Genomic DNA, 72089 nt, shown 5'->3' on the forward strand with positions numbered 1-72089 from the left:
GTAAGTCGAGTGTTCTTAAGTTGGGGACCGTCTGTATCTATGACTTCTCCTAGACAATGGGGCACATTTACTAAGGGCTTTGTTGGACTGTGCACCTTCTTTTAGACTAAAACGGCTTGCACAGGTATCTAAGAAGTGTCTGCGCCGATTGGTGAACATGTCTGGCCAGTGTAGGGAAACGACAGATTCATGATTTCTGGCGCACGTTCCTAGTGAATCGCTGAACGCAGCCTTATACACGGAAATAGCACTTTTAGTGCATTTTCCGACTTTCTAAGTAAATGTGCCCAATATCTATCTTCTGGTATTTCAACAAGTCAAAACCTCTCAATTCAAGTCTCCGCATGTTGGCCAATGGCATCATCTGGTGAAGAAAGTTCCTCTACCACACCAACTTACATGGACTATCTTATAATAAGAAAACAGTTTAGTTTACTCTAGTACCCATGTGATAGATACTCTGAGCTATTCCTGAACATCACATTTCAAAACAACCTCCATACAACTATAATGTCTCAGGATCCCTTCAATTTTATGACCTACACATTGAAACAAACCCTTATATGTGATATTGGACACGTTTGGTCTTCATAGTCATTGATATCTCTCCATGCATTGTGCTTCCATGGATGGTTGTGTTTGTCTGTAGAGGAGGAGATATGTTGTTGCAATATTATAAATAAACTGCGTACTGTCTTAAGTTATAGGTTATTATCCCCAACCTAGCTGTAACACTTTCCAAATGTTGGATACCTGTCCACATATTCCCAATTTGGGAGCTGTCCTACTGCTAGTTTAGGGAAGCAACAGTGTGCCTGAAAGGATTTCTGAGAGTCACAGATGAGGTCATACTTTGTATGTGCTTGGTGCCATGAGCTCAGGCAAGCCATGTGGCAGGATGGGCAGCTGTGGGCTTGAGTTGGCAAGTGAAGACTCCCCAACACTGAAGCCCGCTCCCCAAAGGAGGGAAGGTCGGTGTACGATGCAGGGGGTGGGTGCGAGTTGGAAGGACAATGGGAGGGGGCAGTAGGAGGGGAAAAACAGCGACCTAGCGACTCCGACGAAGAGAGGAAGGAGGGAGGGGTGTAATAATGGAGGTGGGCGGTTCGGTGCTTGGTGCTGAAGGATACACTGAAGCAGAAGAAGATCGCTGAGCTCGGATCGCTCTTTTACACCCGCCCTCCCCCTCCCTATCTGCGCTCGATTGTGGATCCTGTGGAGAGCCGGGGAGCCGCCGGAGCGCTGAGCGTATACCCAGGCACATATACACGGCTCGGTGTGCCCGTGTGAGTGTGTGAGGCGACTGCGCAGCTCCTGTGCGCACACTACTAGCACACTGGCATTTCAGAGGAGGCCAAGCACCCACAACTGAGAGAAAGTACTCAGCTCAGCCCGGCGGCGGCTCCCAGACCCCCGGCCCCCACCAGCATGGCTTCCGAGGAACTCTATGAGGTACAGTAACCCGGCGGGGAGGAGGGCGGCTAGACGGTGACCCTTGCAGGCAGCTCTTTCCCCCTCCCTCCTCCCGTGTGCCCACATTCCGGGGAGTGCGTCTCCCGGTAGTTGTGCTGTGAGTGGAGTTACTCCGTCCCTGCTTCCTCCCACCGGCAGCTGCACCTTCATCTTCCTCCTCCTCTTCCTCGTACTCCGTGCGGCTCTAGCAGCGCTCATCAGCAAGCAGTTTGCTGGACAGAAATCATGAGGAGAGCCAAGTGGTCGCCCGGCCTTCCTCCTCCTCCTCCTGTGATGAGGAAGATGAGGGGAGCTGCCGTGACAGTGACTTTGCTGTGTGATCCGTGCAGGGAGAAGTAGCTGCCATGTCTCTGAAGGAGTTGGGTGAACACTTTGTAAACTCCTTGTACGTCATATGGGTGCAGGACCCGGGCTGTGAGGAAAAGTCATCCTTCTGAATGTGCTGAGGCAGCAGCAGGCACGTAGCGTGTGCAGGAGGGAGGGCAGACACGTGTGGCTGGGGACAGGGGCAAACTACTGGCAAAGTCCTGAGCTGCAAGTGCTGGCACACCCTCTAGGCTGCCAGGGCTGAGGCCACCATGCCATCCTGCCTTCCAACCTGGTGATAAGATGGCCAACAAGTCAAGACTTGATAGAAAGTGCAGGAGTTGGATTATTAATTTGATGGTCAGGATCATAAACGATCTCAAAAGGTTCAGTTGGCTAAGCCATTGTGGCTGAACCTCACCCATAGGAAATGAAGAGTAGAACCCATTACTGTGGCCATCTATTGTAAAAGGGTAGAGCAGATGGGATTCAGTAGTCTGGCTATTAGTAACTACACAGTAAGAACTTCCAGAGTCACTACAATCAGTAGTGGCATAATTCTGAAATATATCAATGCACCTTGAGTACATTGCATCAGCTGATTGAATTGGAAACTCATAGTTTTCTTATCTAAGTGTCCATCAAAGACATCTTGGCTCCATACAAAAGAAAAAACACTCCCTTTCCACCAGAAATTATCTGTATTGAACCGCTCCACAGTTTTTCCTATTTGCTCTGAGTTACTGCTGCAAAATTCAACCACTAGCCAGCTCTACAACGAGTAGAATGTAGAGGCAGTGGGGCAGCTTCATGAAGAGATCTTGGAGCACAGCAGCTCCACTAGCGCTTCAAGTCTTGCCATGTTTTCTATAGCACACTTGTATAGCACATAGCAGCATAAATCCAATATTTAATATACTGTACTCATGGCTGTTATTTTAAAGGACCGTGTGTCCGGTCCATTACACAGTAGAGTGTGTCCTAGTCCTAAACCGTTTTTCACTGATCATCCCAAATCTAATTCATGAGTATCCAGTAAAAATGGATGCCAGACAGATAAAGATTGGTCAAGAGAAATGATTGTTAACGCCAGTTTCACATGGTTGACCATTGGCTCAGTTGTGGGCATCAAGACTGAGGCCAGGGGTGGAAACGCTGAGCAATAATTAACAAATTTCAGGTGTAAAACTCGCAGCACAACTGTGCTTCACGGCAGGTTTTTTTTTTTTTACAAAGAATATGGATTGGATTTCTTATAAATCCTATCCCTCAGGCCTCATGCATAAGACTATGTAATAAGACCGTTAGCTGGCGCCTTTTTTTTTTCTTTTTACAGCCACATTTATTTGCATTGCACTTGCTTACAATGTGGTTGGCCATGCCAACTACCCATCTACGCGCTCCAGACAGTCCTTTCCTAACAATATCGGTGGTGTCAGCGATACATTACTTGCACAAAAGTGACCAGAAATGCCTGGCTTCTGCTGCACTTTGTGACTCCCCACAATAATGTTCAGCCCCAGCGAGTACATGTGATTTTGTGACCATAATTTCCTCGGGGAATGCCTGTACAGTCCCGAAGTATTGGCATTCAGAGAGGCCATGGCTTATAATTGCTCTGCCCACAATGATCCGAAAGGTCACGATGGAGCTGTGTCCATGCACTGCCCTGGCATACAGGAAGCCTAGAGCAAGGCTTAACGGTACCCTCCACACCACAGTCAGTCAGTGCCAGTGTGTGAGGAGATGTCAGGAGTTGCACCACCTGTATTGTAGAGAATGCTTTCGTCCTTATAGCCTGGCAAGTACATGGACAGTCTGTGCATGACACCTCAGACTGTTTTGGAGGAGTAAAACTGCCGAAACAAGAGTCTTAGACACTTGTACAGGCGTTAATGTGACCTGTAGTTGTACATACGTCACTCGTATACGGCAATGGCCACACAGAGCAGTACAGTGTAGAATTCATGAGCCCTTCAGCTATGGCAACTAGCAGGTTTCGCAGATGGTTTAAGTTTCCTATTTAGTAGTATTTTAAGATGGTCTCTTATTGTTAGAATATTGCTCCTCTTGATACATTTCTATTGATCCAATGTTATTTAGTGTCTTTATCAGTGCAGAGTTGCTAGCTCTGTCCTTGGCTAAGGCTGGAGAGTTTATGTTCTGGGACTTATTGGCTATTATTTTAATTTTCTTTAACCCCTTAACAACGTGGTCATTTTGCACCTTCCTGACATGACCCATTTTTTTCAAATATGACATGTGTAAATGGTTATAACTTTGGAAAGCTTTAACATTTCTAAGCCTCAAAATCACCTACATATTTAGGTTTGTTTTTTCACATTTTCATAATGTGAAAAAACATACTTTTGAGGGACCCTTTGTTAAAAAATAAAAACCCCAACATATGTAAAACAAATTTTATAAAGCTTATTATTCCTTTAAATGTTTCACAGGAGTTAAAACAACATCAGATTTAGAATTTTTTATTATTTGGGCTAAATGAATGGATTTTTCAAATGTACACCTCCTCAGTGCAGTATGGGCACACACCATGGCAATAAATGGAAGGTGCGAAATTTAGAGCACATTTGCATTGTCACTTTTTAAAGGCTTATTTTCTTATTATTCGAGACTAGATACACTTTAAAAATACTTAATTCGATAACAGCTGGGTCCTGCCTGGAGGCAGGGCTTGGTTCACAGAGGACATTGTGCAGCATCGGGGCCCTCAGAGGACCCCAGGGCTGCCATCAGAGGATCGGATCCCCCGTCGCAGGGGAATGATATCCACATTGGAAGCCCCTTGCACGCCACGGTCATGCTTGAGTGCAGCATGCAAGGGGTTAACACTTGGGATTGGTGGAATCTCCAATCGTAGGTGTTACAGGCAGATGCATCTGGCACGGGTCTGCTTGTGGGAAAATGCCATAAGCTGGCATAATTACATCCTTTGCTGGGAAGAGGTCACTGGGTGTCTTTATTTTGGGGTTACAATTGAACTTTTGATGTTATTAATATGGGGCATGAATATTTACGTTTCACTTGAAGTTTGCTTAGGGAAGGTTTACTGTTTTGTTAGCTAGAATGTCACCTGACATGAATACTATGTGATTGTCGTGGGGGGCATGATACTGCATATGTGGGCACCTAAAGAGTAACTATAAAGTTTTTTTTTTTTTCCACAAAGCAATAGCTCTTGGAATGTAAAACAACTTTGCCTATTATGTTTGTTACCTAAATCCAGCAGCTTCTTTGCTATCCTGTCAGAGTGCTGCAAAGGCTGCTTTGTCGCTCTGTGAATCTGTACTTTGTTTATAGTTTGTTTATCTGTCGGTTTCATGGGAGGGGCTGCTGCTCCTTGCTCACTGAGGTGGTGGTCATGTGACAGAGCTCTCTTTGTGTATGTAGCAGTGTTGGATGTGTTTCAAGACCGTGGATACAGATATCTCTTGCACAGAATAGTGAGGTACAAGATCTCCCCTCTTCCGTATTAGTCCCTCCATCCCAGTCTGATTCTACAGAACTTTCTCTGTCTCCCTTTGCAACTCAAGCTGCAGCCTTTCCCCCACCTTGTCATCGGCAGTATCGGCTCTGTGGAAGCTATTAACCCTTAGTGCTCACACAGGACAGGCTGCAGACTGCATGTAACTGGGTTACTGATGATTTCTTCCACGTATTACATGTTCCCTGCTCCTCCATGTGAGGGAAGCTGCCATTCTGGTCACCATATACATCCTGTCTGTGCATTGTGCAGTCTTCAGTGGATTTCCTTGTGGGAAACTAAATGGATTTGATGTTAAATTACTTTGTGAGAGAACACAAGGCATCATGGGATCTCTCAGCAAACTAACTGGCCTCCGCTGATATTAGTCTCCGCCCATTTCACCTCTGGTTTGAAAGATTTTTGTCAAACACCTCCAGAACTTTCAGACCGAAAAGAAGAGGATGAGCAGCACAAAGTAGGCATTATTTTGTTTGTTTTCAAAGGGGGAATCGCATATAATAATTTAGTAAAATCATAACTTTACAGTTATGCTTTAAATGCCGCATTTTACTGTGTTGGGACTCAAGGCAGGCGTTATACAATTTGGCACTACTAAAGAGACATTAAACCAATAAACCACTAAATTCATATGTTATACATCTGAAAAACTGTACACAATGTTCACATGTAGATCAGACATCACGCATGCACAAATAGCACACTACACACATATATCAGAACATAAATTTTACATAGTTTTCTACCTTTACATGATATAGAGCATGGGTGGGCAATTAAGTCTCCCATAGGGCCCTATAATTTGAATTTATACAAAGGTTTATTATTATCCTCTGCACTATTGCTAACATATTTCGAAAGCATGGTTACGCTTAAGATTGGGCATGCTACAAACAATGCCTACCTTTGCTTACCGTACTGTATGGACCTACTTCAGGCTACCATCGTGAGGAAATTTTCCAATTGACTCCTATGCCCTGATGCAGTAATCATCTTTCTAAAGATAATTGAGGGTATGGGCACATTTTTTGCCCAAGTGATGCCGTTGTGTTGTTCCTTAATCTTTTGGTTATTTAGTAGTAATGTTTAATTATGAATATTCTTCTCACTATCACTTTTGTTGTTATATCCTTGATTTATAATCTGCTCCCTTCATGGAACTCATTATAGTTCTGTTAACTAAAATAAGTCATGGACAATTCTCACCAATTACTCAACTTCTTTGCAATGCAGTCGTGTCACTATAAGTGGTGATAACTTTGAACCCTTTAACAAATCTCGGTGATTCTGAGACCTTTATTTTGACATTGTACTTAACATTAGTTGAAAAACTTAGTTTCATAGTTTATACGGTTGAAAAAAGACACTTGTCCATCAAGTTCAACCAAGGAACCAACCAACTTGATATGTTTTACGTTTAGATAAAATTGGAGATTTGGTAAAAAATTGGAAATTCTCTTATTTCAAAATTTTAAATTTTCTGCTTAATTTTCAACTTAAAAAAAGACATATTGTAGCATCCTTTGATCTTTTTAGAAAGTTTATGAGGCTTAAAGGTTTAGCCGCCATTTTCCACATTTTCATGAAAATCACCACAACCTATGTTTTGAGGAACCTGTGGACCTGCTAAGCTTACCCTGCTAAGGGGTAAATCAAAGCTGCTGAGTCTGATCAGCATCAGCCCTGACAGGCGATAGTTTCCACTATAACAGGGGCTCCTATAGATGCCCCAGTTACAGTAGGAAAGTTGTAAAAGGAAAAAAAAATGTAAAAATTTTAAATAACTGTGAAAATGTCTCCCAAGGATCTTTTAGGACCTCGGGGGTCCTAAAAGAGCTGCTCCCACGTACAGCTCTGATCACCTGTCCCCAGTGACAGGTGGGCATTTACCCTGTAACTGAGGCTCTTATAGATGCCTCAGTTACAGGGGAAAGCTTGTAAAATGTAAAAAAAAAAAAAAAAAAAAAAGACCCCCCCCCCCCCCAGGGGTCTTTTATGACCTCATGGGGGACATAAAGTAAAAACACACACACACAAAATTAACCTGTTCACGCTCTGCATCCGATATATCGGACGCTGAGCGCAGTGACATAACGGAGGAGTAGGCGTGGCGTGGAGGAGCGGGGGCGTGGCGTGGAGTAGCGGGCGTAGCGTGGTGGAGCGGGCGTTGTGTGGAGGGGCAGGTGTTGTTCTGCTTAGGTTGTGTACTACCCCCACCATGTCCCAGAAGTCATACACCGACTTGGAGGTATATAATTATAAGGCCTCCGATTTGGAGTCTGCTAGTGGGGACGAGTGTGGGGACGTTTTGTTTGTGCACCTCTTCCTCATAAAGCGACTCTGAGGAACCCCCGAGAAGGCGCTTTCGTAGTAGTGCTGAAGTCCCTAGGTACAAGGACAAGAGAGAGGTTGCATCATGATTCTTGGCACCAGTCTGGTGAAACGGGGCATTGCCATACCCGGAGTAACCCACTGAATGATTTTTGGGGTGTTTATCCACAGTGGGATGAGTTGGGCTGAATACATTTCTTCCTACTTTTTTCCTAAATTTTTTGAAGGGTGCCCTTTCCTAAAATGGGGTCACTACTTGGGGGTTTCTATTGTACTGGTATTGGCGCTCCCCAACACCAGTCTAGTGACAAGGGTGCTCCAAAAGCAAAATTTCGCTCCTTCCCTTTGCATCCCTGCTGTGTGCCCAGCCTGCAATTTTTGGCACATGTGTGATATTGCCGTACTCGGAACAACCCAAAGAATTATTTTTGTGGTGTTTGTCTGAAGTGACATGAGTTGGACACAGTATATTAGGTGTAAAATGACATTTTTGAGATGAAAACTCAATTTTTAATATACACCATTTACTTTGCATTAAATTTTGACCATCATGTTGGGGGTTAAAATGCTCACCACACCCCAAGATAAATTCTTTGACAGGTGTAGTTTCTAAAATGGTATAATTTCTCGGGGGTTTCTATTGCACTGGTACCTTACGAGCCCTGCGAACATGACATGACCCTCTAAATCCAAACGTGTGAAAGCTGAGCTGCAAAAGCAAAATTTCGCTCCTTCCCTTCTCAGCCCTGCTGTGTGCCCAGCCTGTCAATTTATTGGCACATGTATGGTATTGCCGTACTCGGGACAACCCAAAGAATGATTTTTCGGGTGTTTGTCTAAAGTGGCATGGGTTGGGCACAGTATATTAGGTGCTAAAATTATATTTTTGAGATAAAAACGCAATAAAATTTTGACCATCATGTTGGGGGTTAAAATGCTCACCACACCCCAAGATAAATTCTTTGAGGGGTCTAGTTTCCAAAATGGTATACTTTCTCGGGGGTTTCTATTGCACTGGTACCTCACGGGCCCTGCGAACATGACATGGCACTCCAAATCCAGACAGGTGAAAATGGAGCTCCAAAAGCAAAATTTTGCTCCTTTCCTTCTCATCCCTGCTGTGTACCCAGCCTGTCAATTTTTGGCACATGTGTGGTATTGCCGTACTCGGGACGACCCGCAGACCCGCATGGGTGGGATACAATATATTAGGCAGTAAAATTACATTTTTGAGATAAAAACGCATTTTTTACTCTGCACCATTTATTTTGCATTAGATTTTGGCCAGCATATTGGGGGTTAAAATGCTCACCTCCAACCCCAGATAAGTCTTTGAGGGGTGTAGTTTCCAAAATGGTATAATTTTTTGGGGGGTTCTATTGCCCTGCGAACATGACATGGCACTCTAAATCCAAACGTGTAAAAACGGAGCTGCAAAATTTCGCTCCTTCCCTTCTCAGCCCTGCTGTGTGCCCAGCCTGTCAATTATTGGCAGATATTTGGTATTGCTGTACTCGGGACAACCCAAAGAATGATTTTTGGGGTGTTTGTCTAAAGTGGCATGGGTTGGGCACAATATATTAGGCACTAAAATGACATTTTTGAGATAAAAATGCATCTTTTACTCTGCACCATTTACTTTGCATTAGATTTTGCCCAGCATGTTGGGGGTTAAAATGCTTACCCCCAACCCCAGATAAATTCTTTGAGGGGTCTTGTTTCCAAAATGGTGACATCTTTGGGAGTTTTCTATTATACTGTTACTTCAGGGGCTCTGCAAGTACACTGTGGCATCACAAAACATTTGCAGTCAAATTGGCCTTCCAAAAACCCAATGGTACAAACTCTGTTCTGGACATTGCTGTACGACTAAAGAGCAGTTGACTTCCACATGTCTGGTATTACTGTACTCTGAAGAAGCAGGGCAAAAATTTTAGGATGTATATTTACCTCAAATTCCTTCTGAATGTGTCCATTTTAGGGCTAAATGAAAATAATCTTATTCAAAAATTGAAATTTCAAAATTTTCAATCCATTTTTGTTTGCTTCCAGAGAAAGATTTAAAGGGTTAACAGACTTCTCAAATACTGATTTGAATAGGTTGAGATGTTAGGTTCATAAAATGGTGTCACTTGTGGGGATATATAGTACATAGCCTTTATAGAGCACTTCCAAACTGAATTGGTCACAAAAAATTTAGCATTTTTCAAATCTCTTGAAAATCTGAGAAGTTGCTACTAAAACTTGAAACCTTCTCAGATCCGTAAAAAAATGGAAATGTAAAACAAATTATGGAAATAAAAATAAGACCAATGGCAAAAGGTTTCTACAAAAAAAAAAATCGTGGTATGACTTTTTGTCTAAAAAGTCTAACATTTGAAATCTGAAAATTGTAATTTTTTTTCAAAATTTTCCTAAATTATTGAATTTTTACCCCCCCCCCCAAAAAGCAACTGATCACCGAAATGATAATACTAACATAAACTACACTATCTCACGAGAAAACAATCTCAAAATCACAAGGATATCTTAAAGTGTTGAAAAGTTATTACCACATGAAGAGAAACTGGTCAAATTTTAAGAAAAAGGGCTGAGCATTAACTTAAAAACAGGCTGCGTCATTAAGGAGTTAAGCTGTAAACTGGCTACGGCCTTAAGGGGTTACATAGGTATTCCCATTTTAGCTAATAAATGTTATTGTTTCAAAAGATTCTCCAATAAACTTTCTCTATAAATTCTTCACAATTTTCTAGATCTCTGCTTGCTGTCATTCTATAGGAAGCTTCTATGTTTATCTTTAGGGGATAGAAATCTGACCATGGTCACACAGATGCACGGCTAGTTATAAGACACAGCTCTTATTAGTTTCTATGACGCTAAAGAACGATTTCTGCTCACTGGAAGTAAACCATGGAGCTTCCTATAGAATGACAGCAAGCAGAGATCCAGAAAACGTGGAAAAATTGGATAACTTTTCATCATAAAAAAAAAAAAAATCTACATTGATTTGCCGAAATGTGAATACCCCTTTAACTTTTAAATTTTTTTTACTAGAATTACAATTATAAAAATACGCCAGTTCCGGATTACATTGATCTTCATCTTTAGAACAAACCTAAAGAACATATCTTGCACATAACTCGGGGATTGCCTGTATACCAGCATTTTGTGCATACAATAAAGATGATTACTACTGAGGTTTTAAGGAAAATTGCTTTAGTATTTATAGACTTCTTAGGAGCAGAGTGAGTGTTGAGAGGAACTGTTGCCCATGTTAGAAGGGAGTTGGAGCATTCTAAGCTATGTCTGAAAAAAAACATCCGGTCAAAAAACCTGAAAAACATATAACATCTTAAAAAATGCTTATTTACAAGACAATCCCTGCTGTCTTGTAGACATAGCCTAATGCAATTTTTAACGTTTAGAAAGGTATATTTATAGATTGACACATTTACCGTATATACTCGAGTATAAGCCGACCCAAGTATAAGCCGAGGCCCCTAATTTTACCACAAAAACCTTGTAAAACCTATATATTTTTTACTCGAGTATAAGCCGAGTTTGGGGTTTCAGCACATTTTTTTGTGCTGAAAAACTAGGCTTATACTCGAGTATATAAGGTACTTTGTGTTTGTTTGTTTTTTCGCCACTGTATATCATTTATTTCCCTTTCTAATATAATACTGTGCCCAATGGTAGCTTAACAGAAGAGCATCTTTTTAGTTTTGCCTTTAGTATTTTAGTATTTTTTAACTCCAAATAACTACTTTTTGCAAAAGTTGCCTGATTAGTCTAAAAAAAGTGGCTAGGGTTGAATGATGCACCTGGCTTTAGGACTGTTTTTGGTTTTGGCTTATTGTATCGCACAACAATGTGCTAAATTTCTGGCTCACTGGCACGTTTTATTCTTACACAGGGGTGTGGTAACATAAGCCGTACTCTCTTTTTATTCAAGTAGAAAAGTCTCTCAAAGGGAACCTGCACCACGTTTTTTCACAAATACAGGTAGTGGCAGGTTCCTATAGAGCCCTAGTAAATATCTGGCACCCTGCTTTTAGCTAAAAGTAGTTTCCCTCAGAGCTCCATAAAATCAGAGTTATAATCTTGCCTGGTATCTATGCAGCTTTGGAGCGAGTTGAGGGGGCGTGGCCTAATGTCATGTGACCAGGGTGACATCATAAAATGTCCTTAAGCTACTTAATATTAGCAAACTGTACCCCATGTACATATCTGACCACATAAAACAATCGCAGCAGCCTCCATGGACTTCTACTACTCTCCATGCAGGCTGCTGTGATTTCATATGATTGAGATATATACTTAGTATACAGTTTCTAATGCTACTAAAGCTAGAGGACCTGCGATGATGTCACCCATGTCACATTACATTAGAGCTGCATACAGAGATAGCAAGGGGAGGAGCTGCTGGATTCAGCCCGAGGAGGCCACGCCCACCTGGACTCGCTGTAGCCATGCTTACATACCAGGTAAAACTATAAAGTTGAATATATGGGAATCTCAGGGGAATCCTTTTTAGCTAAAAGAAAGGTGGACAGTTTTATTGTACTTTGCTCTGGGAATCTGCCCCATTGTCTGTAGACAGCAATACTCTTATAGAACTGCCTTTACCCTGTAAAACTTAAGAAAAACTATGATATTCAATTTTTAATTGGGTCTTGTTGAGTCTTGCCAAACTGCATTGGGAGTTATTTGCAAGGGATGTGCGGGATAAGTAAGGTCTCATTTTTCTCTTCTGACTATAGGTTATCTGCTGTTGCAACTTAGTCTAATTCAAGTGAATGTCACATAAAAATGGCTTGATAGGCTGCTGGGAAAAATTAGATGACCTCACAGTAAAATGTGTGAATTCTGCTTTGACGGAACCTACTGTTTCAGTGTCTAAAATAATATTCTCTACAGCTAGGAAATAGTCTTTGCCAGCTTCTGTTTGTCAGTAATGTGTTTTGTATGTTTCAACAAACACAAGTCAACTTCCATAAATGTCTGATTCACAATAGAGTTTTATGTTAAATAGTATATAGTTGGCCCATTTGGACTGTTGTGTTTCACTCTTGTGATTTTGTGTACATTTATGTAAAGAAATGATGTGATCTCACATGCTGGGCCTCTTTTCCATGCACAATTCTGGGAGTCTATCATAGCTTTAAAGCGGTTGTCCGAGTTTTGAAAAAAAACTATATGTGGGCGGGAGAGGGCTGCCTAAAACAATAAAGATGTACTTACCTTCCGGTGCCCTCCGGTATCCAGCGCTGCTGTCTCTCTGGTCTGGGCTCCATGTAAATAAACATGGCCGACGGAGCAGCGCTGCATTCAGCTTCCGGCCGGACCCGACAACCTTCCGGCCCCCATACACAATGCTGTGTATAGGGACGGATAGGCGTACCCGGCCACGGCCAGCCGGAAGCTGAATGCAGCGCTGGATACCGGAGGGCACCGGAAGGTAAGTACATCTTTATTGTTTTAAGCAGCCCGCTCCCGGCCACATATAGTTTTTTTTCAAAACTCGGACAACCCCTTTAAACTATTTTAGTATCCTGTCCCGTGCATACATTATAGCACCACTTTCCTTCAGTCGCTGGGGCCCCAAAGCAATTGGATACAGGTCGAATTGGTCAGTTACAATGCAATAGCACAGGGTAGGCATTCAGTGGAGACTATGGCTCTTTTTGTGTCTGTCACTAAGTAGGTTACAGCCAGGTCCTGTCTGGAGGCAGGGCCTGACGTGTACAGACTTTGGACAGCCCCAGGGCACTGACTGGACCCTGGGGCTGCCAGAGAGTGGATCGGATCCCGCAGGTGAGCAGTGCGGCTGGTTCTGATCCAGATTGGAAGTCCCTTACATGCATGGGTCATGCTTGATCGTGGCGTGCAAGGGGATAACACCTGCGATTGGAGCTGTTTCTGCTGGCTCCACTTGTGAGCTGGTGTCAGAAGCATGATGTAATTGTACTGCATGTGTTGGCAAGTTTTGTCACAAGTTGGGAAGGGGTTAATTTGATTGCAGGGTGCTCATGGGTTCCTATGGCCTAACAATGTTTTTATAAGGATATACCAGAGCAATAATAGAATACTTGCAAAAACTGTGAAACTGGCATAATGCACAGCAATATACTTTTAGTGATAGCAAACATAATTTTATTTAACCATAATTTTGAAAGCTCATTTGAAAGCTGAATTGTCCCTCAAAACGTGAGTTTGTGAGATTTTCATGAAAATGAGAAAAATCGCACCTAAAGTTCTAAGCCTCATAACATCCTAGAAAAATGAGAGGATGTCATCATTAAGCAAACATTCCAGAAATGTTAGTTAGTCATCAAGCTTTTTGGGTAGTTTATCTGCCTGGAAAGCAGAAGATTTCAAACTTTGAAAACGTAGAATTTTTCCGAACTTTTGCCAAATTTCATTTTTTTTTTCAGAACAAAACACACAACTTATCACTTGAATTGTACAATGTGTCACGAGAAAACAATCTCAAAATCACCTTGATGTGTTAAACTGTTCCGAAGTTATAACCAATTATCGTGACACGTCAAATTCTAAAAATCGTGTTTGGTCATTAAGCTGAAAACAAGCGTCAGTGATGAGGGTTAACGTATTGTACAAAAAAAAGCTTTCATACATCATTATTGACGTAAAGCTTAATTATGTACCGTATATTAAGTCGAGATCCCTAATTTTAACACAAAAACTGGAAAAACCTATTGACTCGAGTATAAGCCGAGGGTGGGAAGTGCATTGGTCACAGACCCCCAGTATATAGCCTCTGTAGTATATAGCCTGCCAGCCCCCCTGTAGTATATAGCCTGCAGCCCTCCCCCCAGTCTATAGCCTATAGGAAAAGAAGTGCACTCGCTTTCCAACGCCCTCCGGCAGGTCCTCTTCTATCCATCGCGCAACGCCTCCGTGTCCTCGCGGTCCATTGCAGGCATCGTGACGTCAGCCAATTGCTGACATTATAGTGTTTGCCGATGCCGACGCACACATTAGAGTGTCAGTGTGCAGCTGACATCACGATGCCTGTGATGTCCTGCGGGGACACAGAGCCGATGAAAGACCCGTGATGGATAGAAGAGGACCTGGCGGGGGGGGGGGACGTCGGAAGGTGAGTACACTGTTTGTTTTTTTTTGACTCGAGTATAAGCCGAATTAGGGTTTTTCAGTACATTTTTTGTGCTGAAAAACTCGGCTTATACTCTAGTATATACGGTAATTGAATGTGCAAATTAGTAAAACATTGAAAATGTATACAAATGTGTTATCACTATAATCGTACATACTCGCTGAATGCTTTTTACAATGTTGTGTATTGCATAGAATAGTCAGAGCAGAAAAATTGTGCCCAAAATCACATAATGAGTGGGGAACTCCTATCCATGAATAATGTCCATGATGATATCTATAGTTGTCCAAATATACAAGCCTGAGTCCCAGGTTTCTTTTGTTTTGGATGCATTTTAAAAAAAAAAAGTGACTTGTCTGTGTTGCTTGCTCACTCCTCAGCTCTCATCCCCCACCTTTGTGCTCTTTGTTAAATACACAATTATATTGTAATGCAATGGCACGGAGAAGGCAGAAAGACCTATTTGCAATCCAACTGAAATGGGCTTCAGCAACCTGTATTTAGTGAAACGACAAATAATGAGGACAGACCCACGGTCCTTCGTTTGGCTCCCAGCTGTCCTGTCATACAGAAAGCACCCCATGATCATGCTACAGGATTCCAGCAGAGAGATGGGAAACTCTTACCCCTGCTTCATGGTTCATGTAGATGCTGTGGTCTTTATGCCTACAGCAGTTAGAGAATTAACTGCTGGCTCCACTATCTTGCCCATTTCCCTGCACCCCGTGAATAGAAGCCATGCTGGACAGTTAGGATGTGAATAGGCTGCACAGTGGAGCCAAGCAGCTAAGGTCAAATGGCCGCCTCAGCTATATTCAAAACTCCCCCTTCAAGTGAATCTTGTGAATGTGCCTAAATGCCTAACATGGGAATATACCTTTAACTATGCTACTTGCATTCATTGTGAAATGTTATTTTAATGTTAAGTTAAAATCCAGCTGCACTGAATCCATTCTATGACTTTTGTGTCTGAACTACTGTTTATACATTTATCTTGTAATGTCTACTTTTACTATCTGACTAACTGAGGGTCATAAATGTGTTCTGTTGTAAAAACTTTGCATCAATGAATGAATAAAATCTGCAACCCTAATGGAAAAACTATTTTATAACATTTTGTAAATCTAAAGACATTATTAATATTAAAATTCTTTTTTCTATTATGTTTTGAATATAAAGTATATAGAGTATAAAAAAGACTAGCTCAAATATTTATGTATTATTTTCCATTAAGACCCACTTGGTAGCACTTCGTAGGGATACTCTTTGCACCCTTTCTGAACGTTTTGACATCTGTAATGGTACAAGAAAGGGTTGCCCTCTTTCCCCCCCCCCCCCCCTGCTCTTTGATCTCTCAATAGAGCCTTTTCTTCAACACGTTCAAAATAACGCTGATATTCTGCGGAGTGAAGTAATAGGCTCTACATGCAAAATAAGTTTATTCTGAGGACCTCCCTTTTTTATTTTCTTCAAGCCGTTTTCGAGCTGTTCCAATCAGATTTTCCAATTAGCATTTTGTTCCCTGGATGCTTTCCAACACAAATTTGTATGGGTGGGCAAACCCAGAGGTCACTACTTTTGTTAATATCCAAAATTTTGGGCGGTTTAGGCCTTCTTGCAATTTCACTTTAAAGCCTTGGATCTGCCTGGAGCAGTTCTTTACTCAGATACATTTGCAAGTTGCACCTTGGTTAGATTCTGGAATTTAACACTGACCATCACTGAGTCTTATAGGATCTAAAACCGCAATAAAACTGACTAAAATTGTGTAAACATTGCTAGGGGATTAATATTTGAGAACTTTTTCATGGGAAAACCCCTTTAACATTACTTAAAGCAAACCTGTCATCAGGAATGTCATTTTTAGCTGGTGACCAGTTCCAATAGCCTATGCTAGGCTGATTTTAAACACGTCTTTGTCAGCATTGTGAGTAATTTCAGTTGTTTTTAATAGTTTGTCTGACTTACCAGTGTGTGGTAAGTCCCAGGGAAGGGGTAGCTGCAGCCTGTGTGTACCTGTGTTCCTCATACATTCTTCCTCTCCTCTACACCACCCCCCTCCCTCCTCTGCCTGTTTAATGCACAAGACAGGAAGTAGGGAGGGAGCTGGATGGGTGTGACGGATGGGAGACTGACACAGGCATACACAAGATACATCTGCCTCCCTCCCCCATCGGGACTTGCTACATGCTGCTAGCAGGGATCAAGGTGAATTAGAAGGTATATAAAAACTACACATTCCTGGTGATGGGTTGCTTTTTTTTATAAATATAGAAAATATAATTTAGAAAATATAAATATTGTGCCATATGAACTGATTTGTGCCTTGCCATCAATAAAGCAAATTATTTTAAAAGCCCCACTCATAGAATGTAAAAAAAATTATAGCATAATTCAGCACAATTCATTTCTTAAAATGTTTTGTTCTAATTTTTTTAATTAATGACATTGCACATGAATCATTCTTACCAATGGCAAAAAGGCTTTGTTTTTCCACTGGGACACAACTAGAATTTTTTTTTTTAATTTTTTGTTTCTTAATCCATAACATTTCTTCTTATAAGGGATTACCCACTTTACTTCATGGGCACAAATATAAGGCAATTTATCAATATACATCTCTTAAAAGTTATCAGTCAAGTAAGTAGAGTAATCGACGTAATTAAAAATCCGAAACATCTGCTGTATGAGCTCATAAACAATCAGCACTTTTAGTGGGTGGTATTTGCAGTTGAAAATTAATAGGGAGAGATATAGACTGTCGTTTATACCTATGGCAATCTACTTGTACAATAATAATTTAAATGGTTAGTATTTATCATGTACAGTTTATATTTAATTATGGTGTATTGTGAAATGTGTTTATGTTGGTGGACTACTGTAACTAAAGAATTTTCCCTTGTGGATAAAAAAGTTGCATTGTATTGTAAACTAAAGCCTCCTGTTGTTTTACCTCATCAGGCAGACATTCCTGATCATAAAATGGCCGCAGATGGAGGATCGTGTGATCTCTATCTTTCCATGAACAATCACCCTGCCTGGACATTGATCTTATATACACAAATACTATCATACGGTCTTGCAAGGGCGATTGTTCATGGACAGTTAGGATCACATAACCGTCATTTCATGGACAGCAATGTCTGTCTGATGTGGTAAGACGCATTACAAAAAACATGAGGTAAAATGGCCAACCTTTTAATGGTATTAAAATACGTCAAACACGGAAATGTTTTTTACAGCACAACAGGGAACATGCTGGTTTCATCTTTTCTTTGGATATTGTTGAGTCTTTGGCTTTGGGTCTACCAGGCACAAAGCTGTAATCTGGAGGACTGCTTTCCCCAGGTTGGGGAAACATGAGGTGTAATAACTGTAATGGTTGCCTCAAATGAATAGTTTTGTATTGTTTTCATTTTCAGGTAGAAAGAATTGTTGACAAAAGGAAAAATAAAAAAGGTAAAGTTGAATATTTGGTGCACTGGAAAGGATATGACAGTGGTGATGATACCTGGGAACCAGAGCAACATCTAGTGAACTGTGAAGAATATATTCTTGAATTTAATAGAAGACTAAATGAAAAGCCAAAAGACATTAACATAATATCAAAAACAAATAGGACATCTCCCAATAATGCAAGGAAACAAATCTCCAGGTCAACTAATAGTTCTTTTTCAAGAACTTCACCAAAGTCTTTGTCTCTTAGTAAGGATGGGGACTCAAAAAATTCTCAACTTTCTACCAGTCCAAAATTACGCAAAAGCCCTTCTCAGCTTATTCCAGTAAGGAGAAATATGGACCTTTCTAGATCAGGTATAAAAATACTTGTACCAAAAAGTCCAATGAAAAACAGAAATTCAGTAGATGGAGTTCCGAATGAACCTGGGGAAAAGCTAAACCATATTGAACAAGAGCAGGATTCTGTAGCACCTGAGGTAACTGCAGAGAAACCAGTTGGGGCTTTACTGGGACCTGGTGCCGAAAGGGCCCGAATGGGAAGTAGACCAAGACCACCATCACTAGTGCCACAAATTCAGCTGCCATTGACTGTTACCCCAGCATCAACGTTTGCTGTAAATGGAAAAGGTAAGAAATAATTTTTATTTAAGAGTAAGGTTGAACACAAGTCTAATTTCTTATGTATAGCAGATTACGTATACTTGCATTGTATGACATTTATAATATAAAACATTGTATTGTGAGGCCTAAGACTGACTGTGCATGACATGACTAAAGGAAGTGTTTTGTCTTTGGTGATTGTTGTGTTCCTGTGTTCACTGTGCTGCTCCCTCTGGTATTACAGAAGGTCAAATCCTTTGTATTCTGCCTTTTTATTGGCTTTACATTTTGTGGGAGAACCATATGCACAGAGCCTCCTTTGGCTTCACAGAAACTGCAGGGGCTACGTGTAGCTCAAGGCGAGAGAGTATTGCATTGTATTGCCTTCCTAAAAATCTATCTTAACATACCTTTTTTAACTTTACTTAATCTTACATTTCATCAGTGACCTGGAAATACATAAATTTGAATGAAGTAGACTTCTGTGTCTTGACCTTGTTTATTCTTTGTACAATAAGCATTGACAGTGTTTTTCATTTTCTATTTAAAATGTTAAATGGTAAGATTTCTAAGTTAGCAGGTCTGTGATGCCATCCATGTGCAGCTCATTTTTTATGGATTATTGCTAAAAACTTATATGGTGGTTTCTGTATTCATTTTTAATCTGATTTGTGTCTTTAACTGCTTAGCCTATTAATTAGCTAATTAGGTGTTACAAAACTAATAGGATTCGAATCTGCCGCATGCACACCAGGATCGTACTGAATTTGCTCCTACCAGACTCCCTATTTACTGCTAATACTATGCTAACATCATGCAGGGATTCAGCTAGGAGACTGGAGCTGACAATTAATGTTTTGGGTGCTGTCATACTATCTGCTGCATGTAAATGAAGGGCATTGCAGATGTAAGTTACTTATCTCTTTTGGCACCCTCGAAAGTGAAATGATGGGTGCTGTCTGTAAGGGAGGTCCTCATCATTTTCCTCTTATCCCCATCCCGACATTTGATGTAATAGTACTGCATGGTGGGAGGCGCGTGCAAGGGTCTTCTGCACGAATTCAGAACACACAGGCGTCTGCCAGTGCTGTGCGGCTTCTTCTTCTTCCGGGAGCCGCATCCTGCCTTCTGACATGACCCGTCTGTAACACACTGAGCTGAATTAGACTCACAGGTCTGTAGTTTCCAGGATCACTTTATGATCTTTTTTTGTATATTGGAACCACATTTGCTTTGTGCCAGTACTCAAATATTAAAACTAATGGTCTGTCTCTCACGGTACATAGTTCATGCAGAACCCGGGGGTGTATGCCATCTGGCCCTGGTAATTTGTCTATCTAAGTGGTTGTGAGGTAGCGCCGTACCCCTTCCTTGGTCAAACTGGCCAAAGAGAATTTTTTTTTTTAAATTGAACAAACTTTATTTCCATATACATAACATGAACAATGAAATATCATATCATAACATCATACTCCGTTATATCATAATGTTTTTCTTCATATATCCACACATTAATAACAAGAATCCCCCCCCCCCTCTGCCTCGTCCGACGTGGAAAAAAAACAACGGCATCTTCTTAATGATATTTTTATATTCTACCCTTTATCTTTACACAGTTACAACTTCTGAAACCGGTCTCAGCCCACCTCCTATATTCTAGCCCATTTTCTCAGTGCATTGTTTCCCATAGCTGAGATTTTTTTCATACCTTTAAATCTTACTTACCAGTCTTAACCAATCTGAGCATTCTGGCGTATCATTACTACTCCATTTTATAGCAATTCCCAATCTCACCACTTCCAGGGATTCTTCAATAAAGACAAAAATAGTCTCCCAGAATTCTATTAGACCTCGAGTCCCTCCTATTCTTCATTCTATGAAGTAGTACCGGAGTGTAATAAAACTGGTTAAACTGCACCATTCTGTGATTCCATGAGATTGATAATAAACTGATTCCCTTGCAACATTCTTTTCACTTCTGATTCCAGTTTTCTACCACCTCTCCCCACTTCTGTGGTACACTGGAAAGTTCCTTTTGGCTCCATACCTCAATCAGATATTTGTAAATTCCCGATAACAGTGCCCGCAAACCTAATAAATTCTATACATTTGTGTGTTCCCTCATTTAACCCTCAAGAACGCGTGATAAATCTGAAAAAATCTAAATGCCCCTGACTCCAGAATCCTATATATCCTCCTGACCTCCTCAAAACCATATAATTGACCATTACTACCTATCTCAGTGATGGCGAACCTATGGCACGGGTGCCAGAGGTGGCACTCGGAGCCCTTTTTGTGGGCACCCAGGTTGTTGCCCCAGGACACAGTTTAGCAGACAGAACTGGAATCTTCCTACTGCTCTCAATGCTCTTTTAAGATGACACATCTTTGACTGATTAGAACTGCAGAAAGAGTGAGAAGGTGTGAACAGGGCCAGATTTTCTTTTTTAGGCCACATGATTCTTCCAGTACAGAGAGACCCTGGAGAGAAGCTATAATGATGCCTGAATTTGCCCTCCTGCTTTCAACTATCTTGATGTACTCAGGGGGCCAATACGATTGATTGTTGTGGAAGAACATAGAGCAATAAGTTACTGTTTAAATTGTCAAGTTGGCACTTGATGGTAAATAAGTGGGTTTTAGTTTGGGCACCCAGCCTTTAAAAGGTTCGCCATCACTGACCTATCTGATTCAGATACTAATCACCCCCATTCACCCAGTATATGTGATCAGGAATAGACCTGAACTCTTCAAAATTAAAATTATTCCAAATTGGTGTACAAGAAAAGATTCCCGTTAATCTCAAAATCTGTCTTGGTTTCCAACAATTATTCAACAACATAGTTAACGGTAATGTTCAATAAACCCCTTTAACCCCTTCAATTCCCCATTGTATCCCTATCCCCTACACTCAGTTTCATCAATCTATTAAAGGCACTGCAGTTCCTCCGGGAAACTAAAAATGCTGTCAGGGAAGGGATAAAATATCCAAACGCCAAGGAATATTTAATCCCCCCTTTTCCGGCGGGCAGTACAGCCGAGTCAATTTCACTATGACATTTTTTTTCTCCCCAGATCAAATCTCTCATCATGCTTTCTATTTTATCAAAAAAATTTCTGGAATCCACACTGATGATGCAGACAAAACAAAAAGTAATTGAGGAAGAATAAGCATCTTCAATAAGGCTGGTCTGTCTGTCCTAAAAAAGGCATCTTTAGCCAACTCTGAATTTTGGACTTGATTTTCTCTAACAAAGGAAGTAAATTTAGATCTAGAAATCACCTCTCATCCGCTAATACGAGAACCCCTAAATACCTGCATACTGCGTTCTTTTCCAAGACCTTCAGAGAATTTATAGTGGTACCCATCACATTATTGAGGGGCAACAAAAAAGTTTCTCCCAATTGATTTTTATATCTGAAAAATCGCCATACTCCTCTATCAATCCTATTATATTTTTAATGGTCTTTTCTGGCTCCCTAACCATCAGGAGGACATAATCCGCATACAGGGATATCTTATCCCTCTCCCCCACTCCCCCATCCCATTATCCACTCAGTTCTCCAGATCAAAATAGCCAGGGGTTCCATGAAGAAGGCGAAGAGGAGGGGGGACAGGGGACATCCCTGCCGGGTACCTCTAGACAATGAGAAAGGCTCCATGAAGCCACCATTTACATTAATTCGTGCCACTGGAGCCCCATATAAAACTTTCACCCGTTTAATGAATTTTTGTCCGAAACAAAAATGTTCCATAATCTTCCATAGGAAGTGCCACTCCACCTGTCGAATGCTTTAACGGCATCCAATGACAAGATGGAGCCCCCCCCCCCCTCCTTGATGGAATAAATCCATTCTGATCTGGGTGGACTATTGATGCTATAATGCCTCTCAATCTCCTTGCTAATATTTTAGCAAGGATTTTCACATCCGGATTCAGTAATGAAATCAGTCTATAAGAACCTATTTCCAAAGGATCTTTCTCTTCTTTAAAATTACTACAATTGCAGCCTCTGACATCGATCCACACCTGGTGCGGAGTCCCCCGTAAAGGATTCCAGAGAATCGTTTATTTCTTGAATGGAGATGTCCAATTCAAGTGTCTTACTTTGAATTTACAATAACTGGGGGAATAAAATTCCATCCAGGAACTCTTCTAATTCCCCCTCCAAATAATTACTCTGATTGATAGATCTTTTTGTAAAATTCTTTAAAATTATCCATAATTTCCACCTTGTTCTGAGTTACAGCCCCATCGTTTTGTCTTATGATGTTTACTCCCTTCCTCTGCTTATGCCCCTCCTCAATACTGGCCAATAATTTCCCAGCTCTTCCTCTTTCTATAGAATTATTTTGTCCTGCAAAAATTTTGTGTTGCGCTTTTTTATACAGAAAAGTTTTGAAAGATTGAGCAGCATATACCGTATATACTCGAGTATAAGCCGACCCGAGTATAAGCCGAGGCCCCTAATTTTACCACAAAAAACTGTGAAAACCTATTGCCTCGAGTATAAGCCGAGGGTGGGAAATGCATTGGTCACAGCCTCTACAGTATGTAGCCAGCCAGCCCTTGCCCCAGTGTATATAGCTTGCCAGCCCCTGCCCCAGTGTATATAGCTTGCCAGCCCCTGCCCCAGTGTATATAGCTTGCCAGCCCCTGCCCCAGTGTATATAGCTTGCCAGCCCCTGCCCCAGTGTATATAGCTTGCCAGCCCCTGCCCCAGTGTATATAGCTTGCCAGCCCCTGCCCCAGTGTATATAGCCTGCCAGCCCCTGCCCCAGTGTATATAGCCTGCCAGCCCCTGCCCCAGTGTATATAGCCCCCCCCTTCCCCGTTGTGCAGCACAACAATACTGGATGGATCGCACAGAAGATCTACGGGTGCCGCCAGAAAGGCGAGTTTTGATTTATTTATTTTTTTGACTCGAGTATAAGCCGAGTTTGGGGTTTTCAGCACATTTTTTGTGCTGAAAAACTAGGCTTATACTCGAGTATATAAGGTAAATTTTCGCCTGCATTGATCAAATTTATTCCAAAGCCCTATCAAAGCAAGCATTAAAATCTCCATTTATCACCACTGGATTGTTTTTTAAAAAAAACGAGTTAATTGCTTTAACACAGAAAATGAGAATGGAGGGGGGATATATACAAATGCCAAGATAACTGTTTTTTGTTTTGTTTTTTTATTAAGAAACCCAAAAATAAATCCACCCTCTTTATCTATCTATGAGGATTTAATATCCAAATCTACTTTATTATGTTCTAATACTGAGACACCAGAAGAAAATATTGATCCATATGAATGCAGTCTAATGGCTGCCCATTTCTTGTCTAACCATCTTGAAGAATCTATGTTTAGATGGGTTTCAATTAGACAAATAATCCCTGGGAGATGACGCGTAATTAGGTCCAATACCATGCGACGCTTTTTTGGATCATTAAGACCCCTAACGTTCCATGTTGCTTTCCGAGTAGCCATTCAACGAGCCCACCCCCCTTCCTGGCCTGTAGACTTGCTCCCCCCCTCCATCCAGGCTCAGAATTAATATTTATACAGGATGAAGGGAAAAAAACCCATTCCACCTTTATCCTAATGTCCAGCAATTCTGACGCACTCTCCCCGCGTCCTCAAAAAATCTAAAATATCACTCTTGGCTTTGCAGGGTATAGTAATGAATATTTCATACCAGGTTCCTTCATTCTTTTTTTTTACCTCTTTGAATCTCACTCTATTTTGTAGCGTACTAATGGCGTAATCAGGAAAGACAAAAATTTTTGTTCCATTATAAACTACATTCTAATTTGTGTGGAAATATCTAATAATCTATTCCCTATCCTGAAATAGAAGGGTTTTAGCCACAATTGCTCTAGGTCGCGATCCGACTGGGCAGGGCTTACCCGGGACTCTATCAGCCCTTTCAAAAAAAGAATTGATAGATTTTCTGCTCCTACTACTTCTATTATCCACTTCTGGATCCAGCCCTCCAGAAAATTTTCTTGTCTAGAGCGATCCTCTAAGTCCATCAACTTCTCTTTTAGGAATTTGCTTTCTTTCGAAAATCCCTGCATTTCTTTTTAAGGCTCTTTACCTCTGCCTCTAGTGTCTTTACCTGAGAAGCAGTATTTGATACCTTCTCACAACTTTTAAACATATCTTCTCATAGTGTCGCCAAATCAGAGGAGAGTGAGCCAACCTGAGTAACTAGGGATTGAACTGTGGCCCCTGTTTTCTGCACTGTAGCAAGAATTTCTATCCAAATAGGGTTGGTAACTTCCTTGCCTCCCATCTCTGCAGCCACTACCTCCTCCCCTTCCTTATCTGTTTGTGAGGAAGTTGGAGGGTGTTTTAAAGTATGGTGTGTTTTAATCACCGGGGAGCTCCATATTTTTTCCTATTTGGAAGATGATTTCTCCTTTACATCCTTCGGGGATATCTCCCCTCCCCCTGACATGCGACCCTGATTCTTAGCCGGCATTTCATGAATACTTCTGATGATTCAACTTCGAGCCCGGGCACCCCTGCCAACCATATATATAGGGATGAATTGTTAAAGCCAGTTCTCAGGCTTACCCTCACCAGTTGGCACGGGTGGCCACGGTGTTATTAACCTTATCAAGCCGGCAGAGTCAAACGAACGGAGCCACACCGACGGGGTCAAGCCAACAGAGCCAGTCCGGCCAAGTATAACCGAGACGGCAGACCAGACCGCCACCCAACAGATCCCAGTCAGCAGGCCCGAAACAAAAAGCCCCACAACCATCGGGTCCTGAGCCAGCAGGATCCGGATCAACAAACCCCCGGTTGGCAGACTCGGGCTGGCGGCAGTCTCAAATTAAGGGCGGACTCGGGCTGGCAGTAGACTCGGGTTGGCGGCAGTCTAAAGTTAAGAGCAGAGTTAAGAGCAGACTCGGGTTGGCGGCAGTCTCGGGTTGGCGGCAGTCTCGGGTTGGCAGCAGTCTCGGGTTGGCGGCAGTCTCGGGTTGGCGGCAGTCTCGGGTTGGCGGCAGTCTCGGGTTGGCGGCAGTCTCGGGTTGGCGGCAGTCTCGGGTTAGGAGCAGACTCGGGTTAGGGGCAGACTCGGGCTCAAGTTAACACCAGGTTTAAGATGGCAACAAGCACTGATTCATCATGGCTTCATAATAGCAGCAAATTTAGTTCCTCAGCATATTCCAGCTAGCAATAAACTCAGTATTAGCAGCAAAGCCACCTATGGAACGCAACTACGGTTGGCTAGTAAATTCAATTAATGCTGCCATAAACCAAGAGTGTCGGCTAGAACAAAATAGACAAATTTAACAGCACCTGGCGTAGAATAAAAAATAAAAATAAAATTTAACACTAAAGATTCTTTCCTTCCAGCCTCAAAGGGCTAGAGAGCCCAGCGAATCTGATCCCCGTCTTAGCCAATACAGATATCCCGACCTATTTCCTGAGTTCTAAAGCCAGTGAAAACTACAAAAACAAACAAATCCAACGGGGGGTTGCCACTCGCGACTCACTGTCCTCCCCTCAGGGTAAACTCCACTCTGTGCAGATCTCACCACGCTGATGGCGTCAGGGGCGACTCTCCGAACCTGAGCCTTCGATTCCAAAACCTGCTTGTCTGTTTTCTTCGGCTGTCTAAGCAAACTGAATCCGTCCATGATTCCTCTGCAGCACGATGACCAGAACTTGTAGAGGCTGAACGCCGGTCGGGGCCATGCTAATTTCGCCGAGTCAGGAGGAAGGAGGCGGAGCCAGAACGGCACGGCACACACTTCGTCATCCCGTCATGCTTCCCCCCGCATAGTATCATTCCAAAGAGAATTTACATCATTCCTCATCATGCCTTGCACCAGGGGATTTTCCTGGGTAAAGACATTCGAGACGGCAACATTCAGTAGAGTGACCCTTTCCTCATCTCCTTCCACCATGACACCCGTGTTATATCTTAGAGGGCCCACACTCTCCGTTTTTTAGTTTCTTATCATTTATACTAAAATGTGCTGAAAAACTTCACCTCGGGTTATACTCGAGTCATGAGAAAAAACAAACCCTGAACGCACCTTGTGACGCCCCCCCGGCAGGTCCTCTTCTATACCGTGATACTCCGTCATTGGCTCAGTGTCCATGCGCTGTCCGTCGCCACGCACTGTCTGTCGCAGGGATCGTTACGTTGGCCGCTTGGCACACACTATGATGTCAGCCAGGGGGCTGGGCAAGCTGTATACTGGAGGGGGCTGTACTGGCTGTATACTACAAGGGCTGGCTATATACTGGGAGGCTGTGACCACCCTCAGCTTATAGTGGAGTCAATAGGTTTTTTCCAGTTTTTTGTGTTAAAATTAGGGGTCTTGGCTTTTAATCCAAGAAAAACGCGAAACTCCGCAACAGTGCTGGTTAAAAATATTTTTCCCTGTCTTCTATCGAAGAACTCTTCATTTCAGGTTAAGTCCGATAAAAAGTGGCAAGCATAATCCCCACAAGTGCAAACAAGGTCACCGAAAGCCTACGCGTTTCTGGTGCTCAATGCACCCTTAGTCATGGCTAAAATTCCATTGAATGTACCGGAATAAGAGCCGCTCCCACGCCCCACCCCCTTCACATGACCAGGGTGTTGCAGGAGAACGTACCGGATCCCGGCACATAATACAACCATATTATAAACACAACATATTACTACGATTAAAAGATATAATGGAAAAGTTACAAAAAAAAGATAAGGAAAATCCTCTGCACGCTCAAAAACAGGTTAGTTCAGCTTTTTTTTGTCACATATATGTCCAATAATAGTAGTCACTATGTCTCGGTACCACATATAATCCAGTCTATTCAAAAAGGACAAATTCTATCCATCTGACAAATAAAGTCTTGGCTTTTACCCGTGTATATATGGTACTTGAAAAAAAAATTGGGATTATTTTGCTTTCCGTGGCAAATTTTTCTCTGTCTATATTCTTGCGGCTTTTATCTGCTTTTTACAGGATTTATTTTTCACTCTATAATCCTGTAACGCCTCATTTCTACCCTATCTTTCTCGTTTAATGCTCTCCTTACAAGACCAGTTATCCACATTGACTTTTTCTTGTTTCTGTTATGCTTTTAACCATATGTGATGTGTTTCTCCATTTGTGAAAATGTAATGTCCCTTTTTTTTTTTTTTTGGGTGCTTTTGTCTTTGAGAACATTGTCCCAGTTTATGCCTATAAGGTCTTCACTTAGATGCTGAAAATTTTGTCCTCCTGGTAATACACCCCTAAAATTCACACATTCCCAAAAGATAAAGGGAGAAAATGAGTGCTTGCTTTGTCAGCACATATCCCAAAATTGGAACGATAAAGAGAATATTAGCTGGTATATGTCCTCACTTATCAGCTCTGTGGCACCTAGAATCTCAAACTGAAATAAATCTAAATTTGTGCTTCTGGGTGTCAGGGAACCGGGTTGGAAGTGAGAATTTCGGGTGCGATTTTTATTTATAAATTGCTCCCGACGGCCTTCCTGAGAACTAGAAACACAAGATTTAGATTAATTTGAAAGAGGAGATTCTAGGTGCCACAGAGCCAAAGATATAACCCTCTAAATTGTGCCCCCTTCCACATATTTAGCCAGCATGCTCCAGGGAAAATTCCTGAATAAAGTTTTTATTTCACACCATCACTCCATTATTTATACCTATGTTATTGGGTTTTACTCAAATTTTATGAACCGCGGAGGGTTTCGTTATTTTGCGGCTAATATAATGGCGCACATCTAAAAGTGACTTTTGTTATCTCTTTAGCTTGGTTAGTTAGCTCTTATTAGTATTAAACAGCTGATGTTTAGTGCTTAGTCTGTCTCGCATGAACACAACACTATCGCTGACAGAAAATTGTTGCTGAATATTTTCTAGACGCGTTTCGGAAGATTTCCATCTTCAGTAGCTGACTATGCTATGATTCCCCTGGACATTTTGTCACTAGGGCCTTTAAAGATGGATATAATGGATTTTATATGCATGGACATAGAGCTATGAGAACTCTACAGTTGCTCATCTATTAAATTTAGGAGAGGGTAAATATTTTCTGTTGGGAGCACTTTTTTTGCCTTCAAATTTTACGTATTATTTTTGTAATATTTTACATTTCGAATCAAAATTGTATTAGGCACTCATGTCTATAAACTCTTTAACCTCTTAGCGCTCTGCGTCCGATATATATCTGACGCTGAGCGCAGTGACTTAACGCTCAGCGTCCAATATATCAGCCGCAGAGCTGTTGCCGGCCCAGCTCGAGGTCTGAGCCGGGTCAGCATCGGGTTACACTTGAAGTCAGCTGCAGGGCTCTTTCCCCAAGGATAGAAATCCCCCCCCCCCTGTGCCGTCTTTGGGGGGGGGGGGGGATTGTTGCTATGGCAGCCCTGGGGTCTGATCAGGACCCCAGGGCTGCTTGCCGGCAGTGCCATTAAGGTGACGTCTATGATGTCATCTTAAAGGCACAGTGTCAGCCTATGCATGTGCATAGGCTGACACTGCTAGTACCCTGCAATACATCAGTATTAAAGAGTATTATCATGAACAAGCAATCAGATGATTGCTTGTTCATGTACCATGGAGGAAATGGTAAAATAGTAAAAAAAAAAAGTTATTCAGTAATAAATCAATAAAAATGCCCATAATTCCCATAACATATAAAGAGACATATAACACAAAAAAGTATAAATCATAACACAAACCCCACATATATAGTATGACTGCGTCCATAAAACCCCATAGAATAAAAGTAAATAATTATTGAACACGTACGATGAACGCCGTTAAAAAAAAACTAAAAACCTGCCAAAAAAATTATGATTTTTACCTATTTAGTCCCACAAAAATGCTATAAAAAGTTGTCAAAAAAACTTATGTACTCCAGAATGATACTGTTTCAATGTCCTGCCAAAAATAAGCCATCAGCCAGCTCCGTAGCCAAAAAAGTAAAAATGTAATGCCACTTGGAAGACGGCAATCAACAAATGATAGATTTTTTTTTTTTCCTCACATTAGGATTTTATTTGGCAAATTTAGTAAAACATAGGAAAAGTGTGGTATCCCTGTAATCGTATTGACCCATAGAATAAAGATAACCTGATTATAAGGTTATACGGTGAACACCCCCAAAAAAAAGTTCCTAAATTTTCAACAATAGGGGATACCAACCCCAATATGGTAACACTGGAAAAAAACATCCCCTTCCGCAAAAAAATCACATGGCCCCAATAACAAAAAAGCTAAAATTTTATAGCCTACAAAAGGGGCCAATGAGGAAGCTAAAATCCTGGCAGCTGCAGGGCGCTCCTTCCCCTGTGCACCCATAAAACAAGTTACAGCCACATGTGGGGGTCTCTGTACTCAGGAGAAATTGCATAACAAATTTTAACCCCTTAGGGACGTGGCCCTTTTTCGTTTTTGCATTGTAATTTTTCACTCCCCACCTTCAAAAATCTGTAACTTTTTTATTTCTCCATGTAAAGAGCTCTGTTTGGGCTTAACAAATTGTTGTGCGTAACAAATTGCACTTCATAGTGATGGTATTTATTATTCCATGCCGTTTACTGGGAAGCGGGAAAAAAATTCAGAATGCAGTGAAAATTATGAAAAAACGCATTTGCGCCGTTTTCTTGTGGGCTTGGATTTTACAGCTTCCACTGAGCGCCCCAAATCACATGTCTATTTTATTCTTTGGTTCGGTGCGATCACGAGGGTACCAAATTTGTACAGGTTTTATAATGTTTTCATACAGTTAAAAAAATTAAAACCTTCCGTACAAAAAAAAATTCTTCATTTTACCATGTTCTGGCACTAATAACTTTTTCATACTTCAGTGCACGGAGCTGTGGGAGGTGTAAATTTTTGCGACTTTTGATGACGTTTTTAATGCTATCATTTTGAGGACTTTATGGGCTTTTGATCACTTTTTATAGAATTTTTTATATTTTTCAGAATGGCAAAAAAGTGGCATTTTTGACTATGGGCGCCAATTTCCGTTACGGGGTTAAACGCCTGAAAAATTTGCTAATATATTTTGATAGATCGAACATTTTGGGATGCGATGATACCTAAAGTGTTTATGATTTTTACTGTTTATTTATATTTATATCAGTTCTAGGGAAAGTGGGGTGATTTAAACTTTTTCCTTTTTTTTCATATTTTTTCATATTTTTTAAATTAAAAATTTTTTACCATTATTTAAGAAAGTCCAGGGTAATTTAACCCTGCAGGGTCCGATTGCTAATACTATGTACTGCAATACTAATGTATTGCAGTATATAGCAATTTTACAATGATTTTTAATAGCCTGCCCTCTGCTGGCTATTATAAATCATTGCACATGGCAAGCCTACGAGTCTCAATGAGACTCTAGGCTGCCATAGCAACCGATCGCCGCCCTCTGATGACATTCCAGGGGGCGGCGATCGTCCATCCAAGATGGCGGCGCCCATATAACGGTATGTTATGTGCCGCGGTCGGGTGCGACCGCGGCACTTAGCAGGTTAACTGCTGCGATCGGTGCAAGCACCGACCGCGGCAGTGACAGGCGGGTGTTGGCTGTTTTATACAGCCTTTACCTTCTGTGTATGGAGAGAGCTCAGCTTGTGAGCTCTCTCCATACACCCCTGGCAAGGTGTTAAGATGGGTTTTCTCTTTTCATCTTTTGGAAATGTGTAAATTTTAGGGCTAACTGAACGTATAACCGAAATAATTTGACCATTCTAAACTTCACCTCCATTTTTATTTAATTACAATGAAGATCTCAAATGGTTAACAATCTTCCTAAAAGCTGTTTCTGATAAGTTTGAGGGGTGCAGATTTGAAAATGGGTTTATTATAGAGCAGTGGTGACGAACCTATGGCACGGGTGCCAGAGGTGGCACTCAGAGCTCTCTCTCTGGGCACCCAGAGGACTCAAGTTATCTACTTGCACTCCCAGGCAGCCCAGGACTTGTCATGCTAAATGTTATAATAAAGAAACCGCGCTGGGACTACAGGAGGGGTGGGAAGGTGTGGACAGATCAGAATTATCATTGTTGCTCCTTCTCCAGGCAAAACATTTCTTACTGTTCTAGGGAACATTCTATCTACTGTATTGGTGTCCTCAGAGCACTGATATGATTGAAAGTTACAACAGAGCGGGGAGCAGGTGGCTATGGGTTTTAGTTTGGGCACTTGGTCTCTAAAAGGTTCGCCATCACTGTTATAGAGGATTTTAAAGTTAAATATTTAAAATTTCATCAAAAACAGAAATTATCCCCAAAATAGTCAATTCTGAAAATACAGAAAAACGATATTTGATTTGTAAGCAGTGGGACATCAAAATAAATTATCCAGACATTTCAAACATTTTGAAAATGTAAAGTAGACATATGGAAAATGTTATTCAGCAACTTATTTAGTAGATCTATCTGCCTGAAACCGCAAGGATTTCTAATTTCAAAAATGTAAAAAAAATTAAAAAATTCATCTTTTTTTTTTTTTTTTTTTTGTAAATAAATGCTAAACTTATCAGCCAAATTTACCACTAAATGAAGTACAACATGTGAGGTAAAAACTTTCTCAATCGCTTTTTGATAAGTAACTGTGTTCAAAAGTTATAAACATATACAAAAAATGGGGCTGAGCCTTAAGCTATAAACTGTCTGTGTCCTTAATGTAATTTTGAAAATGGGGCAAGTGTCTGCTTTCAGAAAATATATGGTTTGTTGGGGTTTAGTATAATTCTTTTTGCTGTAATTATGGTTTTATTTGTATACATCAAAATTGTAAAAATTGCTGTGGCCAATAACACAGCAAAATTTCCAGGAATGCCTGGCAGTTAATGCCTGTGACTGTAAGATCACTATGCAGCAAACGCCCAATGTGTAGGAAGAAGGCTTGCTGCTGCACCAGGACATTGGGAACGTCATGATGCAGCAACGGGTTAAAACATTACATGCTATATATTGTTTGATCTATTGCAGATAGTGGAAGGTGGTGTGGTTTATTTGGATTGGTGGCTGTAAAGAAAGAGTGAAATTTTAAAATGTAATTCATCACAAAATGATTTATAAAATATTATGGATTTTCTAGAATAAAAGATTTACAAAATATTACTTTAAAACTACTTACTCTTGTTTACTTAAAGGGGTATTTTCGTCTGGGGATTCACATTCTGTTTCATTAATCTGCCATATTAAATAATTTTTTCAATAAGATGTTATTAAAAAAAAAGTGTAGATAATTTCTCATAAATGTAGTGATTTTGTCCCTTTAAAAACGAGATGCCTTCCTCAGATACGGCCACCTCTGCTGGAGTGATTGCACAAAAGGTTTTTGTATATGAAATGTCTGGGAGTTACTGAAAAGTCCCACAGAAGTCCTATAGTAATGATTGCTGAAGCCAAGTGGTCAGGTAGGACACAATAGCGCATGTCTGGCCTCCGCTGCCAAAATCTCAGGTGGTTGTATCCGAGGAAGCCATCTCATTTCTAAGGGACAAAACTACTACATTTATGAGAAATTATCTTCACACAGGAACATTTTTTTTTAATAACATCCTATTGAAGAAATGTTTACAAATGGCAAATGAATTAAATTAAATGTAAATGCCCAGATGGGAATTGCCCTTTAAGTAGAAGGGAATATGAGAAAATTTGCTCTTTTAATTTGCGAAAAGGAAAAGGTTTTAGAACAAGTGTTTTTTTTTTTTTTCTGAACACCACTGTTGGACGAATGGAACAGTTGTTGAAATGTACCCAACAGATTTTCTGCAGACTCTACATGTATGTGACAGACAGGAATCACATTGCACACTGAGCCATTAGTTAAGGAGTTTCTACAGACTGCTTTTACACTCCCTCGCACTTCTGCAGGAAAATCATATGCTCTACTCTAAGAAGTAAGACTACTCAATATGGAGACTTGGCCACCTTTCAGGTCCGTGGAGACTTGCAGCCATTGTTGCTCCACTGGGAGTTTCTGAGAAATAAGCAAATACGTTTTCCTGGGCGGAGTAAGAAAAACATTGCCTCTCTGATTTTAGGAGCCTGCCTTAAAAGTTGACAATCATTAGATTTCCAGAAAGCCTACTGACCATGCTTAATAATAGCCAAATCATATTTGCATATTTTTCCAAATTAGAAATTCCAAGTGGAGTTTCAATGGTTGTAAGTAACCACACCACTGCAGAGGCAGACTTGAATGGCATAATTTCCATATGGAGTCAATTTTACTTCCTTGACCTTGTCTCCGGCCTGAAAGTCAAGCTTGATGTTAAGGGGGCTGCCTTACCAGGTAATAAGGAGGCAATGTTTTCCTCATCTTAACCTGGAAACCGTAATTGCATGCTATACTCTTGTAAGAGGTAAGTTGGACAAACTGAATGTTTGGTCATCCACTTGGCAAATGAGGTTTAATGTGGATAAATGTAAGGTTATGCACCTGGGGGTCAATAATCCAAAGGCAAAATATGTACTTGGGGGAGTAAATCTGGGAGAGTCCCTTGTTGAGAAGGACCTGGGGGTACTAGTAGATCATAAATTGAATAACAGCATGCAATGTCAATCAGCTACCTGTAAAGCTAGTAGGATCTTGTCATGTATCAAAAGTGGTATGGACTCTCGTGATAGGGATGTAATATTACCACTATACAAGGCATTGGTTCGGCCTCCCCTGGAATATGCTTTCCAGTTCTGGGCACCGGTCCATAAAAAGGATGCCCTGGAGCTGGAGAGGGTTCAACGTAGAGCCTCAAAAATGATAAGGGGTATGGAGGGTCTCAGTTATGAGGAAAGATTAAAACAACTAGATTTATTTAGTCTGGAAAAGAGACGACTACGAGGGGACATGATTAATTTATTTAAATATATGAATGGTCCATACAAAAAATATGGTGGTAAGTTGTTTCAGATTAAATCAAATCAAAAGACGAGGGGGCACTGTCTACGTCTGGAGAAATCAAGGTTTAATCACCGGAGGCGACAGGGCTTTTTTACTATGAGAACTGTCAATCTGTGGAATAGCCTGCCTCAAGCGCTGGTCACAGCAGGGACAGTAGAGAGCTTCAAGAAGGGTCTAGATGCCTTTTTACACCTAAATAACATTGATGGTTATGTTATATAGAATTGTTTCCCCTAAATCCCTTCCTCATCCAATCCCTTCCCTTCCTTGGTTGAACTTGATGGACAAGTGTCTTTTTTCAACCGTATAAACTATGAAACTATAAGTCGGTGAAAAAGAATTCATTGCTATGGAAAACCTAGACCACGTTCATCAGTATTTGAGGCACATGGAAAAACTGATGCAAAACTTACATGAAAACTGAAGCAATTAACAATATCTGACAGACAACTGATGGAAAATAATCAGCTTTACAATGATAAAATGGACTCTTTATGCAACACTTCTGTGAAAAGACCAAGTAATGTAGTATAGATGGATAAATGTGCATGCAATATTTCACTCTCACGTTATGATGCCCTTTAGTAAAGTAGAAAATGGTGTACCCTCTGCTAATACTCACCCAGGCTACTCATTAACATTTGAATTCTTGTAGACCTTTTAACAACTGCAATATTCCAAGATTTCCTTTTTATATTTTGACTATTTTAATTAATGTAACAATCGAGTGCAGTACGTTACTATATAAACCAAAATGATTATTTTTATTAATAAAAGGAGGCATAGAATTTCAAATTTTCTTATTGTGTCTAACCTTTCAGCAAACTTTACACAAGTATAATATGTACAGGAAGAATAACACTAAAATTTTGGCCAGTACGGTAGGTTGCTAATGTATTAATATCCCATGAAAGTTACAGCCACAAACATAAATGTATTAATTGATGCAGTGTGTACAGAAATTTTTCACTCTTTGTTTCATTGCAGCCAATTGGTAAGATCAAAAAAGTTTTTTTTCTTGCTCATTTTGACAGAACAAAACAAAGATTTTGCTAGTTTATTAAACAAGAAAAGCTAAAATATCACAGTCATCAGTAATCAGACCCCTTGCTGTGACACTCATATTTAACTTGCATGCTGTCCATTTCTTTTTGATCCTCCTTGAAGTGGTTCTACTCAGAGGTCGCAATAACGCCTCTACAAGCATTTATGACGCATGTAGAGGCTGATTTACTACCCCCAAAAAGCACAAAACGTATAAATACGCCTGGCGATTTTCTTGTTTCACTGGCTGATGGCTTAGAGTGGTACCGGCGCTCACTGGAATCTTGATCATATCGCTGTCGTCAGGACCTGTAATGCAGTGCCGCACCGCCAGGCCAGCTCGCAGCTCCGATAGGTTATGTGACCGTTGCTGTGGCGATGAGGAGCTCTGCCCCTTCCAGTGGCAGTGTGCAAACGAGCACACAATGCCATTAATTGGATAAAGCTGTCTATATGATAGCCCGCTCCTTTACTGTGACAGGGGGCCGATAATCTCAGTCCCTGGTCCCACCTGCCCCTTTATACAGTGTAAGGCATGCTGGTACCATTAATAGACGTCTTTGTTTTGATCATCGCTCCCCGTGACGTCATCGGGGAGTGGTGATCAGTTGCCATAACAGCCTCAGATCTTTGTAAGACCCGAGGCTGTATGGCATCTGCGGATTCATTACAATGTGCCAGTGGCACACTGTAATGAATACTGTGTAAAAACGCTATGTGAAAATAGTGAAAGAAATGTCGGAAATGCCACACTTACACCATTTTACATCATATAAAAAAATGTATAATAATTGATCAAAAGGTTGCACAGTCCTTAAAATGTTAGCAATGAAAACATCAGTATCACTGTAATCATACCAAACCAAATAATAAAGTAGATTATAAATAAAGGAATTATTATTATTATTATTATTAAGTAGATGTATCATTTGGAGCACACAGTGAAAGTCTTAAAACCTGAGCCCACAAGAAAGTGACGGAAATGCGTTTTTGGCAATTTCACCACATTTGGAATTTTTTTCCAGCTTCCCAGTACAAGGCATAGAATAATAAATAACATCACGCGGCTCTGTACATGGGAAAAAATTAAAGATGTTTGAAAGTAGAGCGCGAAAAATGAATGAAAAAAAATTATCAACGCCAAGGGGCTAGAACTATATATGAATAGGAGTTATGTACGTGTATTTTTGAAAATGTCATACCCCTCCTCAGCAAGAAATACTCCTCAAAAATGGTGAGAGGAATATTATTACCCTTCTGGCAAAATGTTAGAGCGATCTCTGGTTGTACTCCTTCACTGGAGTCCAGCTATGTTTAATTAAATTGATTGGACCTGATTAGGACAGGCGCACACTTGTTTATATAAGACCTCACAGTTCATGTCAAAGCACATGAGAATCATAAGGTCAAAGGAACTGTCCAAGGAGCTCGGAGACAATTGTGGCAAGGCACAGATGGGGCCAATGTTACAAAAGAATTTATGTAGCAAGGTTCCTAAGAGCACAGTGGCCTCCATTATCCTTAAATGAAAGAAGTTTCGGATGACCCCAAATCTTCCTCGACCTGGCCTTCCAATTGTTGGAGAAGAGCAATGGTAAAAAAGGTACAGAAGAACTCCGAGATCACTGTGGCTGAGCTCCAGAGATTCAGTAGAAAGATGGAAGAAAGTTCCACAAAGTCAACTATCATTGCAGCCACCCACCAGTTGGGGCTTTATGCAGAGTGTGCCGATGGAAGCCAATCCTCAGTGCAAGATATATGAAAGCCTGCATACAGACTACAGACACATGAACGACTGCCAGACTATGAGAAATAAGATTCTCTGGTCTGATGAGATGAAGATAGAACTTTTTGGTGTTAATTCTAAGCGGTACGTGTGGAGAAAACCAGGCACTGCTCATCATCTGCCAAATACAATCCCAACAGTGAAACATGGTGGTGGCAGCATCCTGCTATTGGGGGTGTTTTTCCTGCAGGGGCAGGACGACTGGTTGCAACTGAAGGAAAGATGTATGCGGCCAAGTACAGTGGTATCCTGGATGAAACCCTCTTCCATAGTGCTCTAGACCTTCGATTGGGCCAAAGGTTCACCTTACAACAAGACGATGACCCTAAGCACACAGCTAAAACAACAGCAGTGGCTTCAGAACAACTCTGTGACTGTTCTGGACTGGCCCAGTCGGAGCCCTGAATTGCATTATCTAATTTCTGATTTCTATTTAAATCAGAATAATTACGATCTTAAATTTACACATACCGTATATACTCGTGTATAAGCCAAGTTTTTCAGCACAAAAAATGTGCTGAAAAACGTCCCCTCGCTAATAAACGAGTCTATTAAAAAAAAATTCCCACTTAAAAAAAAAAAACTTTTATACTCTCCCTCCGATGTCGGCGCAGCTCTCAGATGTCAGCGAGTCCCGTCTTTTTTCTTCTCCGCAGCTACTCTTCTTGCTTCTGTCATGGACGCGTCCATGTTTTCTTCTTTGCCACGCATACTATGACGTCAGCAGCGGCCGCGTCATGGTATGCGCATGCTAGAAGAAAACATGGCGGCGTCCATGCCGGAAGAAAGAAGAGGAGCCGCGGAGAAGAAAGAAGACGGGACGCGCTGACATCGGGGACATCGGAGGGTGAGTATAGAAGTTTATTTTTTTAAGGGCTGTGGGGGCTGCAGTATACTACATGGGCGAAGGCTGTATACTACTAGGGGCTGCTGTATACTACTAGGGGCTGCTGTATACTACATGGGGACAGGCTGTATACTACATGGGGACAGGCTGTATACTACATGGGGACAGGCTGTATACTACTAGGGGCTGCTGTATACTACATGGGGGCCGGCTGTATACTACTAGGGGCTGCTGTATACTACATGGGGGCTGGCTCTATAATACTAGGTTCTGCTGTATACTACATGGGGGCTGGCAGGCTGTATACTACTGGGGGCAGGCTGGCTGTATACTACTAGGGGCTCTCAGGCTGTATACTACTGGGAGCTGGCTGACTATATACTACTGGGGGCTTGCTGGCTATATACTGGGGGGGGGGGGGTTTGACCAATGCATTTCCCACCCTCGACTTTTACTCGAGTCAGTAGTTTTTCCCAGTTTTTGGTGGTAAAATTAGGGGTCTCGGCTTATACTCGGGTCGGCTTATCCCAGCCCACTAGAAAATGGCGCAAATGCAGTCAAATTGGTGAAAAAACGCGGTTGGATTTTCTTTCCCGCTTCCCAGTACCTGCCATGGAATATTAAATACTGTCAGTATGAAGTACAATTTTTACACAAAAAAACAAGCTTTACATGGAAAAATAAAAAGTTGTAGATTTTTTTTTTTTTTTTTAAACAATTTTTATTGAATTTTCATACCATAACAAAGGTATTAACATACAAAATACTTCCAAAGGGGAGTTGTAGATTTTTGAAGGTGTGGATTGAAAAACGGAAAGGCAAAAACAAAAAAGGGCCTGGTCATTAAAGGGGTTTTCCCACGAACAAAAGTTAAGCCCTACCGGATAGGGACTAACTTGCTGATCAGTTGGAGTCTAAGTGCTCGACGCTCTGTCAGACTAATGGAGCAGACGGCCGTGCATGACCGTTCTGCTCCATTAATCTCTATGGAACTGACGGAAATTGTGGTGTTTCATTCTCCTGTTATGAGTCATTAGGCTCCATTTGTTTTAAGACCAGCCAGGAAGAGGAGCCTGGCAGTGTGTCTAACACCCCAGGGAGTCTCTGTTTGATCAGAGGAGCATGGTCTTCCTAAGTGATGAAATTTACACATTTGGCCAGTGAGTGGTCCAGGAAGTGGGGGATGAAAAGAACCCGCAGACTTTAGTTTTTCCCTCCAAATTTAGACAAAGAGAATATCATAGCTGTCCATAAGTGGGGCATAATTCATAAGTATGGGTCCCCAGTTACACAGGATAGTTATGGGATCTAGACACACTCCTGGAGAAAACATCAGAATGTTAGCTCCAGGGGAAGGCAGCCAATAGCAGAACACCCCTGATACTAGGCTAAGACACCCCGAGTTTGGTATGGGGTTAATGGGAATAACGTACCCATTTGGTTGGAAGCATCTTCCAATCAAAAGTTATGGGGTTTTGATAAAAACCCAGACCCAAAAAGTACCTCACTGATGGGAGGGGGATAGAAAAAACACTCCCTCACAGTGACATTACAGCCAGGGGTGGGAGTCAAAATGCCCCTGGGTTTAAATTAGTGAAACAGCCACATGGGGTTGTTCAGTCTGGGGGACTCTATCACACTAGAAGGCTGGATCGATGTCTATGCCCTGTCCTCGGGCCAAAGAATTTCTTCCTATTTCACTAGCAAGAGTTTTTTGTTTCTTTTTTCCCTAACTGTTTTTAAGTATCATATGTGTATTGTTTTAATCTTTTTCATTTTATCTGACAATTTTATTCATTGAGTGTACTGCATTTTTTATGTAAATTAAAGTGTTAACTTTTAATTAGTCTCTGCTTGTAGCCTTAAAGAATCTGAGTCTCTAAAGGGAATCACGTTACCAGAGGTCATTATTAGCATAGTCCATGTAGTAAGGAATTGCATGTTCTGTGTGAATTTATAATTGTAATATCGTATAAGTAGTGAGTGCATGTGCTGAGTTATCATCAGGGTGCATTGTCTGTGTGGTTGAGGTGCCTACGGCCTTCTTTGCTTAAGTAACTCGTGGGTGGTGGCAGTGCTGATTGGCTGGGGCTGAGTTTCTGTGGAGTAAATTTAGCGTAAGGACGCCATTTTGGGGAAGTGGGCAGAGCTTACGGGCTAAATTCTGGGACTCCATAGAGTAGGTGTCCCCGTGTGTGGACTCCGGTGAGCCGGGTTCGTGACAATAACCTTTGAACTTTTTCTCATTTTTTAAAATTTGCAGTCACAAACTTAAATTTATTTAATTGATATTTTGTTTGATAAAGGAACAAAGTTTCAAGTATTTTTGAAGTGCGCAAAAAATAATTGTTATCGCAGAGTGATAATACATGAGAAGCAAGGTCTGGATTGTTTATGTCAGAATCGTGTCGGTAAGCCATATTAAATTCCTGTCGGTGGATTCTACTGGGGAACAGAGAGCAGGGGGGCTGAATGCATATGCATTAAAAACTTTTCAAGTTTTTAATTTGCCAAAATATTTACAAAAGCTTGCATACTTTTTTTAAACTTATATTTTTATTTTTTTTTGCTCTATCAAATAGGTAATCATTAAAATACATTTAAAGGAAACCTACCACTTGAAGTGGCAGGTATAAGGGGGAACTACCGAGCACCAGCTCAGGGTGAGCTGGTGCCGGAGCTTAGTTTTGTTAGTGTTTTAAACCGCAGTATCGCGGTTTAAAACATTTTTTAAACTTTATGGCCGAAGCTGCTTCGGCACAGGGAGGTACGCGCTCGGCGCGCACCATGCGCGCGACCGTGCCCGTGGCTCTCATTCACTTTCTATGTAGCCGCGTGCACGGTCGCGCGCATGGTGCTCGGTAGTTCCCCCTTATACCTGCCACTTCAAGTGGTAGGTTTCCTTTAAGTTAATGGCTGCACATGTTAAAGATGTTCAAGGGGTATGAATACTTTTAAAACACCATAAATACTTGTTTCTTGTATTCTTAGCAGTGGGCACATAGGGTGCAAAGGATGTAAACTCGAGGAGATACAAAGCTAGGCTTTCCTTTAAGTGCTGGTTCTTACTTTGTATTCCCTCTAGAAACTTCATCTCTATTTCATACAGTCTTGGCCAAAAGTTTTTATCCTGACACACAAATTTTTGTTTTCACAAAGGTTGCTGCTTTAGTTTGCAATAATAATTGTTAGGAAGAGTCATCAGTTGACTTGCATAAAATAGAAAAGTCATGCCATTGACTTTTTTTTTATAAGACCCCATTCAGATGGCTTGGAACATCCTGTAAAAAAGATTTGTCCCTATAAAAACTAGTAAGAGCCTCCTGGAGACGTGTGTCATGCCAACAGTAAAGCACACCATTCATATGTGGTGTAAATGATGGTATCTAAACATCCTCCAAGTTAAGCTTCTCCCAACTATTCAAAAGCAAATGGATGTTTAACAGTGCTTTTACAATGCAACACCATGTCACAGGGCAAAGTTGACAAAACATTAACATTGGATGAGATGTTCAGTTCAATTTTGTTGTATGATGTTGTACTGTTAGCTACTTAACAATAGCCATTAATATGACAATGTTACGCTAGGCCTAAAGAAACTTCTGGAACATATAATATAAGTGTATATAATAATGTTAAATCAACTATTTTATCTATCGCAGGGTCGTCTACTTTCATGCAGGCATTGACTGCAAATGGTACCAACACATTGCAGACGTCAGTGGCCGGAGTTACTGGAAAGCGGAGATTTTTTGATGAGCGAAGAGACCAGTCTTTTGATAAAAGGTTGCGATTCAGTGTAAGGCAAACGGAAAGTGCTTACCGATACAGAGATATTGTTGTGCGCAAACAGGATGGATTCACACATATCTTACTTTCCACAAAATCATCTGAAAATAATTCACTCAACCCTGAGGTTAGTTTCATCAGTAAGTTATGGTTTTGCAGGTTTTACCTTAAAATGGTCACAATCCTATTTTTATTTTACCTACACATTATGTTTAATCCTTGATTTTGTATGAAGACTTGGTTTCTCAATTTGAGACTATAGCCACATCTATACCTTGTAAATATACATCGATCAGCTACTTTTTATTGTTCTAATGGCACTTGTTTAGGGTCTAAGGATCTGAGGTCAAAATTGTGGTTACTACATAACCCTTCAGGTTTGCATTGACCTCAGCTTTTACACTTCCTTTCAGAATCTTCTAGATAAGTTTTTTAAGTACCTTATACCAGAGTGTCAAGTAAGTTTTACTAAAGAGCTAATGTCGAATTAAATTTGGTAGTGATTTCAGTCTTTATGTACATACTTATTATAGCAACTTTGCGTCTGACACTAATTTAAAAGGTTTGCATCATTACAACGATCCTAGAGATCAAAATGTAGAATGACTGAAGCATTTGAATGTAAAACTTTTTTTTTTTTGGGCCTAAAACATAGGATACTTAGTTTAATTCAGATTTTTTTTTTATCAGTATTAAACTATTTTTTTTTTTATCCATTTGTTACTAGCTGGCAGCTGCTTTTGGTTGTGAATTCATAATCTCTGCAGAAGGTCTGTAGCGGTGTAACCAAATCAGCTTTTCAGTGTGTGTTTGTAGTCAAATCACTCTTGTCATTTAAATACACAGCAAAAGGAAAGTATTAATCTTATTGCATTTTTGTGTGTGTGTATGTGTGTGTGTATATGTATGTATGTATGTATGTATGTATGTATGTATATATTATAGTTTGTATATATTTTTTGTATATATTATAGTTTGTATATATTTTTTGTATATAATATATTTTTTTAACCATTTTTTAAACTTTATGTGAATTTTCAAGAGATGTAAGTGTAAAGCATAACAAATTTTTGCAGAATTACTACTGATGCATTATGTGAAAAGTATCAACCTCCAGCTTCCAGAAGATCCCAATTAAAAACCAAAAATGTTTATTTAGCATTTTAAAAATATTAAATCCAAGGCAATGGGTGATGCTAAATTCCTCTGGAAGCTGGATATTTAGTTTCTAAACTTGTTTATTAATGTACATGACTCGGAGATGGTTCTTCTCCATGCATCCATCCAAACTCTTCTACAAGTGGCCTATGGGAGGAGCAGTTGAGCTCTGGTCTTTTTGTAATAGGGACTCTGACCTTTAATCTTCCTGAATATTTTTAGTAGAAGTAGGTAGCATGGTGTAACCATTAACTATATGCTACTTACCTCAACTTTACTGATAAAATACTGATGGTTACGATGTATACAAACCACTACATTTTGCAATACAAATGTGTAGATGTTGTACATCTTTTGCAAGTTTTAGTTGGAAGACCCTATCAATGAGCGCCATTTATAACTGAGTGTGCGGTACCACTGTCAATTACCATACTACTGATGGATAAAAACTGATAATATAAGTGCATTAGTGATCACCCAGACTTCAAAATACATTTTCTATTTGCAAAACAATTAAACAAAGAGCTTTACATGTTAAAATATCATGTGATATCATAGATCATCCTGTTGATTTTGGAAACCAGGGCGACTCTACATTTTACTTGTGGTGACCATATATAACTAGTGTGTGAAGATCATTCAGCTAGTCCTCCAGAGGAATAATTGTCTTAAATGACGCTCTGTCTTATTGCATACAAATGACGGAAAACAAATGCAGTGATCTGATCCTTTACTACTTTAATCGGACATTAAAGGAAAGCAACAACTTAAAAAACAAAAAAAACAGCTAAAGATACTCACCTGCGCTCCCCCTCATTTTGATTTGGGCGCTTGTCTTTGCTAAATTTGACATGTCGGGATCACATAAAAAAGAAGCTTATTAAAAGCAGCACGGAGCATGGGACAAGAGGTCTGGCTCTCCGGGCTGCTGATTATGCACGCCCTCACACCTCCCTCTCCCATCCCGTCTCTCCCGTGACTTCACCTCGCTCGGAGCGCCGGACATCTTGTTATGGAATTTTGACAGTGGGGAGTAAAAAATGGAAACATAAAAACGAAAATGGGCTGTGTCTTCAAGGCATTAAAACTTTTTCTCTAGTGCTACTTTAAAATACAACAGCTTCCTACAGATCAAAACCCAACTTTCAAGAAGCCTTGGAACTTGACAGTGCAGGGTAAAGAACTGGTTTGGTGAGAGGTAATGCCTACCATCCTTCATCCCGACCCACATTTCTCTTGCCTCTTACGTAGGCACGAACAAAGAGCAATGAGCAAAAAAATGTACAGAGGTATGATTTGCCTTTTCAATGTATGATAGGTGAATTCAACTTTCCTTAACTAGTTTTCTTAGAGTAAACCTACCATGAGGAATCTACCATCAAAAGTAGAGCTGATTGTAGATTCCGTCTGCCCTAATCTCTAATTTAATAATCCGGGAACCTAACATGTTATAAACTTTACTGGTAATATATGTAAATTAACTGCAGAGGCTACTGGGTCGTGTTCTTGCCTTAGCTCCCAGTGCCCAGCCAAACTAGTACACCCCCCAGTAGCCTCTGCAGTTAAGTTTACATATAACTAAAATAAAATCTTAAACAAGTAAGGTTAGGTTCCAGGATTATTAAATTACAGCCTACAGCAAAGGCAGGCAGAAGTAATATACCTTCAGATCTGCTTCTGATGGTAGATTCCTCATGGTAGGTTTCCTTAAAGTGTTTGTAGAGCTATTTGTGCTATTGTTTGTTACAATGGCACAACTACTTTTGATAAAGCCGAGAACAAAAGTTTTAAGCTTTGTACAGTTTAGCAATTTGCACCTTTCACCTTAGAGTTCTAGCCTGTGACATAAGGAAAAATATAAGCAGCTATAGACAATTCAACTACAAAACCAACTTTCCTGTAGCCATCCATTCTTGCTAATAATAAGTCTTAGCAGTTTCGCATTACCTTGGTAAGAGTAATCTACTCCTATAAATTGAACATTCTCTCTCCAACTTCTAGGTAATGAAGGAGGTTCAAGGTGCATTGGCCACAGCGGCTGCAGATGACAGCAAGCTAGTTCTTTTCAGTGCGGTTGGGAGTGTGTTTTGCTGTGGGCTAGATTTTATTTATTTTATAAGACGCTTGACAGATGATCGTAAAAAAGAAAGCACTAAGATGGCAGATGCAATAAGGTATGTATCTTCTTTTTTCCAAATATGTAAGAATTATATAATGGTTTGGAGTAAATATCACAAGATCATTTATTTATGCTTTCATGTAAGTTAGATATGTGGTGTTCATATGTGAGCTATTTTAAATCTGTTGGATTACTGTGTTCTATTAAAATGCATGAATACACCACATACTGTACATAGCATAACCCAAATGAAATAAACATACATATTTTATATAACAGAAATAAATCAAAAGAAGACCATTCTTATAGGAGCAAGCAGAAAAGTAAGCATTTTGAAAATCATTCCTCTAGACATTTTGCAGAGAAAAGGCATTATTGTCCTCCTGACCTATCCAGTTTCTTGCAGTCAGGTGGTTAAGGATGTGAGGTTTCTATTTTCCTATTGTAAACTGAGCAATCACAGAGGATGTTTCTTATTAATGAAGCTAATAAGCACGGATATGTGTTGTCACAGATTTTAGTCCACAGTGGGAAATTACAGAATTCGATGATAGTGTTTCACATGGAGACAATACTCCTAGTATGGCAGTGTTTGCTTGTGCCTTAAAGGAAGTCTACCACTACATAACAGTAAAATGAAGCTAAATATTGTCACCTATTGCCCTCTTCATCCCGATCCCACCACTGGTCTTCTATAATCTGGTCACCCTGGAATCGCCTGAAAAAAAGACCTATAAAAATTCACCGGAGTGTGGGGAAGTGATGTTCCAACACTCCAAGCTGCTAATTATTCATGCCTCTTGCATGACGTCACTTCCCTCTCCCATGCTGGAGAGGGAGATGATTTCATGCCTCGTGTATGATTGATACTTCCCTCCCCCTTGTTAGAGAGGTAGGTGATGTCACACAGGAGGCCTGAATAATTATCAGCCTTTAGTGCAGGGACATAGTGTCCCTGGGCTCCGGTCTGCTTTTTATCTTTTTTTTCAGACTAGCGTCGGAATAGGGATGAAGGGTGTATTTGACTTAATTTAACTGTAGTGGAAGATTTCACTACAGAGACTAATGTTCGAGACTAATGAAAAAAAACAAAAGGTGGCCATGAGGGGGCTGCTTAAAAAAATAAAGATGTACTTGCCTCCCGGTGTCCTGCAGCTTTCGGCCGGCCACACCTACCCGTCCCTATTCAGAGCACTGTGTATGCGGGCTGGATGGTTCTCACTCTGGTCCGTCCGGAAGCCGAATCTGGCACTGAGCAATAAGTACATGTTTATTTTTTTAAGCAGCCCCCTCCTGACCACCGTTTGTTTTTTTCATAACTCTAGGACAACCCCTTTAAGTGAGATTTTTACCAATCTCTAAATTGGCATGGTAGAATTGAATGGTCACTATTCAATAAACTTTACATAAATCTGCATGCGCAGAACAGCAGGCTCAACGGACGAGGGCGCGCAGCTACGTGCCGAAGATGGTGAGTAGGAGTAGAAAAGAGGCTACCGGGGCGTGGAGTAGCAGCCTCGTGTAACCTCAGATGCGGCTACTCCACGCCTCAGTAGCCACATAATAAAATTAGCATAAAAGTTTGATAAAAGTTACTAAAAAAGTGCGGGGACGTGAGGATTAGCCCTTAAAAGGGCTATCCTCACGTCCCATTGATCCACCTACCACCCGATCTACCTTTATAGGTAGATTTGTGGTTGTAGGTTCCCTTTAAAGTTGAATTTGTATGTAAATTGGCAGATTATTTTTCTGGAGTTAGTTACAAAATCTTTTTGTTCCTGTGACAATAGGATTTTCATAATTTTTGGAACAAGCATTGACAATAAAGTTTTAGACACCTTATTGCTTATCATTACAGCGTGAGGGCTAAAGTTGAATAAATAACCAGTATCCAGAGAACTCCACCCGAGGTCACAGTGGGTAGAGCGGTCACAGTGGGTAGAACGGTTTTGTATGTAAGTCGGGGGCCGCTTGTATGTCTTATCAGCGCATAGTGCTTCCTTGTCCACTTACATTGACGCTTCTCTAATTAGTTTTTCTAATCTGAAATTTGAAAGTGGTCAGTGCTCCTCCTTCGCTCTGCATAGCACTTCTATGAAATCTGTGTCACAGGAGCAATGTCTCCTATCAGCTGAAAGTGCACTGTAAACTCAAGGCTGCTGAGATGAGAGCTAATATAAATTGTAGATTACAAATAACTTGATGGGCAGAAACAATGTTAATCATCATGTATTGACTAGAGATTTCTGCAAAGTATGTTGAATGATTAGATATTCTTTAATGGTAGATGCACATGATGCATATTATGGAATAGCCACTATGTAAGGCTTCTTTCACATGAACGTATACTACGCCCGGGAACTGCTCACCTCTCCCCTCTGCATAGGGACACCTGTTGTCTGGCTGTACATACGGGAAAAGATAGAGCATGCTCTATCTTTTTCTTGAGAACGGTACAGTACGGTGTGTGCTCTTACCATTCCGTGGCCAGAAGCCAGAAGAGTTTATGGGGACGGATTTACGGCCGGATATACATCTCTACAATGCTTATGTGAAATGGACCTTATACTGTATCATTCTAATCAATGAGAATTAAAAAATGTTATATAGATACTGCAGATGTTTCGACATGTAAATTGGCATGTGGTTCCCTTTTTTTTTTTTTTTTTTTTCATCCCTAGCAATTAAGTTATTTTCAGTAGATTTTATACCAAAGTCAATTTCTGACTAAGAATATTGGTAAAAAAAATTAGCCAGAATTCTGGTTTTAGATTTCCTTACGGTTTAACATGTGCATTCCCCACATGCAGAACTTCTTTGTTTACAGTTACCCTGTTGCCAGCTTTTTCAATGTGCCCGCTCTGTAAATCCTTCAAATGTACAATGTGGGTTTGTCAGAACAACTGGAACAAAGGATGTTTTTCGTAACCTTATCATATGTTACACATGAATGGTTGCCATGCAGTGCCCCTAACCACATCTCCCAACAAAATCAGTCCGATGCATTTTGATAGGGTTGTCTCATTGGAGAAGGCTGGTTGTCTCCAGATATTCTCATTGAGTTTACTGTTTGTTATTATGTAATTGAAATCTTTCTCAAGTCTTCACATGTATGCAAGCCAACACAAACACTGGACTTTGTGACCTATGTCATTAGGAATTTATTTTCTTAATATAATAATTCATTGCTGGCTATATTATTTTGCAGAGTGTTTGTGAATACCTTCATACAGTTTAAGAAACCAATCATTGTGGCTGTAAACGGACCTGCAATTGGCCTTGGTGCATCCATATTACCTCTCTGTGATGTTATCTGGGCTAATGAGAAGGCATGGTTTCAGACGCCTTACACTACTTTTGGACAAAGCCCAGACGGTTGTTCATCGTTGCTGTTTCCTAAAATAATGGGCATAGCCTCAGTAAGTTTTCATTCACATATACCGTCTATGTATAATAACTGATGTAAATACATGTAAAATGTACTAACGCCTAAGTAATATGCAGAAGTTTGAGATTGTTTCTGAATATGAGCAACACTCAGTGTTGAATTTCCCGAAGCAGATGGGTACGGGTATGAAAATAAAAACAAATCTCACAAACCATGTAGATAACTCAATCTTCAAGACACATAACAATGTTGCAAAAGCTGTGAAAATTATTCTTGTGAACTGTGAGGTTTTATTCTATTTTGTGGTGTCAGGCAGTTGGTCACCCTGGAAATGTTGTATGTATAGAGAGGGAGATGAGCTGACTACAGGGGTGCGGTTTGTCAAACACCCATTATTCTCATATTGATGACCTATCCTATGGATAGACTAAACATATGTTAGCATCAAACAGATGATTTGATTTTTCCATAGATTGAGCTTATGGAGGTTTATTTTTTCAGGTTTAGCTGAAGTAACTCCTCTTTGGGGTAACATAAAATTTTAAGTTCAACAGATGTAAAATTAATTTCTCAATTATTTTGCAGTTAAAGCGTTTTCGCGTTCTAAAACCTTGTAATAGTGCATGACTTTTTCGTGCCTCTACTACATGGATACAATTTCAGCTTCTTCTAAATAATACAATTGACGGACAAATGTCTCCTTTATCATCACAAGCTATAGTGGTCAAGTGATTGAATCATACTCTTTATTGAAGCCACATTAACCCCTTCAGGATTGCCAGTGCAGATAGCATGTGTGTACACATACGTCATGACAGTGTCAAAATTTAACTGGTTATATCTCCTAAACCATGGCACCTAGGAACACTACTCCTTGTGCTTATTAAAGCGGAGATTCTCCCCTTTGATATAATATTCGTATAGGATTGTATTTCTAGGTAAAATAGAACCAAATATATCCACTGTTAAAGTTGCTGTGAAAACAATGTGATTTTTAAATACAGATCTGTAAATTCAAAGGACATCTACCATCAGTTTACATGGCATGGATATTAGATACTGTCACTATGAAGTGCATTTTATTCCTCAGAAAACAAGCCCTCATACAGCTGTTTACATGGAAAAATAAAAAAAAAGAGATTTTTGAAAGTGGGGGTGAAAAAAATAAAAATGCAAAAACGAAAAAGGGCCTCAGCAGGAAGGGGCTAATAGGACACCAGAAACGTTTCTCACAGACGGGAACTGCAGACATTTTGAAAAAGTACATGCTGTCTCTGAACCTGGAAAAGTTGATGGATCAACAATGTACACATTTCAAAGATATTGTCATTTAAAGAATAGCAGAACTGCAAAAATTGACACACAGGCATTAACCCTTGGGTTAATAATATTTCCATATTATATTTTCAGTCTTTCGGCTGATTTATTGCCGAAATAATAAATTTGTAAAAGTGGCGGAGGCACTCTCGGCTTCCACAAACTTCAATTTATTAAAGCTCCCCCTTGCAAGCCGCCTCTTGCTGCTGGCCGGGGAACTAGGATCTGGCTATGATGTCAGAGCTGGGAGGCAGAGAGAGAGGGGCGTGGGCACTCTCCTAGTTTCCCGGCCGAAAGCAGGACGAGGCTTGCAGCAGGGGTGTGTGTGTGAATATATTAAAGTCTGTGGAAGCCTAGAGGCAATCGGCGCCCCTGGAAGTAACCTCTTTACGACACTCTACCACGTTTAATATTGTATTCTCTAATAATGTTTAAAGAAACAAAATAACGGCAAACAATTAATACCTTCTTTCATTTTAGGCAAATGAGATGTTACTCAGTGGAAGAAAACTGACGGCACAAGAAGCATGTGCAAAAGGCCTTGTATCTCAGGTGTTCTGGCCTGGGACATTCACACAAGAAGTTATGGTCCGAATTAAGGAGCTTGTGACCTGCAATCCCGTTGTATGTGAATTTGATGTTAAATTATATATTTATTATTTATTTGCTTATGGACAAGGGAGGATATTAATTTTTTGTCTCCTGCTTATTAGGTACTTGAAGAGTCTAAAGCTTTAGTCCGGAATGTCATGAGAGAAGAGTTGGAGCAAACAAATGAAAGGGAGTGTGAACTTCTTAAGAAGATCTGGGGCTCTGCTCAAGGAATGGACTCTATGTTGAAATACTTACAAAGGAAAATTGATGAATTCTAAAGATCTATTGCTTGTCTTATGAAGTAGCCTTGAAACACTTAAAGGGAAATTTGCAACAACTGCAATACCCTGGTTTATTTAAAGTTTTTTTAAATTCTTGTTTTCTTTTGAAATTGTGAACAAATAAGTAAAGCCTGCTGTGAATTCTTCCCAGGCAGATATAAGATATGGAGAATACTTACAAAACATCTTGCAATCCACATCTTTAACTCGGACATTGTAACGAAAACATGTTGGAAAAACTTTGTGGCAAGAAAATATGGAAAAATGCATATTTTTTTCTGTTCATAAGATATATATAAAAAAAAAATTATATAAATATATATTTAAAATGAAAAACGGGTAGCAGTGAGCCCTGACTTTCATTGCCCACTGAGGTTGGACTGTGGAAATGCTATGGTTCGGAAGTAGGTGAAATACCTCAGACATGGACATTTTTTTTCTGGGATTTTTTTTTTTTTTTTTTATAAAGAACTCCTACAGAACTTTAACTGTGTACGGATGCATTTTCTAAAAAGCCCCAAAAAGAGTGTGTGTGTACTCAGGACATATGCTAATAAAATGGAGAAGAAAAAAATCTTCATATACTGTCAGGAACACGTCTAGTTGAGTATATGTTAGCATGATGTAACCACTGCCAATGTATTTTCCTTTGCGTGATGCAGTATTAACAGGTCACTGATTTATCTTGTGTTTAAGGTTGAGGTTCGACGACTTACCGGAGGCAATTTTATGTAGTTGTTTAGTTCCTGAGGGAAAATTCCTAGCTATTTTGCAGGTAATGTATTACACCAAAAATTATTTTATGTTCATACTTGTATAAATGTTAGGTCTCACTAGAATATATTTTATTTAATAAGTTAATTTTGGTACACTATTAAATTGCAAAATACCCTCCCCAAACTACCTTTTTTTAATAGGAGTGTGCTATTCTATTCTATTGCCTTTTTTACACTATATAAATCCCAAATATATATTTTACTTTTCTGTATAGTTTAGGAGTGTTTTGTAAATATATCCAATGTGCCATCAATTCTCTGAGTGTATCAATGATGTGTGACTACAGATATATTACTCTGGATACTAAAATATCTGTACTTACAAGGTAATTGAATGTATAAAGAAAAATAATCCGCATAATTTTTGTACAGTTTTTACATTTTTACTTCAAACTGACCAACTCCCATTCTCATTGGATAGTCTCTCAAAGTGTAAATCTGCCTGTAGCTTGGGTTGGTACAGTATTTGCATTAATTGGACCTATGCTTTTGTTCTACGAATGAAATATATACACTGTACAGTCTGTAAAGTTTTCTAAAATATACAGCTGTGAAATTGGCTAAAATAAAACTAATTTTTCTTAACGTAAATAATATTGTTATTGCAGGCTGTTGTTATTTATTGATCTGTCACTTTTAAAAATCCTGTTTATTATTATCAACATTACAACAGTATTAAGGCATTGAAAATCGGATGTTTCAACTTGATAAATTGCCCATTTGCCTTTACTGCCTTCTAGATAATCCCTTAAAGTTGGGCACGTGTTTAAGCAGTACTGCTGCTTACTTTTGTACTGTTTACGTACCCTCTATGTTTCTTTCTTTACATCTCTGAGCTTTGCTGACAGAGAGTAGAGCCTGCAGCAGGAGAGATTTGCTCATGCTACCTCTCCTCCATGTCAGTATGGATGACTCAGGAGAGAAGGTGATGTCAAGACCTGGAGCAGAGACAGATGATGCAGTTGTGTGTATGCAGAGGGCAGCATAGGCAGAGAACACGGAAAGGCTGCTGCATTTAAAGGAGACCAAGACCCTAGTACATATAAATTCAGAGACTTGTCTTATGGATTACAATTTCCATCCTATGATTTCATGTTTTGTTTTGTTTTTTATCAGAATGATTTTATGAAGGTTTTCTTTTTACTAGACTAACAAATATACAATTTTCCTATTTACAGAGCTGTTTGTTTCAAATGCAATACAGTTGACAAAAATAATACTCAAACGTGCCATTATGTGCAATTTTTGAGGCTTTCACTTTGACACATCCCCATTAAGTTATTAATATCACCAAAATACCAAATTTATCTTGTCCTGTTTTAATACCGTTTAACGTTTAATACCGTTAATAAAAACCAATTAAAAAATGATTTTGCCATATTCAGAAACTTTGTGCGTTTTGCTGTGCAAAGTGTTTTTGGTAGACCAATTTGTTTTCATTGATAATATTTTGGCACAACATTGTGTTCACTTTTAAGTGGAGCAAAATGGCGGTGATTTGAACATTTGGGCATTTTTTTTTTCAGTTTTTTTCATTTAATCTAATAATCCTATTTATAGTTTAATCCCCCTTTCCATACATCCTTTATGTGATTTAATAACAATCTTTAGTTATATTGTGCCAACAAATTCTGTAGCGCTTTACACATCATAGGGGACATATACAAATAAAGTAAGACATTACAGAGTACAAACAGTCATATGGACAATAGGAGTAAGTGCTGCTGCTTGAACAAGTCATCGCCATCTTATATACAGCGTCCAAAGTCAGTGGGACTGCAGATAACTTCAAATAAGTCAAATAACTTCATAACTAACATTTAGGAGTCTTAGAATTTTGGGTGCAATTTTTCACATTTCACATTTTTATGAAAACCGCCAAAATCTATATTTATAGGGACTGGCGCAGCTTTAAGTGACTTTGAGAAGCCTAAGATGAAGTAAATTGCCCCAACATAGAAACTACATCCCTCAAACTTTAAAAGTTTTTGTTAACCCTTTAGATGATTCACAGGGGTAAAAACAAAAATTAAGCATTCACAAAGGATTAAATTTCTCCCGAATATGCTGATTTTTTTTTTTTTTTTTGCAGACTTCACACTTTTATCAGTAACATGTAAATGCTGTTCTGTGGGTCATATTTGGCCAAATTTCAAAACATTTTTAACTCCTTAAGGACGCCGCCAGTTTATAACTTAAGGCTCGGCCCCATTTTTTGGATTTTGATGTGTCGCTATATATGGTGTAAGAGTGTGAACCTAGAGGGCGCTGGAGAGCGACCCACAACCAGGGTTAAAAAGGACTTGACCACTACCATCACGGGCCAACTCCAGAGGGAGAACTCACAGCAAGCCAGTGCTGTGTGTCCTGCAGTCAGCAGGAAGACTTGGGACCAGTTGGAGACAGACAGGTGGTCTGTCCCAAGAGAACTGGAATCCAGTAAGGACATCGTTTGTTTGAGCTCGCTGAGAGCCAGAGTGCTGAGGAGGGAACCCCAGCAGAGTTCCTTGAACCTAGAAGGTAGCTAGGGCTCAAGAAGTGAGGTAGTGCCCTATATAGAGGCTGAGTTATTTGTTATTTTTGTTCCTGTAATAGTTTTTAAGCTGAATAAAGCCGTTTTCTTTTGGATTGCTACAAGCTCCTACGTTACTGTTTTTGGCGCTCAGCACCACAAAAGTCGCCTGTAAGGTCCAGAAGCTTCTACCTTTGATGCTAAGTTACCCCCAAACCCCACAATGGTTATAACTTTTGAACACTGTTACTTATCCAAACGATTCTGAGTTTGTTTGTTTGTTTTGTTTGTTTTTTAACCCCTTATCACCGACACTAGTTTTCAGCTCAATGACCAGACTCGATTTTTCAAATCTGACATGTCTCACGATAATTGGTTATAACTTCGGAACGCTTTAACATATCCCGGTGATTTTGAGAATGTGTTTTCTCGTGATACATTGAACTTCATGTTAGTTATAAAATTTAAGTGATACGTTTTCCGATTCGTTCTGAAAAAAAGTGAAAATTTGGCAAAAGTTTGTAAAAATTCTTCATTTTCCTAGTTTGAAATGTTCTGCTTTCCAGACAGGAAGTAAAACTACCCAAAAATCTTGATAAATTACATTTACGGAATGTCTGCTTTATGTTGGGATGATATTTTATGCATCCTCTCACTTTTCTAGGACGTTATGAGGTGCAGAACTTTAGGTGCCATTTTTCTCATTTTCAGGAAAATTGCCAAAACTCACATTTTGAGGGAAAACTCAGCTTCCAAGTGACTTTGTAAGGCCTAAATAATAGTAAAACCCCATAAATTACCCCACTATAGAAACTTCACCCCTCAACGTATGTAAAACAACTTCTATTAAGTCCATTAACCCTTTAAGTGTTTCACATGGGTTAAAACAATATGGACCTGCGATTTAGAAACTATGGAATTTTTTTGGAACATACCTTATATACTCGAGTATAAGCCTAGTTTTTCAGCACAAAATTTGTGCTCAAAAACCCTAACTCGGCTTATACTCGAGTCAACTAAAAACATAAAGACAAAACTCACCTTTCTGACGTCACCCATAGGTCCTCTTCTGTCTGAGACAGTCTGAGACAGAAGAGGACCTATGGGGGACGTCGGAAAGATGAGTACAGTGTTATTTTTTTTTCTTCTACAGGGGCTGGGTAGGCTGTATGCTACAGGGGTTGGGTAGGCTGTATGCTACAGGGGCTGGCAGACTATATACTGGGAGGCTGTAACCAATGCATTTCCCACCCTCGGCTTATACTCGAGTCAATAGGTTTTCCCAGTTTTTTGTGTTGAAATTAGGGGTCTCGGCTTATACTCGGGTCGGCTTATACTCTAGTATATACGGTACATTCATTTAGGCCAAACTGACATTTTCAGAATAAATTAAATGATGAAACGCACTGCAACGCTTGATGCCCAATTCCTCCCGAGTGTACTGATACCCCATATGTGGTGGTAAACTTCTGTACGGGCGCACGGCCGAGTATAGAATGAATGGAGGCGCCATTCACAGCAGATTTGTATTGTCACATTGTACGACCTATAAATTTTAATTTTTTTTTGGTAATGCGAACATATGAGGGATTATTATGTACGGGATGAGATACAATGTATAGATAATTCATTTTGGGGGTCTATAGCTTATTCATGAGATTTTATTAACTATTTCAAGGGGGACACAAACAAAATCATCAATTTTTATTTTGGATTTTTAGCATTTTTTTTTCCCCCGCTCACCGTAATGTAAAAATAATATTTTATCTTTATTCTCTGGTTCACTACGATTGCGGTGATACCTCATTTATATAGTTTTTCTTATCTTTGCTCAATTTTCCTGAGCAAAACCAATATTGGAGAATATCGCATTGTTTTTACTATTGACAACTTTTCATGGCCATAACTTCTGTATTTTTCTGTTGTCAGATCTGGTTGAGGGCTTATTTTTTGCGAAAAGAGTTGTTCTTTTCAGTCGTATCATATTAGGGAACGTAGCTTTTTTTGATCACTTTTTAGAACATTTTTTGTGATGGTGTTTGATGAAAAATTGTATATTACGGGAAGTTTTTCATAGTTATTTTTTTCATCGTTCACCGAGCGGGTTCAATATTGATTTAGATTTATTGTACAGATTAATACGGACGCGGTGATACCAAATATGTAAATTTTTTGTGTGTTTTTGTGTTTTATATACTGTATTTGCATTATATGTGTAACTGGGGAGATTATGGGACTTTATTTTATTTATTTAATTATTATTATAAAACAATTTAATCTTTTTTTTTTTTTTTTTACTTTCACATATTTTCAACCTTTTGGCTTGAATAAGCGATCATCCGATCGCTTATTCAAGCCTTTACACTGCAATACACTTGTATTGCAGTGTATAGTGTAAGTAACTGAGCATGCCGCGCATGCTCAGTTACTTACAGCCGGGTCCTGCCAGGAAGGCAGAACCCGGCGACAAGAGGAGCCGACAGCCTTGGGTCACTCGTCGGGACCCGGGGCAGCGGCAGGAGGGATCGGATCCCCTGGTAAGCGCACCGGGGGGGTCCGATCCACGGGGGACACACTGAGTTTTTCCGATCCCGGGTGTTAGTGCCGGGTCTGGGCTGTGTTATCACAGCCCGACACCGGCACTATACTGACCCGATGTCCCGAAATCTTCTTCTGATGCGGCGCTGTAGAAAGGCGTCGCATCAGAAGAAGTACCCTTAATGACCGACGTAGATTCCCGATAGGGCGGTCATTAAGGGGTTAAATTTGCCTTTTTCGAATTCTAAATCATTGCGTTTTCAGGCAGATAGATTTACCATCTAAATGAGTTGCTGAATAACATTTCCCATATGTCTACTTTACATTTTCTTAACTTTACAACTTTCTTAACTTTTGAAATGTCTGGATAATTTATTTTGATGTCACACGGCTTACAAATCGAATATCGATTTTCAGTTTTTTTCAGAATTGACTGTTTTGGGGATAAATACTGTTTTGAATTAAATTTTACATATTTTACTTTAAAAAAACCATTTTTATATAAACCCATTTTCAAATATGCATCCCTCAAACTATCAGAAACAGCTTTTAGAAAGATTGTTAACCCCTTGAGATCTTAATAGTAATTACATCAAAATGGAGGTAAGATTTAGAATGGTCAAATTGTTTACAGAGACCCCCGCCCCCCCCCCCCCCCATGTGGCTGTTACTTGTTTTATGGGCGCACAGCGAGACACAGCATGGAAGGAGTGCCCTGTGATACCAGGATTTTAGTTCTCATTGGCCCCTTTGTATGCTATAAAATTTTCGTTTTTTTGTTATTGGGGCCATGTGATGGCATTTTTTTTGTGGGATTATATGCTTTTTCCAGCGTTACCAATTTGGGGTTAGTAACCCCTATTGTTGAAGATTAAGGAACTTTTTTTTTTTGAGGGCAGGAGTAGAAAAGCATCAATTCTGTACTGGATTTTTTACCTTTTTTTGTGTTCATCGCATAGCTTAATAATTATGTTATCTTTATTCTATGGGTCAATACGATTACGGGGATACCACACTTGAATATTTTTTCTTACGTTTTACTAAATTTGCCAAATAAAACCCTAATGTGGGGAAAAATCTATCATTTTTGCATTGCCGTCTTCCAAGTGGCATAACATTTTTACTTTGGCTATAGAGCTGGTTGATGGCTAGTTTTTTGCGGGACATGTACTTTGCAACAGTATCATTCTGGAGTACATATGTTTTTTCATTTTTTTTTTTGTTGGAGTCAATAGGTAAAAATAATTTTTGGCAGTTCATTGTGCGGGTTCAACAATTATTTACTTTTATTCTACTGGTTGTTACTAGAGATGAGCGAACATACTCGTCCGAGCTTGATGCTCGTTCGAGCATTAGTGTACTCGAAACTGCTCGTTGCTCGGACGAATACTTCGCCCGCTCGAGAAAATGGCAGCTCCCGCCGTTTTGCTTTTTGGCGGCCAGAAACAGAGCCAATCACAAGCCAGGAGACTCTGCACTCCACCCAGCATGACGTGGTACCCTTACACGTCGATAGCAGTGGTTGGCTGGCCAGATCAGGTGACCCTGGGATAGACTAGCCGCTGCCCACGCTGCTCGGATCATTCTGTGTCTGGATGCCGCTAGGGAGAGAGCTGCTGCTGGTCAGGGAAAGCGTTAGGGTGTTCTATTAGAATAGTGTTAGGCAGGAGTGATTCAACAAGAACCCAACAGCCCTTCTTAGGGCTACAATAACGTTATACTTTTTTTTTTTTTTGTTTGCTTGTGGCTGGACTTGCTGGCACTAGTAGTGCAGCTAGTACCATATTGTGAGGAATTTGCAGGGGGACTTGCTACCGTTGTGTTTAGCTCTTAGTGACACACATATCCACCTCAAACACCAAAGTGGGAAAATTTATTAGGGGTTTGATTTCAATTAGGCACAGTCTGCCATTTACTTTTTATTTTACGTTTATTTTTTCATAACTCAGCGTCATCTCATCAGTGTGCTTTCATACTTGGCTAGAAAATAGCCAAAGGAGAATCCAAACGGCTTACTTATGCCTACAGTAGCGTTATATATATTTGATTTCTGGTTGATCTGCTGGTGGCTGTCCTTGCTGCAGTGCATCTACTAGCAAATTGTGAGCAATTTGTAGTGAGACTTGCGACCGCTGTGTTTTGCGCTTAGTGACGCACATATCCATCGCAAAGACCAAAGTGGGAAAATTTATTAGGGGTTGGATTTCAATTAGGCACAGTCTGCCATTTCCTTTTTTATTTTACGTTTATTTTTTTAATAACTCAGCGTCATCTCATCTGGCATAGCAGTGTGGTTCATACTTGGCTAGAAAATAGCCATAGGAGAATCCAAACGGCTTACTTACGCCTACAGTAGCGTTATATATATTTTATTTCTGGTTGATCTGCTGGTGGCTGTCCTTGCTGCAGTGCATCTACTAGCAAATTGTGAGCAATTTGTAGTGAGACTTGCGACCGCTGTGTTTTGCGCTTAGTGACGCACATATCCATCGCAAAGACCGAAGTGGGAAAATTTATTAGGGCTTGGATTTCAATTAGGCACAGTCTGCCATTTCCTTTTTTATTTTACGTTTATTTTTTTAATAACTCAGCGTCATCTCATCTGGCATAGCAGTGTGCTTTCATACTTGGCTAGAAAATAGCCATAGCAATAGGATAGCATCGTTTGGTTTTAAAAACTAAAAAACACAAAAAACACAAAAAAAAGTTAAAAAAAAATTAAAGTTATAACTCTCATTTTCAAAATGTTTAACCCGAGGGCTAGGGGTAGAGGACGAGGGCGGGGACGTGGGCGTCCAACTACTGCAGGGGTCAGAGGCCGTGGTCCTGGGCGGGGTGAGACACCACCTGCTTATGACGGAGCAGGGGAACGCCGCAGAGCTACACTCCCTAGGTTCATGTCTGAAGTTACTGGGACTCGTGGTAGAGCACTGTTGAGGCCAGAACAGTGCAAACAGGTGATGTCGTGGATTGCCGACAATGCTTCGAGCAATTTGTCCACCAGTCAGTCTTCCACGCAGTCCACCCATGTCACCGAAATCGGCACTCCTCCAGCTTCTGCACCTCAGCCTCCTCCCCCCCAGTCTGCCCCCTCCCAGGAAAATTTGGCATTTGAACCGGCATACTCTGAGGAACTGTTTTCTGGACCCTTCCCATAGTCACAAACCACTTGTCCGGTTGCTGCTGAGCAATTTTCCGATGCCCAGGTTTTCCACCAGTCGCAGTCTGTGGGTGATGATGACCTTCTTGACGTAGTGGAAGAAGTGTCTAAAGAGGTGTCCGACGATGAGGAGACACGGTTGTCAGACAGTGGGGAAGTTGTTGTCAGGGCAGGAAGTCCGAGGGGGGAGCAGACTGAGGGATCGGAGGATGATGAGGTGACAGACCCAAGCTGGGTTGATAGGCCGGGTGAACACAGTGCTTCTGAGACAGAGGAGAGTCCTCGACCAGAACAGGTTGGAAGAGGCAGTGGTGGGGCCAGACGGAGAGGCAGGGCCAGAGCTGGTGCATCAGTGCCAAATGTGTCAACTAGTGAAGCTCCCGTGGCGAGGGCTCCTGCGGCGAGGGCTAGATTTTCAGAAGTCTGGAGGTTCTTTAAGGAAACACCGGATGACCGACGGACTGTGGTGTGCAACATTTGCCAAACCAGGATCAGCAGGGGTTCCACCACTAATAGCTTAACTACCACCAGTATGCGCAGGCATATGAATGCTAAACACCCCACTCAGTGGCAACAAGCCCGTTCACCTCCGGCCGTGCACACCACTGCTCCTTCCCCTGTGTCAGCTGATAGTCAGCCCCCTGCCCAGGACCCTGCCACAAAAACCCCATCGTCGCCTCCACAATCCTCCACAGCATCCACCAGCGTTCAGCTCTCCATACCCCAGACGCTGGAGCGGAAACGCAAATATAGTGCAACCCACCCGCACGCCCAAGCCCTTAATGTCCACATCTCCAGATTGCTTAGCCTGGAGATGCTGCCCTATAGGCTAGTAGAGACCGAGGCCTTTCGCAACCTCATGGCGGCGGCCGCCCCTCGGTATTCGGTCCCCAGCCGCCACTACTTTTCCCGATGTGCCGTCCCAGCCCTGCACCAGCACGTGTCAGACAACATCATCCGTGCCCTGACCAACGCCGTTTCTGACAAGGTCCACCTGACCACGGACACGTGGACGAGTGCTGCCAGGCAGGGCCACTATATGTCGCTGACGGCACATTGGGTTAACTTGGTGGAGGCTGGGACCGAGTCTGACCCTGCGGCTGGTCATATACTGCCGACGCCGAGGATTGCGGGGCCTACCTCGGTCCAGGTGTTTCAGGCCTACTATGCCTCCTCCTCCTCCCACCCCTCCTCCTCCTCCGAACTACCATCCGTGGGCATGGCGCCATCAGTCGGTAGCTCTAGGCACAGCAGCAGTGCCGTCGCTAAGCGACAGCAGGCGGTGCTCAAACTGCTGAGCCTAGGCGATAAAAGGCACACCGCCCAAGAACTATTACAGGGCATCACGGCGCAGACTGATCTGTGGCTGGCACCGCTGAACCTGAAGCCAGGCATGGTTGTGTGTGACAACGGCCGTAACCTGGTGGCGGCTCTGCAACTCGGCAGACTAACACATGTGCCATGCCTGGCCCATGTGTTAAATCTGATAGTTCAGCGTTTCCTCAAGACATACCCCAATCTGTCTGATTTGCTCACGAAGGTGCGCCGCATCTGTGCGCATTTCAGGAAGTCCAGCACAGATGCTGCCACTCTCAGGGCAGCGCAGCGCCGCCTCCAACTGCCCGCTCACCGACTGTTGTGCGACGTTCCCACGAGGTGGAATTCAACACTGACCATGTAATCCAGAGTTTACCAGCAGCGCCGAGCGATTGTAGACTGCCAGATGTCAACTTCCACCAGAACTGGTAGTCAGGTCAGTCAGCTTCCTCAAGTCTACAATGAGGAGTGGACGTGGATGTCTGATATCTGTCAGGTGCTGAGTAACTTTGAGGAGTCAACACAGATGGTCAGTGGCGATGCCGCCATCATCAGCCTCACCATCCCGCTGCTTGGCCTGTTGAAAAACTCTCTGATCAGCATGAAGTCGGAAGCTTTGCGCTCGTCACAAGAGACGGGGGAAGAAGATTCCCTTGTTGATAGCCAAAGCACCCTTAGGTCTGTTTCTCAGCGCATATCGGAGGAGGTGGAGGTGGAGGAGGAAGAGGAGGAGAATGTTGGCGAGACACAAGAGGGGACCATTGTTGAGTCCTTCACTGTTCAGCGTGTATGGACAGAAGAAGAGGAGTTGGATGAGGAGGAAATGGACAGTCAGGCCAGTGAGGGGAGTGAATTCTTATGCGTTGGTACTCTGGCGCATATGGCAGATTTCATGCTAGGCTGCCTATCCCGTGACCCTCGCGTTCAAAGAATTTATTCCAGCACCGATTACTGGGTGTTCACTCTCCTGGACCCACGGTACAAGCAAAATCTTTCCACTCTCATCCCTGGAGAGGAAAGGAGTGTGAGAATGCATGAATACCAGCAGGCCCTGGTTCACAAGCTGAAACAGTATTTCCCTTCTGACAGCGCTAGCGGCAGAGTGCGTAGTTCTGCGGGACAAGTAGCGAGGGAGAGTAGGCGAGCAGGCAGCTTGTCCAGCACTGGCAAGGGTACGCTTTACAAGGCTTTTGCCAGCTTTATGTCACCCCAGCAAGACACTGTCACCTGTCCCCAGTCTCGGCAGAGTAGGGCTGATCTTTACAGAAAGATGGTGAGGGAGTATGTAGCTGACCATACCATCGTCCTAAATGATCACACAGCTCCCTACAACTACTGGGTTTCAAAGCTGGACATGTGGCACGAACTGGCGCTGTACGCCTTGGAGGTTCTTGCCTGCCCTGCCGCTAGCGTCTTGTCCGAGCGGGTTTTCAGTGCAGCTGGTGGCATCATCACCGATAAGCGTACACGCCTGTCGACTGACAGCGCTGACAGGCTGACGCTTATTAAGATGAATAAAGCCTGGATTTCTCATAATTTCCAATCTCCACCAGGTGAAGGAAGCTCAACCTGAATAATTTATCCACTCCTCCTCCTCCTCATTTTCCTCCTTCTCCTCCTCTTTGTACAGTAAAGCAGAGGAAACTGGCTATTTTTTGACAGGGCCCACTGGCTCTAGCTATAGTACTTTATGCATTTAATTTTTCTGGAGGGCCACCGACCCGGTCCTCTGGTTTGAAAACTTTTTTGGACTGCCACATACAGGCACTCAATCTATTTCATTTTTCTGGAGGGCCACCTACCTGCTCCTCTGGTTTGAAAACTTTTTTGGACTGCCACATACAGGCACTCAATCTATTCAATTTTTCTGGAGGGCCACCTACCTGCTCCTCTGGTTTGAAAACTTTTTTGGACTGCCACATACAGGCACTCAATCTATTTCATTTTTCTGGAGGGCCACCTACCTGCTCCTCTGGTTTGAAAACTTTTTTGGACTGCCACATACAGGCACTCAATCTATTCAATTTTTCTGGAGGGCCACCTACCTGCTCCTCTGGTTTGAAAACTTTTTTGGACTGCCACATACAGGCACTCAATCTATTCCATTTTTCTGGAGGGCCACCTACCTGCTCCTCTGGTTTGAAAACTTTTTTGGACTGCCACATAAGGCACTCAATCTATTTCATTTTTCTGGAGGGCCACCTACCTGCTCCTCTGGTTTGAAAACTTTTTTGGACTGCCACATACAGGCACTATCCAAATTAAATTGTCTCCATAGCAGCCTCCACACGTTGTCTCCATTGCTACCTCCAAAAGTCGTCCATATAGCTGCCTCCATACATCGTCCCCTTATCAAACGAGGTGTGTCAGGCAGAAATTTGGGTTGTTTTCATGGATTCCACATCAAAGTTGTTAACTTTGTCGCCACCCTGCTGTGTTATCCACAAAATATACTGGCAAACTTTTATCATTTACCAATATTATTTCAGCGCTTCTTGCGCATCTGTTTACATTCCCCTCACCCGCCATATCCTAAACTTATAATAACGCTACTACACTTGATCTTATACAAAAGGTTCTTAGAAGTGCTGTTTGGGGAGTAGCCTAGAGACAGGGGCTTGGATTGGCGAAAGCTCGCCTGGCAGCGGAGCGCCAGCTCCATGCGCATCATGCGCTTCTTGCGCATCTGTTTACATTCCCCTCACCCGCCATATCCCAAACTTATAAGAACGCTACTACACTTAACTTGGTGCAGGCTGGGACCGAGTCTGACCCTGGGGCTGGTCATATACTGCCGGCGCAGAGAATTGCGGGGCCTACCTCGGTCCAGGTCTCAAAGGTCTAGTATACATCCTCCTCCTCCCACCCCTCCTCCACCTCCTCCTCCTCCGAATTACCATCCGTGGCCATGGCGCCATCAGTCGGTAGCTCTAGGCACAGCAGCAGTGCCGTCGCTAAGCGACAGCAGGCGGTGCTCAAACTGCTGAGCCTAGGCGATAAAAGGCACACCGCCCAAAGAGCTATTACAGGGCATTCCACATCAAACTTGTTAACTTTGTCGCCACCCTGCTGTGTAATCCACAAAATATACTTGCAAACTTTTATCATTTACCGATATTATTTCAGCGCTTCTTGCGCATCTGTTTACATTCCCCTCACCCGCCATATCCCAAACTTATAAGAACGCTACTACACTTGATCTTATACAAAAGGTTCTTAGAAGTGCTGTTTGGGGAGTAGCCTAGAGACAGGGGCTTGGATTGGCGAAAGCTCACCTGGCAGCGGAGCGCCAGCTCCATGCGCATCATGCGCTTCTTGCGCATCTGTTTACATTCCCCTCACCCGCCATATCCCAAACTTATAAGAACGCTACTACACTTGATCTTATACAAAAGGTTCTTAGAAGTGCTGTTTGGGGAGTAGCCTAGAGACAGGGGCTTGGATTGGCGAAAGCTCGCCTGGCAGCGGAGCGCCAGCTCCATGCCAAGATCCAACTAACATAGTTTTAACTGCAGCACCTTTAATCTACTACTAGTTCACTGCCTCCATACATGGTCCCCTTATCAAACGAGCTGTGTCAGGCAGAATTTTGGGTTGTTTTCATGGCTTCCATGTTAACTTTGTCGCCACCCTGCTGTGTAATCCACAAAATATACTGGCAAACTTTTATCATGTACCGATATTATTTGAGCGCTTCTTGCTCACCTCCTTTGGTTCCTCTCTGCCACCCATTGGTTTGAAGCCTGAGTCCATTTAGGGTATGTCGCCATGCCACTCTCTAGCCTGCCGCTGTTGCCGCTGCCTCTGCATGCCGTCCCCTATAGTGTCAGGGTCAATTATTGGATGTTTTACATGCTATCTAGCTTCATTCTGTCACTCTGTCATGGCCATGCTGTTGCCCATAATTTTGGCATAATGGTGCGATTAAGCAGCCTCAGAGGCATCCATGCATGCTGCCCCTGCTGTTTCCTGTCCATTTCCGTGGTGTTTCCATCCTTTTCTGAGGTTCCCAGGTGTTTGGCCAAGCTTCCCTGTGCAGAGCCTTGGTCCCCTTGAAAAATGCTCGAGTCTCCCATTGACTTCAATGGGGCTCGTTATTCGAGACGAGCACTCGAGCATCGGGAAAAGTTCGTCTCGAATAACGAGTACCCGAGCATTTTAGTGCTCGCTCATCTCTAGTTGTTACAGATGCGGTGATACTATATATTTGGGGTCTATGTTATGATAAAGGCTACTTTAGCGTTATATGTTTTTTTTTATGTGTTATGGGGCTTATGGGCAATTTTATTGATTTACTACTTTCTTTTTTTGAAAAAAAATTTTTTTTTACTATTTTCACCATGGGACATGAACGAGCAATCATCTAATTGCTTGCTCATGATAACACTCTGCAATACTGATGTATTGCCGTTTATTAGCAGTGTCAGCCTATGCACATGCATAGGCTGATACTGTGCCTTTAAGATGACATCAGAGACTCCATCTTTCAGGCACTGCCTACAGGCAGCCCTGGTGTCCTGATCGGACCTCGGGCTACCAGGGAAACTATCAGCGCCTCCTGGAGATGGCGCACAGGGGGGGGGGGTGGCGATCTTGGGGGAAGGACCCCCCCCCCCAAAGGCAGGCTAAATGCTGCTGTCGCATTGACCACAGCATTTAACGGGTTAAACACCCGCGGGTGTTACACTGGGCTGTCAGCTATTAGTTACAGCCAGCACCCCATGTATACCGATGACGGTTCAGCTCAGCTCTGCGTTAAGTCATACATTGGGGGTCATTTACTAAGGGCCCGATTCGCGTTTTCCCGACGTGTTACCCGAATATTTCCGATTTGCGCCGATTGTACCTGAATTGCCCTGGGATTGTGGCGCACGCGATCGGATTGTGGCGCATCGGCGCCGGCATGCGCGCGACGGAAATCGGGGGGCGTGGCCGAACGAAAACCCGACGTATTCGGAAAAACCGCCGCATTTAAAACCCGAAAAAGTGTCGCTTGGGGACCGCTTACCTTCACCTGGTCCGAGGTGGTGCATTCCGGCGCGATGAGATGACTTTCGGCGCAGCAGCGCCACCTGGTGGACGGCGGAAGAACTACCTTCTTAAATCCCGGCCGGACCCGAATCCAGAGCAGAGAACGCGCCGCTGGATCGCGAATGGGCGAGGTAAGTAAATCTGCCCCATTATGTTTACCAGGCTAAATGGCTTAATTGTTGTTCTATTGGGTTATATAACTATTTTTGATACACTGCCTTTCAGCAAATAAAACTATCAAAACAATAGCAACCCTGACATAAGGGTTGCTGTACAGGCAAAATAATGTTTAACCCCTTCACGCTCTGCGACGGATATATCCACTGCAGAGCTATGAAGGGTGTATGAAGAGGGCTCACGGGCTGAGCCCTCTTCATACAGAGATGGGCTCTGCTGCATATTGCAGCAAAGACCCATCACTATCACCAGCGGTTGGTGCTGCGGCGATCAGTTGCTAGACCCAAGGTTGCATGGTTCGTTGTAATGAATCAATTGCAAAAACGCCATATACTGCAATACAGTAGTATTGCAGTATATGATAGGAACAATCTGACCATTGAGGGTTAATGTACCCTACAGCGTCTAAGAAATAGTGAAAAAAAAGTTTAAAAATTTTTTTAAATATTCAAAATTCAAATCATCCCCCTTTCCCTAGAACTGATATAAAACATAATAATCAGTAAAAATCATAAACACATTAGGTATTGCCGAAAATGCCCAAATCGATCAAAATATAAAAACTGTTATTGTCAACGATGACCTCCAAAACGGGAAATGTCGCCCAATGTCCGAAATGCAACTTTTACACCTTTTTACATGACATAAAAAGTTTAATAAAAAGTGATCAAAATGTCGCACAATCCTCAAAATGGTAGCAATGAAAATGTCGGCTCATTTCACACAAAAATGGCCCCTCACACAGCTCCGTACACCGAAGTATGAAAAAGTTATTAGCGTCAGAAAATTTATTAAAACGCAATAAAACCTATATAAATTTGGTATCATACCGAACCAAAGAATAAAGCAGAGGTGTTATTTGGAACGCAGAGTGAAAGTCGTAAAAACTGAGCCCCCAAAAAAAATTCCAAATGTCATGCACATGCATTTTTTCAATTTTTTTCCTGATTCCCAGTACATGGCATGGAATATAAAATAACATCACGGGAAAGTAAATTTTGTTACGCACAAAATAAGCCCTCACACAGCTCTGTACACGAAAAAATGAAAAAGTTATGGATTTTTGAAGGTGGAGAGCGAGAAATGAGCAAAAAAAAAACCCTGTGTCCTTATGGGGTTAATAATGATTATTTGTTGTTTAGGTCTGTGGACTTTATGAATTTTGACCTAAATTTAAATGGGGAGGAATTTCTTTTTTGTGTTAGTCACACTTGTTCTATTTAAAGGACACCTGTCATCAGGTCTGTGTCACTTGTCCTGTCACCTCTACCTGTTGGAGCAGCTCACGAGAATCCCATCCCAGCCTTTATCTAGTTATTTCATACATTATTCATTGTAAAATCATCTATTTTTTATCATGTAAATGAGGCCGGTCACATGGTCAGAGACAGTGATGTCACCCCTGTTCCCCCTCCTCTCTCCTCCCCTGCTCATGTCTGTGTGTAATGTATAGTAAAGCATGGCTAGTGTGTGTGCTGCATCTGCTGACATGCTGCATTCTCCTAATATACAGGTGAGAGACACAGACATCAGCTACACATGAATCTGACATGTTCTGCTGTAACATGGCTGCAGCCTGGAGCTGTTGTATCTCTCCTAAACACACACACATGCATACACAAGCTACAGGGGGTGTGGCCACCAGCACCAGGAAGCACATCATTATACAGCCTCGCATCATTATACAGGCTGTCAGTCATGCACTGGGGGTGTGGCTGTGCCTCCCACTCATGAATAAGGTGGACAGCTTGAATATGCTAATGCTTCATTGGACATTTCACAGGTCATTTGCATACAGCTTTAGAACCTCATTGCTTAGGTTTACAGGCATGTAGAGGGACAATGAAGGGATAGAGGCAATGCTCTCTAATGGCAGTTTATGAAAATATATTTAGTTTAGGGGGGTTATTTTGCATGATGGGTTCTCTTTAACCCCTTCCCGATGCGCGCCCTACTAGTACTAGTACAAGCCCTCTCCATAGACGGTAAGTCTTTGCTGCATATTGCAGCAAAGGCTTACCGGTAACACCCGCTATCGGTGCTAGCACTGATCGCGGGTGCTTTCACGGCGATCGCCGCCGGCAATGCTGCCGGAGGCTCCAAAAAGATGGCGCCGCATGAGACGTCACGGGGAGCGGTGATCCGTTGCCATGACAGCTTTGGGTCTCACGAAGGCCCGAAGCTGTCTCGTTTTAACCCATTCATTACAATGTGCTATCAGCACATTGTAATGAATGAGGAGTAAAATCCCCATATACTGCCATATTGCAGTATGGCAGTATATGGTAGGATCGATCAGACAACCTAGGGTTAAAGTACCCTAGGGAGTCTGAAAAATAGTAAAAGTAAAAAAAAATTAAAAAAAAAAAATTATAATAAAAAACCTAAAAATTCAAATCACCCCCCTTTCCCTAGAACTGATATTAATATTAATAAACAGTAAAAATCATAAACACATTAGGTATCGCCGCGTCCGAAAATGTCCGATCTATCAAAATATAATAACGGTTTTTCACTGCGTTTAACCCCGTAACGGAAAATAGCGTCCAAAGTCAAAAATGAAATTTTTTTGCCATTTTGGAAAATATAAAAAAATTAATAAAAAATGATCAAAAGGTCGCACAGTCCTAAAAATGATAGCAATGAAAACGCCATCAACAGTCGCAAAAAATGACACCACCAACAGCTCCGTACACCAAAGTATGAAAAAGTTATTGCCACCAGAAGATGGCAAAATCAAAAAAAAAAAATTTTGTACAGGAGGTTTTAATTTTTTTAAATGTATGAAAACATTATAAAACCTATACAAATTTGATATCCCCTTAATCGTACCGACCCAAAGAATAAAGTAGACATGTCATTTGTGGCACACAGTGAAAGCTGTTAAATCCAAGCCCACAAGAAAACGTCGCAAATGTGTTTTTTCACCATTTTCACTGCATTTGGACTTTTTTTCCTGCTTCCCAGTACTCGCCATGGAATATTGAATCCCGTCACTACGAATTGCAATTTGTTACGCAGAAAATAAGCCATAACAGAGCTCTTTATGTGGAAAAATAAAAAAGTTATAGATTTTTGAAGGTGGGGAGTGAAAAATGGAAGTGAAAAAACTAAAAAAGGCCAAGTCGTTAAGGGGTTAAATTGTGGATACTTTTAACTCCTTCAGGACTCAATTTTTCAAATCTGCCCTGTGCTACTATAAGTGGTTATAGCTTTGGAATGCTTTAGCATATCCAGAGGGGTTTTAAGATTGTTTTATTGTGACTTATTGTACTTGAAATTAGTTTAAAAATTTGGATTATATCTTTTGTGTTTAGTTATTAAATTTGGTAAAATTTTGCAAAAATTCTTTGTTTTCAAAGTTTTAAACTCTCTACTTTTGATGCAGAATTACTAGAATGTTATGAGGCTTAGAATTTGGGTGCTCAAGAACAATAAAACGAAAAAGGTATTTCCTAGAGAGAAAAGTTTCTACAGAGAGGAGCAATTGGAGAAAAGCACTCTTGCAAATGCTAAAACACATTGATGTGTAAAGAGGGTTGAGCATTGGTTTATTTATTTAACAAAGAAAAAAAACTGTATTTTCGAGATGGAGATCACATACATCACTCCACCCTGTTCCGAAATGGAGGACCCTTAATGTTCCAATGGTTGGCGATAGCTCCCAGTTGCAGTGCACGCTGTCGTCATTAGTCCACTTCTAAATCTTGCCTTTGTGTGGTAAAGACAGCCATGGATCCTACATAATGGGAAACAAACCAATCATGCACATCACCAAAGTTTAGGGAGACAGTTATTTATTAAAGTTTAAAAACGCCAAAGCACCTCAACTGACCACAGGTTTCGCCTCTTCAGGCTTCTACCGGGGCATGGTGCTTGACGTAACATTAAGCGTTTAAATACACAATTCCTTCCCAGTCTTTAAAGAGAACCCATCATGCAAAATAACCCCCCTAAACTAAATATATTTTCATAAACTGCCATTAGAAAGCATTGCCTCTATCCCTTCATTGTCCCTCTACATGCCTGTAAACTTAAGCAATGAGGTCCTAAAGCTGTATGCAAATGACTTCTGAAATATCCAATGAGTCATTAGCATATTCAAGCTGTCCAGCTTATTCATGAGTGGGAGGTACAGCCACACCCCCAGTGCATGACTGACAGCCTGTATAATGGTGTAATGGCTCTTCCATGTGCTTCCTGGTGCTGGCGGCCCCTGCAGCCTGTGTGTGTATAGGAGGGCTACAACAGCTCCAGGTAGCCATGTTATAGAAGAACATGTCAGATTCATGTGTTGCTGATGTCTGTGTAGCACACATGTATTAGGATGCAGCATGTCAGCAGATGCAGCAAACAGACTAACTATGCTTTACTATACATTACACACAGACATGATCAGGGGGAGGGGAAGGGTAATAGGGGTGACATCACTCCCTCTGACCATGTGACCAGCCTCATTTACATAATAAAGAATAGATGATTTTATAATGATTAATGTATGAAATAACTAGATAAAGGCTGGGATGGAATCCTTCTGAGCTGCTCCAACAGAGGTGACAGGACTAGTGACAGAGACCTGATGACAGGTGTCCTTTAAACAATTCCAAATTTGGACAATTTTTTTTTATATATGTATGTCATACTTCCTTTTTTTCAAAAAACATACACCCATACAAGCCATAGCTTTTTTTTTTTTTTTCACGATACACAAAAGGAACATTGTTTTTAACCCTACATTCTTCTACACAGGAATATACATATTGCTTTTAACCAAATCTAGTGGATATATTAATCAGACCCACTTGCAGAGCAAAACTAAATATGTCCCCAAAGTGGTATCTTGTATCCCCTTTTTTAAAAATTATTGTTCATAAATCCAACGTTTTTTGTTTTTTTTTTATTTAAATGCATAATTACATACATAACATCGCATCAAATATCCTTAATACAATAACATCATATAAAAAGCTCCATACAATTAAGAGCTTCCAACACATTACCGTGACATCATAATATTAATATACATAAACCCTCTGCACCCCCCATCCACCACCTCCCCTCCCCCTCCCCACCGCCTCTACCGATGCTGGAGATATAGAAAGGAACAAAAAAACAAAAACACCAAAAAAAAAAAAAAAAAAAGAAACAAAAAATAAGACTTTCCGGTTACCTGGCTACTCAATGGGATGCCCTGCATAGACAAGCATTTATAGTCTCCACAGATCCCAGATAGCACTGAGTCTGCTGCCCTTCCTGTAGCATTTCTCATACGCACATTCATACGATTTTGTACGGTTAACTAAGTTGCTCCATTCATTCACTGTTGCGGATTTGTCGTCTAACCAATGTTTGACTAATACTAGTCTCGCAAGGAAGATAGTCTTCAAGGCCAGGTCACTTTTTGATCTAACATCTAAGGGAATCGGGAGCAAGCCCAAAACCCCAAAAGTGGCCACGCGCGGAAGAGAACATTGAAGCTGATTCTTTAATTTCATAAAAATCTCCTCCCAAAATGAGTTGATCTTCGGGCAATCCCATAGAGCATGTAGGATATCTGCTTGAGGA

The 72089-nt window shown here is 41.2% G+C and overlaps 1 protein-coding gene across 2 annotated transcripts; it reads left to right on the top strand.

The window, feature by feature from the left end:
* Positions 1 to 1068: 1068 nt before the first annotated feature.
* On the top strand, positions 1069 to 52383 carry CDYL (chromodomain Y like). 2 transcript variants are annotated; one of them, XM_072152511.1, is made up of 7 exons: positions 1069 to 1452; positions 18179 to 18842; positions 42030 to 42283; positions 45316 to 45488; positions 48642 to 48852; positions 50619 to 50762; positions 50852 to 52383. In XM_072152511.1, the coding sequence occupies exons 1-7, from the start codon at positions 1429 to 1431 to the stop codon at positions 51008 to 51010; spliced, it is 1629 nt and encodes a 542-aa protein (XP_072008612.1). In that variant the 5' UTR covers positions 1069 to 1428; the 3' UTR covers positions 51011 to 52383. The 2 variants fall into 2 exon arrangements, with proteins under 2 accessions (XP_072008612.1, XP_072008613.1); XM_072152512.1 differs by lacking the exon at positions 18179 to 18842 and having other exon boundaries at positions 1070 to 1452.
* Positions 52384 to 72089: the final 19706 nt, after the last annotated feature.

This window comes from Engystomops pustulosus, chromosome 5 (genome assembly GCF_040894005.1).
Source record: "Engystomops pustulosus chromosome 5, aEngPut4.maternal, whole genome shotgun sequence".
NCBI lineage: Eukaryota > Metazoa > Chordata > Amphibia > Anura > Leptodactylidae > Engystomops > Engystomops pustulosus.

What these genes read in the sequence shown, in the direction of transcription:
- CDYL (XM_072152511.1), top strand. Translation starts at nt 1,429, where the DNA reads ATGGCTTCCGAGGAACTCTATGAG. An exon ending in GTTTGCTGTAAATGGAAAAG is followed by an intron (nt 18,843 to 42,029) that starts GTAAGAAATAAT and finishes TATCTATCGCAG; the next exon opens with GGTCGTCTACTTTCATGCAG. An exon ending in AAGATGGCAGATGCAATAAG is followed by an intron (nt 45,489 to 48,641) that starts GTATGTATCTTC and finishes ATTATTTTGCAG; the next exon opens with AGTGTTTGTGAATACCTTCA.